Below are 71,009 nucleotides of genomic sequence, written 5' to 3'. Positions count from 1 at the left end.
GTATGCTCCACCTGGAGGAAATCCCCCGTCTGGAATGCCGCCTTACCCAGGATACGCAGGCGGCCCTGTGCCAGGCCAGCCCACACCACCTCCTGGGCAGCAGCCTATGAACTACCCAGGACTTCCACCAACTTACCCAGGGCAGCAGCCCATGCCAAATTATCCAGCAGGTCCATCTGTGAACCCGTCTATGCCCTCTTACTCAGGAACTACAGGGCCTGCAGTCACTCCTGTAACAGTAAGAGCATTCACTGCTTTTCTTTTGAGGTGTGACTGTATATATGTTTCTCTGAATTTTCTTTGTGTGTATTAGTGTAAACCTATCACAAAATTGAAAAGAAAGTTATGAAACAAAGTTTGAGTAATAAGAGAGAGATGGAACCTTTTCAAATGCAAGCACTATAGGCTCATACGGTCTTGAAACGAATTATGTTTTACCATGGTATCCAAAAAAAAGGTTTGATATAAATTCAAATTAATTAATCTTGCCTTTCCTAACTTTACCAATTATTGCCAGTTGTATATACAGTAACATCAAACCTTAATTAGTTCGAGAGCAGATTTAATGTCAGCAAACCTTAATCTTGCATTTTCTTGTAATTTGTGTCTAGAAGTTAATAAATTGCTTGAGGCAGGTTGGTTTGAGTTTTCTCTCTTACTTTTCTCACAAAAAGAAAACTGATAACAGTGGTCCTCTTTCTTAAGTAGTAAACCACAGTATTTCAGTATTTAATACTAATATGCTGTTAAGACTACTGTTGTTTAACACTGTTGATCTCATTTTAGCACGGAAACCGAGGTACAATTACTGATGCACCGGGTTTCGACCCTCTGAAGGATGCAGAAGTCTTAAGGAAGGCCATGAAAGGATTCGGTGAGCAGTCTGATAATTTACATTTCAGTAAAAAGTAGAATTGCATCTCCATTCAGCACTGAAATTTTTCTATTGCTATGTCTGTACTGAGTGGGACTGACTCCTTGGTTATCAGAAGTACTACTGGAAGTTCACGTGGGCATAAACAATATAATGAGTTTGGTTGAAGCTTTCTTTGTATTCTTAGTGTGTTTGTGAGCTCAAAGTTCTGTAGTTGAACACAAGAGTAGATACTGTAGATGAATTCAAGGCATTAATGTCCTTCTGCTGGGTTTAGAACAGGATGAAATAGAAAGCTGAATGCTCACATGAAGTGATGCTCATTCTGTCGTGTTGGTGTGTGCGTACAGGAACCGATGAGCAGGCGATCATTGATTGTCTTGGAAGTCGTTCAAACAAGCAACGGCAGCAGATAATCCTGTCCTTCAAAACAGCTTATGGAAAGGTAAGTATGTAGTGAGAACAGAATGAAGAAGAAATGAGAGCCTACATCTGCCTTCAGTGGCAGTCAGAAGACTTAGTGCTGGGAAAGAAAGATTGGAAGGTGCATTAGGGGAAGATGGTTCTTAAGTAATAGCCAGTAGCCAGAGCTACTTTTACTGATGCTTGACTTATTCATGCAGTATTGCAGATGAAACATGTACAGCAGTTTGTATTCTAAGTGGTTCCTTTGACTCTTGGATCTGTGCAGTCTATTTAATTGGACCTTAATAATATGTACACATACCATTATGCTGGTTTTAGTGTTAAGTTGAATAGCTTTACTTTGAACATACATTACTGGTGCTTGTGTGTAAATGTGTGGTTTTGGTGCTTGCTTTTTTCCAGTTTGGTCTTTATGCATTTTTCCCTTGTTTTTCCTTCTCATTAGGATTTGATCAAGGATCTCAAGTCTGAGCTCTCGGGTAACTTTGAGAGGACAATCTTGGCAATGATGAAGACACCTGTCATGTTTGATGCTTATGAAATCAAGGAAGCTATAAAGGTTTGTATAGGAGATACAAATTTTATAGCATAGAGGAAATAGCTGAGCTGATAAAATACTTGGTTGCCATTTAAAAGTTTGGATTTATTTGAGATTACTTGCTTTGACTTTCTATATAATTTTGTTACATTTATTTTGTACTAGGTTGTAGAAATCAAGATTCTGAAGTGTTTCTCCTTTGTTTTAGGGTGTTGGCACAGATGAAAATTGTCTCATTGAAATCTTAGCTTCCCGCAGCAATGAGCATATTCAGGAACTCAGCAGGGTCTATAAAGCAGGTTTGATCTGTTGCATCAAATTTTTTTCCTTTTCTTACTCAATCACTGATTGATAGTAAGAATTTAGGATATGAGCAGGATTGTATGAGGATTCATGATCATCTCTTTTCCAGAATATAAGAAAACTCTGGAGGAGGCAATAAAAAGTGACACATCTGGGCACTTCCAGAGGCTTTTAATTTCGCTTGCTCAGGTACTTGCCTGCTGGGATTTTGAAATTTCTTTGTTGTGTGTCTGTAGGTGGTGTGGATTTTGTTTGGTTTGGTTTTGGTTGGTTTTTTTTTTTATTTTAAAAAAAGGCAGTCCATCAAAGCTCACCAGTAACACTTCTGGATCTTCTGATTCTTTCAGGGAAACAGAGATGAAAGTACAAATGTTGACATGTCTGTTGTCCAAAGAGATGTACAGGTCAGTAGAAATGCTTCACTGTTTCTAAGTATAGTCAACTGAATATGCTGAAATTTGGCTCTGTGGATTCTGCTTACTGTTAGTTTTGGACACCTTGTGACAACTTCTGATGCAGTGCTTTTATTTGAGTGGATGGAAGAGATATAAAAAGCTGTGACAGAGCATTAGAGCCATGTAGGTGCAATACAGAGATAAAGCTCTTGGGAGTACAGTCTGTAGGATATTTTACCTCTCGTTCTGTCAGGTCTTTGGCTTTTCCAAGTGTTGGATTGTGCTGCTTTCTAAGGAAATTGACCAAAGAGATTGGAGGTGATATGTGGATTACATTTTAAACTATTCAACAACTGCATTAGCCTTTGCATGTTGTTCAAGGAAGTCTGGAGTTTTGCAGCAAATAAGGCACTTGGACTTTGTAATTCTTGCCCCATTTCTTTTTCTGTATGTTCCATTTCACTACAAAGCAAAGGGAAAACCCTGGATTGTTTTAGCCATACTAGTGTCATTTAAATAGTGATGTCATTAGCTTTGTACGTAGTGTGCCTTAGCCAAAACACAAGAACATCCCAGAACACACCTAAAATTGCAGAAGAAAAGCTAGATGTAAGGACTGTTAGGAAGAACAATTTTCAGGTACCTCTTGAACAATGTCCCTTCCTTTAGTAATCTGGAGCTCTTGTGTTGGAGCCCTTACGCATCAGCAAGCTAGGAAGACTGTAAGCATAGCATATTGTAGGAAGGTTAGAACTAGTTGCTATTTATTGCTTGCCCCTGTTTTGCAGTAGTACATAGGCTAAGAAAGAAATATAAAAGGAGAAGAGGCAGCAAGGAAGCAAATCTGTAACTTGGCTGTTCAGCTTGACTACTTTTCTGAGTAATGAAGTGTGAATTCCCTTCTGTGCTCAGGAGTTGTATGCAGCTGGAGAGAACCGTCTAGGAACTGATGAATCCAAATTCAATGCCATTCTGTGTGCAAGAAGCCGGGCCCACCTTAGAGCAGGTAATGATGTCCTACGTAAACTGTAGCTTGGTTCTGTTGTCTGTAATGATAAAAATGTAAAGCACTGCTCTGTGCCTGAATTTCCTCCATCTGTAAAATGAGCCCAACAGAATACCAATGAAAAGCAGGGTGAATTCTGCTGAGGAAAAGCAAGTCACCTTTCTTGGTATCAGAGGAGGTAGAGGTCAGACTTGTTCAAATGATCCTCTGATTAAAGAATTGAAAAACTAGAATTCAGTCTTGTGTACTTGTGTCTGCCCTTGTTACTTACTAATGTAAGGTGCTACATCAGTCTGTCGTGGAAGTGTTTTAGTAACTACGTAGAACTTTCACATTGTGCTATTGGGGTGCGAGGTACTTACATGAAGGAAAGGGGTGTATATGAGAACCTGAATATTTTCTTCTTGACTTTATTGAGACGCAAAGCTTTCCTAAAAAAATTGCCATGCTTTCTTGGTGTAGCCCTTTAATGAGAAGGTCATATCTGGGCAGGCTAGAAGGAGCATGGTTGATAACACAGCATTAATCCTTGAGATGTTCAGACTGGTGTGAGTACACTGTAGTGTCCAGCTGAGAAGTGCCACTGAAATGAAGCCACCTAGCACATTCCAGTGCCACCTCTTGTTGCAGAGCTGAAATTTTTCTTTTCCATTTGCAGTCTTCAGCGAGTACCAGAGGATGTGTAACCGGGACATCGAAAGCAGCATATGCCGGGAGATGTCTGGAGACCTGGAGAAGGGCATGCTGGCAGTAGGTATGTGCTACTTAGCAAGTTCATTCCTGCTGTTCTGCTGCAGCTGCTTCAGGTGGAACCTCTGACTTCAGCTAAGGATGTTCTTATTAGTAGTAATTCCAGTCTTCTGCTTTTTATGTTGAGCTTTCTGTGAAGTCATTTGTGATAAGTAAAGTGGGGCACTTAATTCACCTCAAAATGATAGATGAAGCTTTTATATTTCAGGCAACTGCAGAATTTAAATTTCACATGTTAAAATGGGGAGAGAATTATTAACTATAATTGACACTGTTTTTAAGAAGTGAACTTTACCAACTCCTGGGTCAGTGAGAATGAAATATTTGGGACAATTTTGGAAATCCAGCATTAATTAAAATACAGGCATTAACCCTCTAATTAGTTACTTCTACCTCTATTTAGAAGAAAGAAACTTTAAATTTCATTGCAAAGGATTTTTTTCCTCACATTTGCTGTAGCTACAATTTTATTAAACTTTGTTTTTAATTGCTCCCAGTACTTCTGAGGAGTGAAAACTATTACCTCAGGTCTACTGTTGTCTCTTCAGAAGCAGTCATTTTTTTCCATGAGGCTGGGACAAGGCCTCAAGTTGCTGTGCAGTAGTTTTATTTAAAATGCTTTATTATAGATATAACTGTGACCCACTTTCCTGTCTTTTGTCTTTACATCTCAGTTTTTTTCTCTGTTTATTACTGTAAATATACTGTGGTATCTGAAGCTCCAGCTTTAAAAGTGTTGTTCTTTGGTTTTGAATATGGTAGTAATGTAACCAAACCCAAAAACTCTTACTAAAATAGGAAAAATGGACTTTGCATCACTTGGAAATGAGATAGGAGAGGATACTTGGTTCAACCACAACAGATTTTTTTTCATTGAAGTTTGTAACAACATCTTGGCAAAATGAAAAGCAATTTTAAAAGCCTCGTTTTTTCACTCCTGTCTTGTGCATGTGTGACTATGTAACTATTGTTCTTATTCTTCTTGGCCTCACTTTCATTGTACTGCTCTTTTAATTGCCCTGATCTTTTAATGACACAAACTGGATCTAGCTCATTGTGTCTGATTCTTTTGCAAACCTTTTCCAGGATTCAAATTTTGTCACCTCAAAAACTATTGTTAGAAAACCAAACTCATGGAAAAGATATGTCTCTGTTTGTAGAAAAATATTGCCTTGGTAAAGAAACTGTTCAGCATTTAGAAGGCATTTGACTTTGTGGAGCTTCATAGTGACTTGACAGGTCTCCATGCAGATCCAGATTCAAAACTGAGACTAGCTGGCAGACAAGTCAATAGCCTTTTGAGCGGGGCTTGTCATTAATATCCACTGAATAACTCTCTTTATTAAATAGATTCTGTGGGGTTTTTTATTTAGATGTATATACATACTTATCTATATCAGTAAATTATATTAATATCATTTGTTCTGTGAACCTTACTTGCAAGAAAAAAGGGGTTTCTAATTGAAAATATTTAATTTTGCTTTCTTTAAAGCTTTCGGGATTGTACAACTGGTAACTTACAACAATATCTTTAAGCATCTTAGAATGCAGTTGTGTTGTGTTGGCTAAATAGAGTGATACAGAAACATGCATTTCATTTTGTCATTCATTTTTGAATAGTATTGTACATATCATTGACAGTTTTGTGGTGAACTGCTATCTCTCATCTACATTTTCCTACTGAGAAAATTACTTACTCCTATACAGAATGTGTGTTGCTATGAAAAACATGTCTGGGTTTACACCTTTAGATTCTGTGTGATTGATTTTGATACCTTACTGTGCTATTAAATGTCAAGTGTGGTCTGTTTCCTCTGTAGTTTGCCACAGTTTGCATGATTGTTTACTTGTAACAATGTTGCGTCAAGATACAGATTTTAATTCTGATCAGTGATGGAGGATTCTTTCATTATCCTGATTAACATGACAGTAATTTGACTTAGATTTTGCTCTTTCAGATTTCTGATGCACTATGCTAATTAAGTATAACATCCTGTCATTACTAAATGAACATGTTTAAAATTTTTCAGGAGTCCTGATGAACTCTGTGGCTAAAATAAGACTTTAAAATAAGGGTTGTGATGACTCACCCTTAACGAGAAGGAACCACCTAAGATTCTCTGCTATCATAGGTGGTTTCCTAATTTGAACTAGGGCGGGACTTGCATTTGTCACACCTTGCAGATGCATGGCCTAAAAATTTAGAATTAAGAAGCCAGGAGCACTGCTACCTATGTACTCCTTCAAGTCTTCTGCCCCCTCCTCATCCCCTCTTGTCCCTTCATAAACAAGAATCTGGTCATTAGAATTCAAAGATTCATTATGGCTGCTTCACACGAGATGGTTTCTAGTGACAGAAATGTTTGCTTTGAGCCATGCAGTGTAGGTTTTTTAACTGTATTGCAGCTACTGTTTGGATTAAAAATAATTTCAGTGACTCATGGAAGGAGTAGAAGCTGCATTATATCAAGAGTATGTTTATGTAAAATTCAAGCATGTGGCGATGTCGGATAAACGCAAAAAATTATTGACTTCTTATTGAGGAGTGCCTTACTTCTGTAATACTGTTCCTCTGTTCCTTTTTGCAGTTAAATGTCTCAAGAACACGCCAGCTTTTTTTGCAGAGAGGTTACATAAAGCAATGAAGGTAGGTGTCTGTGACAAGTTACATAAACTTACAGTGTGGAGCTTTTTAAAATGCTTGTACAGCTCTTGGGAAGGAACTGTGCAGCTGAAGGGATTACATTTTTCAGTGGGCAGATGACTAACAGTCATGATGCAGTCATTATTATGAAAGGATGGAAAAATCTAGCTAATTTGATCCAGTTTAACAGAGCAATGCATACAATCATGCATAAAACAATAATCTTCACTTGGTAAAACACAAATATGCTTGAAACTCATTGAAATGGATACTTTTTAAGTAGGGAATTCTAGCAGAAATAAATAAGTAGGCCATTTAACTCACCAAATTTTTCTGACCCCCCTGTATGTCTGTAAATCCCCCCTTTTTTTTTTTGAGAGAGAGAAATTAGTTTCCTACCACCGCATTTAATTTATTTTAGCATGATAGGCTAAATTCTGTTCAAGCTTATTAAGTCAGTGGGGTTATTCTAGTAAATAGGCATTTTATTTTTTCATTAGTGCTGTACCATACACTTTCCAATACTTTGCACTGCTGCTTTGTTTGTTTCAGGGAGCAGGAACCAAGGACAGGACGCTGATCCGGATCATGGTATCGCGCAGCGAGGTTGACCTGCTGGACATACGTGCAGAGTACAAGCGGATGTATGGCAGATCCCTCTACACAGATATCAGTGTAAGCCTTGGAGACACGACCTGCCCTGCCATGACACCCCTTATGCTGGCAGAGCACTACCCCTTGTGCTGAACAGCTGTTACCTGCACTGATGTAGCTGGCTGTGTTGGATTGCTGCATTTGCCAGGAGCATGGAGGCTGAGGGCCACAGGGTGGAGATCGCTTGGGTTTGCATGGGGGCTAGATGAACTAGAGATGGGGAGGAGCTAACAAGCAAGGAAGGAAAGGGAAATTGGTCCAGAGGGGTTTCTGAGACCCCTCTATCCCAATCTCCTTATATTATCTTGTGGGAACCACTCAGTCCTCCAATTGAGTAACAGTGGTGCTCTACTTCATCTGTGTTGGAAGAAGATAAAGCTTCTAAAAATCTTCTAAAGGATTGCCTCCTCTTTCTCTTGTAAGTACAGGACTTTGCAAATAGGCTAAACTTCAGATTCTTTAGCAGTTGATCCACCCTCCTACTGCTCTTAAGAGCTATATGTACCAACAGCCAGGAAGATGCCTGGCCACTGGTAGGGTAGTAAGAGCTGAAGGAGAGTGAGTGGTGCCACTTTTATTTACCTTGTAATGAGGGGCCAAACCTGTTAAGCTCCTGTTTATTCCTTCTGCTGTGGACACTGAGGGGTATGTAACTTGGTGGTGTTTGGAAAGAATCCTGTAGATTCTGGAGTTTAGCATATTCAAATGTTTCCTCTACAGTAATTGCATGCCCTGTGACCACCTGTGTATGAATAAAAAGCAGTGAGACATTGGTGGAAAAGCTCTGCATTGCTTCTTCCCCCTGTTCCTCTTTTGATCTGGCATTATAATTTATCATTCAGAAGCAGAACAGGCCATATCTATTTAATGGACTGGCTTCAGTAAATATGGGTGTGCACATACACAGTTAGGTATATATAAACTCTGCTGCTTATTTCTGTAAATAAGTAGAGCCAAAAATGTCCCTGGAAAGGAAGTTCTTAGTTTTTCAACTGTAGCTTCACCTCTTTTGGTTGTTCTTCAACTTTTCTTTTTCTGTGTTCCTTTTCAGGGTGATACTTCAGGAGACTACCGGAAAATCCTACTCAAGTTGTGTGGTGGAAATGACTAAATGGAGCATTGAGCTTTTCTTAAAAAAGCTGCTCTTTTCATGTACTTGCTGCAGAGCATCTTTTTTTCTCCATAAGTAAATATGTAATGACCTGTTTCTTACAAGGCAGTTGCATTTTAAAAGATAATACTGCATATATCTTCAGTTCGAAAGTAGTAGGTAATAAATGCCAAGCCCCCCAAAATACCAAGCTTAATGTGCCATCTGCTCAGGATTCTGTATAGTACCCTCAGCAATCCATGAATGGTCATTATTTCTTTTCTGCTTATATCATGTTGTAATAATGTTTGTTTAATGAAACAAAGATCACAGTTGTATGATTTTAAGGTGTTATTTTGTATAAACATTAAGTGCCATTTTAGTGCAAGTTTTATATCTGTTGTATTCAGAATTGGTTTTGGGCTAGCACACTTCCTGATATATGGAGGTAGCAGCCTCGAGGTTTTCTATCTAGTTAAGACAGCTTTAAAGAAGTTTTGTCAAGTTCTGGTTTTTTTTACCTTGATTCTTTTCAAGGAAGATGTGTTCCGCATTTCATTCTTGCTAAGGCAGAGTGTCACAAGGCAGGAGTAATGTTGCCAGTAGTAAAGATTCTGTCATTAATGTTTAAATGTTCTGGATTGTGCCTTAAATATATATATATGTAAGAAGAGATTATGAGATTAAAGCTAAGACTTTGCAGACTGTGCCTTTTGGTGTTCATATTGATATGTGAGTGATGACTCAGTTTGTTTAACTTAGTTTTTCCATAGAAGTTCTCTTCCACAGGCTTATTCAAAAAGTGTTGTTTTGGTAGGAGTTAGGGAGTTGTGTGCTGTTGGTAGCAATTGTCTGTACATGAGACATGTAATCTGTAGTTATTGATCAGTATTTTCATTTTGCAATTTTTAATTTCTCTTACTCTTGGAACTCTGAATTTTTATTCTCTGCTAGCACAGATGACATCTCTTCAGCTTGTTGTTCTCAAAATAAAAACATGTAAAGGTAAAAAGTACAAAGCAGGGGAAAGGTTTTCAAACTAGCTCAGTGAAAGTAGACTGCTTGTTAATCAAGAACATGCTAACTCACCTTACTTCACACACATCTAAGTGTTTTCCCTCTGTTGTGTAAGGGTCAGGCAGGCCCTTTTTCCTAGAAGTTCTAGTGCCATTTGTCTTGAAAGAAAAAGGCAATGTCTTGGATTTAATTCTGGATTGCATTTGTCACCATGGCAAGGGAGGAGAATGTAACGATTACAGAATAATATGGTAGTGTGTGTCCAAATGATGGATTCTGTCTGGGGCTTGCTGACAGGACTCCCATTTTGGCCAGTGGCAGCAGGATGTCCTATGTACAAAGGCAGACCATCCTCTCATTTCTGTCAGAAAATCTGATCATGTCTTGAGAGGAATTTGCAGCTGGAAGTCTATCTTTGCTGGCTGAAACCAACATCAAGAGTTCACTTCTTTGCAAGGGAATGAGTAAGCTTTTGAATTAAGAGAAGTTTGTTAGCTGTGCTTTAGTCCTGAACACCATCTAATCTTGTTTTCTTACTGACAATGCTGTATTTGAAAGGCGGTTTTCATAAAGTTAGGGCTCCTGAAAGATTTAGAATGCAAAGTTTAAAACTGTGTCTGAAAGCAAATACGTTTTTATTATAAAGCAAACAACACAGAAGACAAACTACAGCTGAGGATTGTTCACCCTGCATGCATTCTCGAAACACAAGCTTATTAAATGATCTCAAGTGCAAATATTTATGACAACCACACTGTTACGTTCAGCTGTCTTCTGTCTTCACAGTGCTCAGCTGGTATCTGTATACAGAAGAGTTGATGTGATTATTTTGGGCTATGAGATCAGGATCAATCTTTGTGGATAAATCTCTTTTAAAACATGAATATTGCTACTCTAAAGTGGGGATTTGTCACACTGATTCACAAAATCATAGAAGGAAGGTCCAACCTGTAGTTCTTGAGCAGTTTGGCCGTTGTTGCAAGATCTGAGTAGTACTTGCTATAGATTTGCTGCAACTGTGCTGATTTCTGTTTTAAATTCACTGCAATGCTTTACTGGAATATTCTTCAGTTTACTGGAATACCCCCTTCCATTGTATGGGAGTAACTTAATTGGTAACCTGTTAACTGCCCCTCACAGAAAACTGTAAACTTCAATGGGTAATAAAGTTGGTGAGGACAGTGTCAGTCATTGTTACCAGATCCATACAGCCAACTTCAAGAACCAAAAACCAGCATGAACTCTACTGCTGTCTACTTCAAGCCCACTTCCATCATGTAAGTACACTGTAGTGTGCCCAGGTACAGCTATCTTAAATGAACAAACAGCAGGGCACTGACAAAACTGACTTCATAAACATGTCTGTGGATGCTTTCATCTATCCACAAGTGGTTTATTTTCCACCAAGAGTGTCTCGCCTTCTTAAGTGCACTGTTGAAAATATTTAGGCAGAGGATGAAGAGCATAGAGCATTATAAGAAAGTGGGTATAATAGGTGGTCTCATCCAACTAATTTTTGTTGTGGTTTAATGTATTCCAAAAACGTTTATCCAGGAGCATGTTTTGTGTGAGGGGCTTACATGTCAAAGTTGGATTTAGGATATCAAAGTGGCAGTACCTCCAGTTTTGTAAACTTTTGTTGCTGCCTCATTTTGTCACACATGAAGCTAAAGAATCACAGGATCTTAAATCTGAAAGGGACCTTGAGATAACTTCATCTGTCCTGCTGTTCTAAGGTGAGTTGCTTCCTTTTCTCCTAACCTAGTGGTTGTTGAAATCTGATTTTCCAAACTGGACTCACAGCTGGGGTCCTGAGACCCCAGTTCTGAGGCCTTAGCTGCCCTGAGCTGAATTAGTTCACATCTTGAGAGAGAAAATATGGCATATTTAATAATAACATGTGTAACCCTTTTTTTCAACTTAGGTTATACCTGATGAGATACTGACCATCAAAAACGTCTATAAGTGGAGTTCCTGGAACGGTGGGGATGTTCAGTGTTGTCTCACTGATGATGTTGAGGAGCGATTTGACTTCTGATTCTAGGTGCTCCACTGTTTTTATTACCTTCTAATGGAAACAAGGGAGACAAATGGAGAAAGAAGGTAGTCAGAGGGTCAAGTGGAAGGAATTGGACCAGATGTGTTTGGAAATGCAAACCTCATGTCCTATAATGCCAACAGCTACTTTAGTCTAATACACATTGCAGGTTTAAACACTTCTTTTGTTCTGCTGGCCTCTAGTGGCACCAAGTATTAGCACTTGGTTTTGCAAGAGTTGTTACAGCTCCCCTGTCTAAAGAAGAACTTGACTTCTTGGAGCTTTTCATTAGTTTGTTTTTAATTCTTTCTCATTTCTGAGAGAAATGCAATTTACTAAATGCAATAAAAGAATCTACATGGGCAGTGAGAGGAGCTGATGGAGTGGAAAGACGAGGGCTGGGACTAGAGCAGAGGAGAGGTAATGTTCCCATTTGAGAACCACAGCATGAAGTTTGGGACCTACGCAGCTGAGAATATATAGCAGGTATCTTGTAAGTGCTTAAGAGACCAGGAAAAAAAATCAAACTTTGCAGCTTTCCTGGAATCCCAGAACAGAAACTTCTTTATCTGTCTATCTTGGAGTCACCTGCAGGACTTGCATCTACCCATAAGCCAATGTGAAACTTTACAAATACCAATTCTGAGATTTTTAGATTAAAGGCACAGTTATAAACATTGTAGAAAAGGCTGATAAACTGTTAATCGTATTTTTGGAATTCACCAAGATTATATATTTCTGGTGATAATAGCTTTATGGATAGTTATAAACAATGGCATCTGGAAAAAGTAGTCCAACCTTGACTAGAATAAAGTCAAGAAGGGACACTGTCTAGAAACACCCCTTTTATTTGGTCAAAAGGATAGGGCAGAGGTCTGGTAAGGTTCAAGAGCCAGCACAATCCCTCTTACCTCTTCAATAATATCTAAGCGTTCATGGATCATATGTTCATTACACCAGCTTCCTCTTTCTGAACTTTCAGGTACCATGCTGATAGGATCACCAGCAGCTGGAAATATAGACACAGTTAATTAGCAGAAGTTTAATAGCAGTCCTTGTCTTTGAGATTTCTGAAGTGGTATTTTGCATGCTACACAGCATTGTTTATGAGCCAAATATAGGAAATGAACATTTCCAATAACTGCAGCTGTGCGTCAGTACTTGCCTGCACATGTCATGTTGGTTGGAACGAGGTGTTTTCTCTTGCCACCAGTGTTTGTTTTGTTCTGTTTATGTTGTGTTTGTTTTACATAATCTATTTTTTCTATCTGTGTAGGGTAAGTTTATATGCTGTGACTCTTGTCTCTCTTAAGTGTAAAACCTAACTGTTGGGAAGATCTGCCTTACACAACAGTTCCTCATAGACTTTCTTCAGAAGCAGCTGGTGTGGTAAAGCTAAGCTTGTCCACTTTCTAAATAGATGCTGATGATTGCTCTGCCAGAAAGTTGTCCCACAACAGTCTGACTTTGGGAAGGGAAGCAATAAAAAATGCTTCATTTCTGAGCACATTTGCTGGCTTGTATGTGGTGCTATGCACAGAGTCACATGTTTCTGTGTGACATATAACTCAGTTATCTGTGTTTACCTCTTAGTACTCATGAGCTCTTGCTCTTTGAACTTTTCATTATACTGGCTGTGTTCTATGAAGGGTCAGTAGCTGCTGGTGTCCATGCTTTAGTGGAGCCTATTTGCTTTTCGTAACTTCTGTGCAGCATTCAGTAACATTTAAATTTTCAAATGTGCGCAGAGGGCTGTAGTGGAATATTTTAAACTGTGCTAAAGTGATGACATATCTTCCTGTATTTAAAGTTAGGTTTTGCTCTTGTTTGATGCTTGAAGCAGCTATGATAATGAGGAAGCAGCAGTAACTCATTCTGTCATTGTTTGATTGCAACAAAGACAAAACAGCTTGTGTTGTAAAGAAAGACACATGAGCAGTAACTAATTCTGTCTTCAGTGTTGCTGTGCCAGAGCAGTGTTTTGGAACTGCTGCTGTGCTTTATCTCAAGCCTGTGCCAAGATTTCTGAAGTGTAGGCGTCAGGTGATGGCAAACATGTCAGTAAGGATCCCTGCAGTTTGGGGTGGATGAGAGATGTACTCTCAGTTGGAATGGCATCCTTGGAATTGGAGGGTGGAGGAGCAATTACACAGTGACCTGACTTATTGGGGCATTATTTAGAAATTGGTTTGGCAGAGATTTGGTTTTTTTAGTGCAGTCACCAGGAGGTGGTGCTGTTAGGACAGAATCCCAAAGACTACAGAAGAGTGCTGAAATACAGCAGGTATTTCAACAGCAGCTGCTTTGCAGTTGCCCTTTTTCCCTCCTCTTTGCTGCTAATGGTGGTGGTTTGTGAGTGTTGTTATATCTTAGTGGTCAAATGAACCATGCTATTTCTCAAAATTTTTGCTTCTTTACATGTTTTTTTTCCATCATGACTGGAACAGTGTGGAAATACTGAAATTGCAGTGGTTGATTCTCTAGGCAGGTGTTTGTAGGTGGGGAGGTTAGATATGGTGGATGACTGATATTTGTTCAAAGGACATGTATACATATAATGTACAGCCAGTATAAGGTTGTTGCATCTTTTGTGAGCTTAGCAAAGCACTGCACAGCTTTGTGTGCATCTAGAGAATGAGGTTAAGGGGTTGCTATGAGCCACAGGACTCTTGGTTCCTTGGGGTAGTGGGTTCCTCTCCTGACACAGAGGGAGGCAGCTTTCCATCGCTCCAAGCACTTTTCTGCCTTAGCAGGTGTAATGGGCTGGAGTACTGAAGGAGGACCAAGTCAAACAGGGTTTGACAGGGCTGTAAGATATCACTCAGAACCACAGAATTAGTGCAGTGCCTAAACATTTGACAAACAGGCCAAGCCTAAGTGTTTCAGAAACCACCTGGCAGCTGATGTTAGCAACGCTAAAGGTTAGTATAAGCAAAAGCGTGTCTAGTTGTAGCCCTCACAGTATGGAGCTGTGAGAGGGCTGAGCTAGGAGAAACCCTCTCAGGACTGCATGTCCATGTCTTGTTAGAACAGAGCTGCTCAGGCTCTTGTAATTGACCCTTCACCACCATGCCAGAACAGGCTATTTCAGCTGCTGCTGGCTGGGCAGCCAGTGCTTTGTCAGTGTAGATGTCTTCTTTTTCCTGAGTCCTAGCTTGAGGCTTTGGCTTCCCAAAGTGCCCATTGTTATTCTGTTGTTTGGCTTTAGGTCTTAAGCCCAGCTTTATCTCTGGGATGGGCTGTTCACAGGACACATCCGGTCCCTTGTAAATATGGCACATATCTGGGTCACCATGGTCAGGCAATTCAGCCAAAGCAGTAATTTCCATGTGCTCAAAGACAGCACATGGAATGTTGCTTATGAGCACTGCCCTTCTTTATTGCAGCTGGTAGAAGAAAGGGACACTATCTGCCTTTGGCACTGACCTTACTCCAGCAGCATCTCTACTGCATAAAATAATAACAGTCACCATGTAAAGGAAGCAAAGAGCGAAGGCTGCAAACTATGTAAGCGAAAGATTAATGACTTCTTAGGATAATTCCAGGTACTTGCTTTCTGAAGTTAATGAAGAAACATTTTTTAAATGTTTTTTAAATTGGAATTTTTCCTTGTCTGTGTTTCAAAGCACATGCGTAAATAGAGATAACTTTGGTAGTAAGTGTTGAAGCTAACCACTTTTAAAAGTGAAGTGTTCTTTGTATACCATATAAATTACATATTTAAAATGTGTGGGTGCTTGCAACTTCTGACAATTTAGACAAGTGTAGGAGGTATATTTCAATGTCTTAATTCTCTCATTTGAAATTTAATAGATTATTTAGTGCAGGCACTTGTAACATTCAATATGGCAGCGAGAACATTACCTTTCAGTTAATGTCCCATCTGCAGATTTCCACCTGATGTTTCTTACAAGTGAGATGTTTAGTTAAATTCTTGAAATCTATTCTATTTGATATATAGGGTGGTTATTTTCCATCAAGAGCCAGAACTCTTGTGTTCAAGATGAGAAAATTACTCATGCGTTTTTTCTTCTTTATTAAGTTCTCTGTCCTACATAGATGGTGCCCATAAATCTGGGTTGTTCTAACCACCCTGGGCTGTGATACAGTCAGACCCTGGCAGGGAAATTGAGCATCTCTGAACTGCTTGTTAATAAGGATCTGTTTCCTAGAAAAATATGCCTAAAGTTTGAAAGAAGTAGCACAATGGAGAGTAAGATCTATGTATCATGGTCAACCTGACTGTAGAGAGCTTGATTTTATAGCAATGGAGAGAAAGAGCGATGAAGTGAGAATCAAAACAGCCTTACTAAACAGGTTAAGAACAGAGGCCTTAGATTAAGAATATCCCTCAGTTCAGCTCTTCTGCCACCTGTACATTCAATATATTCCCCCACCCCACAAGATGTTGCTTCTCTGTGCTCCCTGACGAAGTTCCCTTCTAGGACTGTGCGGGTTTTTTCTATCCAGGTGCTATTCAAAATGGTTCGTTTTGATCATCCAAGTAGTTGCTAATGGTCAACATTAGAATAAACCTGAGCAACTGCCTCTCTGCTGTCATTTTCTGTGGTTATTAGAATGGCCAGAACTGAAGTATGTGACCACACAGATCTGGTAGGTCTTTTAAATTATCCTTCCTAATGAAACATTGGTGGTCCAAATGAAGTTGCAGACTTGATTTAGAAATTGTTGGGTTGGATTCTTTGGTCTGCATTACAGAGAAGGTCAAGGTGAGTGACCACAAAGTTCTCCACTGGTCTTAAAACCTATAAAATTATTGTTTGTGCTTAGTAGGGCAGGAGGCATAAAACAAAGCAGGCCACAAGCCAAGTGAAAGACATAGGAGATTGAAATAGGAACCAGATGGCAAATGAGGAAGCCTGAAAACACGTGATAGAGCAAGGGGAATAAAGGAGAACATGGCTAATTCCTCAAGAAAACATGCTGTGCTGTGTGTTTTTGTTTGCACTGCCTTAGGTTTAGTAGTATCATTTTATTCCTAAAACATAGCATATGGCCAGACAGCCTTTGATGAGAAAAGGAATGGCAGTAGTAATGATTTATGTTCCAACAGGGAAAAGGTAATGAACTGGAGGATCAAGTTCAAATGATTAATTCACTAACCAGTTTGGGAGGAATGCAACACACTTCTGAATGGATTTTGGTGATCCTTGCTTAAATTATTTTTTCTCTAAATATAAGTGCTGGATTCCACTTGGAAATTTGCATGTAATTTTGAAATGCTAGCTCAAGAAATCACATAGTTTTCAGAGTGATTGGTGAAGATAACTTGCAGCTGATTTCAGGAAAGATTCAATTGCTTTGAACCTGAACTGATACTAATAACTACCAGTACTAGTGCTTTCAGACCACAGACTATGTTAAGCTAAAATTTAGTCATCTTTAATTTTAGGGGGTATTCTTCAAGGCATCAAAGTTAGTTTCCACTAATGTCCACTCTTAATTAATTACATTGGCATCCTTGGATATGGAAGTACTGAATTAACTTTGTGTCACTACCAGTTTTATTATCACCAGTACGTTTAAATTCACTTTAAGCTGTTTTATATAACTCAAGCCATATCAAATTTTATTGTTAGGACATAAAAAATAATTTATTTGGATAGGAAATGTTGTACTGAAAATGCTTTTTGGAGCACAGATTCCCTTCAGGTTCTTAACCACTCAGAAGCATATCTTTAACTGTACATAGAGCATCTTTCTGGCTGTAATTCATAATGCTTAACTGTGATTTAGATACCTCTGAACTTCTTTTTGAGTTTAGTCTCTATTTTCTTAAAGATAAGGGAATTCTTACCTTTAGTGATTGCAATAAGGACTGCTGGAATTGTAATAAATATTTAAAATTCCTTAGCAACTTACATACTGCCATATGCTTCACACTGGAGGCAACTGCATAGGTATGCTTATATTTACATAAGAATATACACATATAAATATATATACATGTAAATATTTAAGTGTACACACACCTTTACTAGGCTCTAGCTTCATGGCAGAACAACAAGGTAAATTTCATACAGGGTCAATATGATTTATCCAAAGTGGGAAATGGAAATCAGGCATTGTATATTAGACAGTAAACTGACAGTATAGGAAGATCTGAAATTTAGGAGTTGTGAGAATGCTGGTTTTTTGTTTGTTTGTTTTCTGGTTTGTTTGGTTGGTTTTTTAATTTCAAGAAGGTACATTGAAAGTTTTTAATGCCTGATTAGGGATTAATCTGTAATCTGTACATTCACTGAATACTTCAACTCCTGCCTAAATGTCAAGTCCTGGAAAGGTTTCAAACATAATAAAAAATCCAAGGGATTTCTCTGGTATCTAAGAGTTATGATCCTCTGATAAGGGAAGCATCCTGAATTAAGTTTCTTCTATGAAATTAGTTGTTTTTAATATTAATTTTAGAAGCTAAATAACCATTTCAGAAAATCAAGTTCCAAAATTGCACACCTGGTTTGTACTCTGTTTATCAAGCTGTAGAATATACTGCTGTGAGTATTATTTTAGATCCTACATTAGTTAAGATTGTACTTGTTTTAATTCTTTTTTACCTGAAAGAGAAGGAGCAAAGGGGGAATCTTGGGGATTGGGGAATATATTAATGAAGGTGAGTCAGGTACCAACCCACGAGTTCTCATGTCTGCCTGGTGTGTCCCATCCACCTGGGTGTGGGACTTTGTCACAGTGTGTTCTGGTCCAACCACACATCACTTGTGCTTGTGAAATGTGCAAAACCAGAAATGGGACCTCATAGCAATTGTTCCTGACTAGATAGCAGATATTTCTGTGTAAAACTTTTCATTTACAGGCAACTTTTGCTATTGTGACCCATGTAATTCTCATTTCATAAAGGGATCCATCTCTCATCCAGCAGTGGAGACTAAGAGGGAGTGCACAAGACCAGGGATAGTTCATGCTCCCAGTGGGTGGTGTATTTTTTTAAGGCACAGAAAAATCTGGGCCCCTGCCATGGCTATGTGTGAGAAGCAAAATTGCTACTTGAAAAACTACTTTCTTTTTTCTGTTTTTTGACCACATCTGTGATTATAAGATGCACTTAAATTTTGTGTATTTTAATTCAAAAGAAGAAGGATAGTAATTAAATGTTTCTGTGAGGGAACTATTGGCTTGGAGAGTGTTTTCAGCATGCTGGTCTCCTGAACAAGCAGACAGAGAATATCCTCTTGCTCTTGCTTCTCTTGCAATGGAAAATGACTACAGGGAATTGGATTAATAAGAGACACAAGCTATGTAATTAGCAGGTACCTTATTTCATGCTTTATCTTACGATGCTTTGGGCTGCAGAAAAGTTTGTCTTTATTATGTATTTATTTTCATGTGAATGTATCTTTGTTATTGAAACCAAGGCTAAATGTTAGAAGGATTATAGCTAGAAGCTGTAGAGGGCATATTCTTGTGTAGAGAAGGGGAAGCTGTTTAGGAAGAAGAGGAACTGTATAATATATATATATTCTTCTATAAAAGAGTCCAAGTTGTGCAGAATTAGAGAGCTTAAGGGTGGCTTGAAAGTGGAGGATGTGAGATACATAAATAATGGACTCCACCAGCAATTTGAGGATAAGTAGTGGTATCAGGGGATAGAGTTTCTCAATTTTATGAGGACATGGCTTTTGGTCTGTGTTTAGTAATAGAAATGATTGTCAGGGGAGTGGGCGAGGTGAGTCTGTGACTTCTTAGCTCTGTGATTGTGTAGTTTTCCTATGTCTAAGTCATTATAGTAGAAAGAAATTAGTACAATGAAAGAATATAATTTTAGGTTTGTTTCTAATATCTGAACAAATCTAAGAACTTGCCTGAAGATATATTTTATCTTGGCAGACAGTTCATCCATTCTGCAACAGCTCGGGAAGTAGAATAGTGAGAGAGGGGCAGATACACACACACACACATACATACATAGTAGATCCTGACATTCAGGCCCAGGACATACACCTGCTTCAGCCGGAGTGGATCAGCTGCATTTATGGATAGAGCCACATCCTGCAGGTGAACAACAGGAGTCCTGTATTTCTAAACTCCTGATTTTTGGGGGGAGTTTGATACTAATTTTCGCTTTATGTTTGGGTGTTACAAAGTCCACAGAACTTAAATTCCTTTTAACTAAACATAAGAAAACATAGGACTTTACAGATAGATAAATATCTTTATAAAATGCTCACTTCTGTACTGAACCCTGATCTCCAGTTACCTCACAATCTTAAAAAACACAGTTATTTTGGGGTGCACTTTTGTTGTCTCAAACTTTATTTCTCCTTCTTTGTTAGAGCTCAAAGGTGGCTGTAATTACAAGGACTGTAATCCTTGTGTTGGAGACAATAATGCTGATAGCTTTCTGTAAAGACAGAAAATACCTATAACATGGAGTATAGGTTAAAACGTTATTTATTTGTTAGTAGAGAAATATGAGTCCAAATCTGGCCTAGAATAGGATATCTATAATAAATTTTTACAGTGGCTTTAATTCTACAATGTAGTGGTTTAATGTCCTAGAGAAAAAGTGCTCCTCTTTGATAAAGCAAATGGTCAATTTGGGGCAGAATCTGGCTCTTCTGAAAGGATTTTTTTCCCCCAGTTTCTAGATAATTGCCTAGCATATAGGACTTCCCAGCTTTGATATTGCATGTGAATATCAGAGGTTTCAAAACATCTTGGGAATTGAAAAAATGTTGGGTGAATGAAGAGAGCCATTCATACACTTGGTTTACTTTAACCTGTAGTTAAACCGAAGGAAACGTCCGCTGTTGGCAGCGAGTCACGGCGCAGCGCTGGAGGCTGCGCCGGGCGGAGCGCTCGGTCCGCTAATGGTCCCTGTGGCGGGGCAGGTACTTGTTTACCCAGAACTCCAGGTCACCTCTCTGCCACCATAAACACGGAGCAAAATCTTCGCTGTTGGGGTGCCACACCCCTCGGAACGGTTCGCCTGGAAACACGCTTAAATGGGGCAGGTATTGTGCTCCAGGCTACGCCGTGCGCTGCGTTTGAGCAGCGCCTCGCAAATTAACCCAGCACCGGCAGCAAAGCACTGGAACTGTGCCAGGAGCACATGGTTGCATCCAGAAGGGCTCCCGTGCCAGCCTCTCCCCCTGAATGATTTGGAGGCTGAGCTCTTTGAATGTGAGAACGTTTATATTAATGGCTGGATTAAAATGTGAATTCTAGTTTGGCTGAATAATTTTTGAGAGGAACTCGTGGGAGTTAGGATGGGGAGATCTACAAGGAAATCAAAAGTTATGTTCCAAACCCAAAGGTAGCAGAGGGAAAGTGGGGATGGCTTTTTTAAGCCTTCAGTCTGGCCATGACAGACACAAAATTTCTCATTTTGCATGAAAACCACTAAGACAGTAAACGTGCTTTGCTGACTGAGTAGCTGCCACCTGGCATGAGACTGGGCACTAGTCTCCTCTGCAGTTATTATTGAAGTGCTATTCTAATTAACCAAATTTTATCTGAGTTTACGAATTATTTTAGGTCAAAACCCTACTTTTATGGGAATAGACAAAGCCATTTGTTATTTTCTTTTATTTCACATTTATTCCAATGAAGCTCACAAAACTCGTGAGAGGACAGTGAATTCTTGTGGAATGAAAACAGAGTGCTCTTGGTGTTGCATTGATATCTCAGTTCATCACTGAGATAAACATCACAAAGCTAATTAAGTAGAAGGGAGTCAGGGAGACAAAGAATGACTAGAACTTGGGGATAGAAGGGACTAACAGTTTTTTAGGAAATGTTTTGAATGTAATAGGCTCTTACTACCCTGCCATGAAATACAACTATTGTCTTATCAAGAAAGTAGGACTAGAGGGAAAATAAACCTGAGGCTCAGCTAGCAGAAAAGATGTAGTGCAAACAGGCTGGGAAGCCAGGTTTGTGGTTACACAGGGACTGTAAACCCTTGAACTAGTGAAACTGAATCGCTTTCAGTCACACTACAATGTGATTACAGGTTATTCAGTGCTAATCTCTTGTTAATGAAAGTAGAATTCAGATGCAGACTTATGAGATGTTCTCTGTTTATTCTTTGTTCTCCCAAGGCTTTTGGGAGAATTCATTATGTACCTCAAAATCTCAGGAATAAGTAGTCCAAAGCAAAAGAAACAAAATGGTGATGCTCTTACCTGAAAATTTTAAAAGGCGGCTTTGAATAAAGGAGAATCTTTCTCTAATAACCTTGAACTTCAATCTCATTTCTGAGTGGATTGGTGTGATATTAATATGGCTGCCAGAACAGTAATTATGGAAATTCAGAGCACTGTCTGCAGCACTTTAATGTGGTTCTAAATTTCTGAAGGTAGAGTGATACTATCTCCTGTAAGAAGTAAAAAAATCTTCAAATCTACCAAAGCGATATGCCTACAGGACAGACTTAAATGTCACATAAATTAAGTTTTACCTCTCAAATCAGAGAATTTTGACAGATACCTGTGTCACCTTCACATAAAATCCATAGAGAAATTAAGCAAATATTTGCCTCCCCCTCCCACCCCATGCAAAGTCTTTGACCATACTGAGATTAAGCTCCAGTTTCTGCTTCGCAAGTTCACAGTCACTTACCTAAAGGATCTTGCTCCTTCAGGACGAGAACAAATGCCAGTGCCCAGAGGAAAAGCATGGTTCCAGCCTGCCCGGGCTCTGCCGTGGCTGTGCTGGAGAGCCCCGCAGCCTCCCTCCCTCCTGCCCGGCTTCCTATCGACTCCTCGTCCAGCCCTTCGTGCTGAGGTTTAGCCAGAGTCAGGCGGAAATATGCCCAGCCTGAGCCAAGATTCTTAAGCTGTTCTCTTCTGCTTCCCTCCTTTTAAAAACACCCTTCCAGCTCCATGCACAGCCCAGCTATTCAGGCAAGCTGGAAGTGGCCCAGGCTCTCCAAAATTAGGTGGTTTTTTTTTTTACTCTTGTGTTTATTTACACAGATTACAATGGAATTCAATGAAAAGTTTGGATCCTGTAAATATAGCAAGTGGGGCAAGGCAAAGAAGGGAGAAAAGAGGAGTGCTGGATGTTTCTTTCCCTGTAGAATTTCATCTGGGGCAAGCAGAAGCATTGGAAAATACAGTATCTTCAGATCTTGTGAGCTTATCGGGCTTTTACCATTTTATGCTCTTTTAGAAGTGTGCAGAAACATCTTCCTCGGGCAGTACAATGTGTGGCAGTCTTGTGGAGGTTACAACTGTCTGTGGGGGTTTATGTCTGGACATTATCATAGGACCTCCTAAGGAGTCATCTGAGCTCTTCTCAGTTTGGCAGGGTTTTAAAATTGGTCGGGCTTGGTATCATTACATGTAAAAATAGCACTAATCATGGTAGCCCAGCAACATGTATGATTTTTAGCAGGATCTTGGTTGAATATTGTTTGTCCTGCAGGTTCCTGGGTGTTGTCTGGATAAGCATCAGTCTTTGACCCCTCTAGGTTTGTGTTAAAATACTTCAGGTATCTCCTTCCTGGTATTGTTCTTCATATTAATTTGAGTTCTCTTTTTTCAAACTATTGCAAGAAATAAGGAGAGTCCTGTAAGGCATCCTACTTAATCCTAAAGGCCATTGTTCAGGCTGGACAGTGTTTTAACCATTGAAAATAAACCCCTGCAAACTAGAACAGATTTCCTTGGTCTTTACCACCCTGCTAGCAGTCAAAGAATCCATTCTTAGAATATCTGAAAATGATCCTGTAGAGATGCTATCTTACAGTCCAAAGTATAATCATTCTCAGTGACTTCCATAACAAGTTAGGTTGTAAGCTCTGTTGCAACAGAGATTCTGTGACAGGAATTTAACTGATAACTTTGAGGCCTAGAACAACCTCAGTGTTTATTAAGCCCTCAGGGTTGGTTTGAATTAGTTAACATTCTTATGAAATAAAGAATTAAATTAGCTGTGAAAATTGGAATGGCAGTGTTTTTCTGGGTGTTTTGGCTTGTACCACTATGTAGCATACTGCAACTCTTATGAATTCTTGTTTTGAGAATAAGTTTTCAGCAGGCATAATCAAATTTACATAGATCTTAATTTCTTATTAACAGGCCCTGAGAGGTGAACTGCAGAAGATAAAAGTGAGTCTACCCTCATCTGTACCCTGTGTTTCAATATGAGATGCTGATGTGGTAGGCTGTGATTTTTGTAGTGAGAGATTATCTGAGAGTATGTAGAGAGGGGACGTTATCTGCTTTGAAGAGAGGGGACTGGGGAGCGGCAGAAGAATATTAATGAATAGTTGGCTGCTGTTTTCTGAATGTGTTTGTCCTTTTCCTCTGTCCTTTTTCAGCAGAATCACCCAATGCATTCTCTGTATTGCAAAGGGAGTCTGTTCATGGAGGATTTCTGCAAGCTCTCTCTGCCATCCTCTATGCCACACACTAAAAAGCAATGAACATTTATTGAAACAGTTTTTCCTTCAACACACTAAAAAATATGGAAATTTCCATTCCAGACCACCTTTGCTGAGGCCACTCACCCCCTTTAGAGCATGTTTCATTGAGGTTCCTCCTGAATTGCTCTCAGACTTATGGAAAAGTTCAGTCCCTCTAAGGCACTTGCTGCATACTTTTGCATACTGTGTTATGTTTGACTATAGTGAGGTGCTGGTCTGATAGCCATGGAGAACTAAACAAAATAGTGTGGGTTTTCTCTAGTATTATCCTCCAGGGGTTGTTTCTGTAATCAGAGAGTAGTTTTTTCCACTGCAGGGAAATGCAGCCAGAAGGAATATTCTGCCAAGAGGGATTCTGCTTTTGACTACCTGTCCTGAGATTTTTGGTCATCTTGGGTAATTACCTCAGCTTGCTTTTGTAATTTATAAATACTCAGAAGGATGCCGCAGGGTAAGACAACTGGCAACTAAAGTACAAAAAATCTGGGGATGTGACAATACCCATTGAATTGTAAAGCAGGTTTTTCAGAAGACAGAAGATGTGCGAGCAGAAGAAAGAATATGATGCAAACATATTTGTGTTCTGAGAAGTTTGGCAGTAACTGATTACCATCAGAGAAAGCATTCTTTAGCACATTCATCTTTGAAATGGCCATATATGAGAACACAATGAGATCATATGAATGTAGGTTTGCACACAATCCAGCTGTTGAGATGTTCCCAAGATACTGGCGGCCAAAAAAAGCATACCAGTGAACAGGGATGTGAATTTATGCCAACAGGCAGTTTGGTGAAAGGGAGGGCAAACATACAGACTAAGTCTATTTTGGGAGGTGCCTTTTTTGTTTGTTTTTGGTACAGTCTGTCTGTATCTCTTTCTTGGACTAGTTAAATGCTTGGCAAAAGCAATAAATAACTGCACAGTGATCCCACAGGGTGCACAGGGAGAAGGAATGGACTAAATATAAAAGGGTATATGTTGACAGAGGACATATGTGCCATGTGAAAAAAATCACACTGCAGCATGGGCTGATGAAGGATGTAGCTGAGCAAACTCTTGGGAAAAACAGGACTTTATGTGAAACAGAGAAAAATAAGTGGAGAGACAAAAATATGATAGGAAACCAATCCTTGTAGGGAGAGGAAAGTGCCTTACCCTTAAGAGAAGGAAGTGAAAAAGTATAATCACCACCCTGGATTTAACACTGGTGAATGATGAAATCTCTGCAAGATTTGTGTATCTGCCTACCTGCCCCTGAGAGAAGATTTGTCTCCATTAGGGACCATGGAGGTACCCTGGGCTCTTGTCACAGGCTTAACTTCTGTCAGCTGCTCATGACCAGAAGTTCTTGCTACTTAGAGGCTGTTGAATACCTAATGTAAATTGAGACTTCTACATGATCCGTTTGGAAGAGGTCACTTACTTTCACTCTCTTAATTCATTTGGTTTCTGACTGCTGGGTTGGAGCAGTTGTTGAACAGATGGAGAAGCAGAATTTTGTTAACTGGAGAGGCTGATTTGTGCAGAGCAGGCATGCAGCTTTTAGGCTGCTTCTCAGAGATGCAGAAATTTGCTCTACAACAGTACGTCTGTTAGGTGAACAGATGAAGGGCCTGTTGCAGTGGTAATTTCATTAGAATGAAGTAGACATTACCATTTAAAGCTTTGGATAGTAGTGATTCTTAGCACACATCCCTGACAGTCTCCACAGAGCCTCCATGCCTCTGTTGGAGTTACAGGTCTGCAGCCTTGAATGAGTGTTCACCTTCACTGTGCCAGTGCAAGCCCCTCTCTGGTCTGTCGCATATCAATTTGTACTCGTGTTTATGATCTCGATTTGCAGGGGACATCAAAAAGTGTCAAGTTCTCCTGCTATTGTCATAAAGGCATGATCTCTGATGCAATTAAAAAACCCATATAACGTGGCTTGCAGTGTGAAGCAGGGTGAAGATCAGCTCTGTCTCTGCCCTCCCTGGAGAAGTTAACAAGCCTGTGTGTCATGGAGCAGACAACTCTGATCCAGCCTTCTTCACAACAATACATCTTGTGCCTCGCCTAGAGCCAGCGGTGAGTCAGCTACAGGAATTGACTCTCTGGTGTCATCTTGGTGCCAGCACACTAGGCTGGATTCTGTTCACCAGCATTAGGTAAGCATCCCATGGCTGCAGGCTGTTTTCAGTCTGTGGCTTCAGCTTCCTGAGCAATGATCCGCAAGGAAACTGAATCAGAAAGCTGAAGGAAAAGGTGGGTCACATGGAATATTAGTGAATTGTGTTGTTTGTTTTGTATTTTTAACTAGCTATATACTTTCATTTGATAGATTTCGGGCATTTTATGAAGCCTGGCCATGCCTCAGGAACCCTATGAAATATGATATGCAGTATGCACACCCATTTTAATGAAAAGAATGAAAAGAAACCTTTATTTTCTTTAAAAGAAACCTTAGAAAGTTGGATTAACTACATTCCCAGCAAAATTAGTGATTCAGGAATAGACTCCTGACTCCCAGTCTTGTATTGCACACATGGTGATCTGATGTTTGCTCTATTTTCTATTGCAGGAGGTTGTGGCCCTTTGCTGTTGTAACTTTACGTGCACCCATTTGCGTCACATAAAAATGGGAAGTAGATCTGTGAGTCTGTGGTGGATAATATTCAGGGAAAATAATACAGGGGAAGTACTTGATTATTCCCAAATTAGAATTACTCAGCTAGTGTCTTTAGCAGATTGGTATTGCAAACCACACTAATTAAATGAGATAATTACTTGAAACTGAAGCCACAATTTGGTTCCATGAAGGAACCTGCTGATACCTGAGAAGCTATTCATGTGTTGAGTTGCTGAACCTGAGTCATGACAATAGCCAAGGTCTGTTACTTAACAGCTGTGTACATTCCTCCATTAGGGAAGGCATCAGCCATGTATATGAAGCCCTTGAATATAAGTAATTTTTGCCATGTGAGTGGAGATACCTAACAAAACAGAGAAACAGCTGGAAATAAACCCTGTTTTTGTTTTCTACTCAGCATGATCTCCTTTCCTCTTAATTACCACAAGGTCACGGAGACTTGCAAGGGGAAGAATGACCTGCCAGAGAGAGAAGCCAAGCTAACCACTCTACTGCCATTTCCCTGAAAATTTACAGTATGTATAATTTTAAAGGCAATGTGGTTAAAATTCCTTTTAAAATACGTGTGAGTGAATATACAATGCTGTAGCAGGAGGATAGTAGTTCCTTTGTTATTACAGATCCCTTATGTCTTTACCTGCAATTTTTCTTCAAACATGCTTCTAATACATGTTTCCAGGCAGAGGGTGAGCAAGAATGTGTATGAATTTTTTTCATCCTGCTGCCTGTGTAGTTAATCACATGATGGATCCTGTCCAACAAGATTCCCCAACAGTATAGCTAGTTATTACTATATGGTACTGATGGCTTCTCCCCTCTTTAATTCCAGCTGAAAAACTGCAGTAAAATACAACTTAAATACTTTCATAATGCCACTACTTAATAGGAGGATCTGTGGTAGTTGGCATCGGGAAATAATATAATGTAAGAAGGAAGAGAAGAGCCCATGAAAAGATTTCTGTTAAAGTTGATTCAAGGCATATGAACATATGAGCATTGTGAGCATATGAACAAATGAACATATTAGCACACTCCACAGACTCTAGAGGCAGAACATTGACTCCCATTGCTGGAAAACAGATGTGAACTTGACTATTGTCCTCCTCCCCTTTTATAAATTTTTTTCTAATGAGTTCGTTAAAGTGCAATTGGTTCCATATGCATTTAGGGGGGAGCCTGATGGTTGCTACACTTGCTATTAGTTTGTTGTAACTGCATGAATTGTTTAGTGTTAAGGATGAAAGAAATAGGAGCAAGAATTATCACCTGAAGCAGCATCCATGTAGGAAATTGGGATTGCATGGATGCTGTTTCCAATGTCAGATTTTAGGACAGTCTTCCTTGCCTTAAGAGACTAGTTGGCTCAAAGTTAAAAGATCTATTACAGTATTCTGTCCAGATGCAGTAAAATGCTTTAGATTATTTGTCCGAAATGTTCTTTAATTCATACCCACCACTGAAACTCTTTGTAAGAATAACAGAAATATTATGTCTTAATGCAGATATTAATCTGTCATTCTGTAATTCTTATTTCTGTAAGTGCTATCTGTTTTTATCTTTTTGAATACTGCATTTTGCTATCTACAGAATAATGAAGGTATGACTTTCACAGTGGTGACTCTAATATCTCTTCTCATTAACACTGAGAAAAGAGGAAATACAAGATTAGAGGATAAAAAAGTCAAAGGGAAATGGAGAGCTCATTGCATGTGCTCAAGGAATAAGAAGCATCAAAGGTGAGGACAGGAGCCAATTGAATCATCAGGATGCTATAAATAATTCTGAAGTAATCTCTTTATCATTACAAAAGTGAATTAGGAGAAGCTGATGGGGCAAAAGCCTATGGTTTGAATTGAGAAGACACTATAGCAGCCCGGGGTGCACAAAGTGTTCTGCTGGGGCCCCTGGGAGGGACTGGATGGCGCGGCTTTGACGGGATTGCTGGAAGGAGGCGCGGGGAGCAGCCGGAGAAGGGCAGGGCAAGGGCCGTGGGGAGCGGGCTGGCCAGCGGGAATGGCGCTGGCAGCTGGGGCGCTGCCCACCGCTGGCACTCTGGGGACCTTTCCTGGCCGCCAGCCTGCCCCGGGGCCGCTTCTTCTCCTGCCCCGTCTTCTCTCTCCTCCTCCCGCGGGAGCGCCGGGCAGAGCCCAGGTGAGCTGATCTCCAGCGCAGCGTGAGCTGCAGCCCCGAGCTCAGCGTCTGAATTAGACGCAGCGGCAGGGAGGGAAGAGGATTTGGATCCATGAGTGTCTCGGACCAGGCGACAGCCCCGGCTGTTCGTGCTTGACCTTGGGCTGCGGGCTCGGTCCGTGCCGGGGCGCCGCAGGCACCGACCCGCTCGGCAGAAACGCCGTCTGCTCTCCGCTGCGGCCGGGTCGAGCATCCTCCCAGGCATCTGAGACCTCTGAAAGCATCGTGCAGTGCTTATGTACAGGCTGCGGCAAATCAGAATCCCTCTGGGAGTTATTTGTTCATAACCCCCAAGGTTAATTGTGTTTCAGCTCACGTTCGCTTGCCTGATGCTCTCTGTTAGTGAGAAAAAATTATTGCAGTAGTACTTTGAAATTATACGGTGTCACTCTGATGGTCTAATGTGTCTGGAAAAGCAGAAGTAAAACTGCTGATCACAGTTGCTGTTCTCTGCACAGAGTATCTAAATGGATTTTCAGCGATTCCCTGTGTGGGCTTCAGCCAGGGTACTTCCTCTCTGTGTGGACACAACTGCATGAGCAGTGCTTTAGACCCACATGGACAAAACCCTGGAGCCAGTGATAGCAAAAGGGATCTCATGTTATTCAAAGATAACGGGATACAGTCTTGTATCCCGTTAATATGATTTTGTGAGGTGGCTTAGAATGGACTTTCATGCATCTGCAATGCTAATCTGCTGCCTCTGCATGTATTATAAATGTTATCCTACCACTAGAAACTGAGAGAAGCAGGATGTTGCAGTTAAATATCCCAAATACCAGCACAAAATATTTTGCTGGTTCTTATAATTTATTTAGTCTCAGTAGACGAGAATGTATTTTTTGGGGTTTTTTTTTGTTTTGGTTTTTTTTTTGTGGGTTTTTTTTTTTGGTTACAGAAAGGCACAAGCTTTGTGTCACCAGTTTTCCTTCATCTGATGCAATTGGTCCAGCATCTTGGTATTAGACCTCTTATGGATATAGATACTATTTTGAAGAGATAATTTTTGGACTCTAATGTAAACCTATGCTCTTTGCCTTGCAATATATCTCATCCTTTCTGCAAAATGTTTACATAATGCAGATACAGTCTGTCCCACAAGTTTAGATAAAGCACATCCAGGCGTCCCTGTTGTCTCATTCTCCAGCAAATATGTTCTTTGAATTGATGCTTGCTCTTTCTTTCAGGGTCTGTGAAATACTGCTTGAGGAAGCTACTTCTGTTTCCACTGATTTGAATCTACCTTGTCAGCCTTTTCTGAGCTCCCTAAAGATAGTAAATGGGAATGTGACATTTCACTGCTGTGGGTCAGCTGCTATCTGACAAATATAAACAAATAAAAGTATAAACACTGGGGGCAGAAATTTCGGTCTGCTCTATGAATATTAATTTATGAAGAATCAGAGATGGGAGTTAAATTAGGATCTTTAATTAGAATGAAATAGGAGTATTCTTGGTGCCTATTCTTTTTTTTCCTTTTTTTTTTAAGTTGGCAATTCTTTATGACTTGTCTGTATTTTTTTATCCATGCTGATTATCACCGTGGTTTACCACCGCATTTGCATCAATATGTTGCATAATCCTCAATTATCATTTTGGTTTTCTGAGTTGCTTTTCTCTGAGAAACTTTTATTGTTTTTCTTGGCTTAACTGCAGACTGTCTCCACCCTCTTTCCTTCTGCAAGTGATCAAATTCTGTAAAGAATTCTCTGCTTTGGATAGACTATCAACTTCCCACCCATGCTGTTCTCACTGAGGTTGGAAATGTTATTAATTTTATTTAGTGTAGGGAAAAGCTTGGCTAACCCTTCAAAACAATCTTTCAAGTCCTGTAATTCAATAAAGTCCTTATTTACAATGGCCATAGCTATTTTTCTCAATGCTGTCCAAACTGAGTTCTCTCTGGTTACAAGAGAATGAAGCATTGTTTTCCATTCTGACAGTAAATGGTTCTATTTCATTTTGTAGTGCAGGAAAAGTGCAGCATAATCTTGTTTAAAATGTTTTCTAGAAAAAGAAGCAGCTGTTACTCTCCACATTATGCTATTCTTAATGGGGTTTGTGCCAGGGACTGAGGGAGAAAGGCTGGCAGTTATATATGACCTGGTGAGTGTAAAACTGTTATTCTGAGACTTGGATTTTCTAGTTGTTTCCAGCACTAATCATTGCTTTTTCTTACACGCCAGCACACAAGCACTGTATTTCAGTTCTCTCTGTTGATTTAACTGTTGATTTCTTTCTTTCTTTGGACTCAAAATTATATAAGTAAAGATAATATTTTATTATGATGCAGATAAAACCACTTCTCAATAACTGCCATTTCAGATGTACACAGTGCCTCTAACCAAGTCTGCTTTTACTGAGGTCTCGGCCTAAAGCTGGGCAGATATAACAATTATTTCCTTGCACAAACACAAAAAGTGTGAGTGGTGGCAGCATGGAAATTGTAAATGAAACCTTTGGAAAGCTATACAGCACTGAGGCATTGGATTCCTTGCCTTAGGACCCACCAAAGAGCAGCTAGGAAGGAAGTAAGAAACTCCAGATTTGAAAAGAACTGCCATCTGGGGTGACCTGTAACTCAGTGTCCTTGACAGCTTCATGGCAACAGTGTTAGACATCATTTGGTGTTATATCTTTCTTATCCCTTCCTTCCACCCATATAAAAGAAAAAATCAAAGCTGAAAGCTAATTTTTCCTTCCTGTAGTAATCGTGGTATGTTTTAAAGCACTGTGAACAGGTTTGGAAATGGCAAGAGATTTGAAAGAATGTTTGACATGGGCTGAAATCTGCAGCAGAAATTCCCAAAGATCCTTTTTCTATAGCTGGCTGTGTGTTTGGGAATGTCTTACAGGGATAGCAGTTCAGTGCTTCATGTACTTCTTTCATGCAACAGCTTGGTGAATTTTTTCCAGCTTCTTGACCAAATGGTCCCAGCAGTCCTTTTACCCATGCAGAGTGTTCTGCAAGTGTCAGTCACAGATCAGAGCCTTGTTTGTGAGGAACTGAATTCATGTCAAGACTTGAGCATATTGGTCTGGACCCCCAGATACCCGAGAACCAAAGAAATTACCATTTTCACTGCTTTAAAGTTCCATTTCCTGACCACCCTTGCAGTTCAGGTGAGTTGTGAACAGAGTAGCAACTCCCTTGCCTTCCCTCTGCACTTCAAGGCACCAGTGAAGTTGGCCTGAACATAATTTGGCTGCAGGGCTGCAAGTGCTGGCAGCAGCTGAGTGCATTTTCTCCTCATCTCTCCTGGCAGCGTGGCCACTTGTAGCACATGGCACCACCACAACCTGCACATCCACCACCTGGAAAAGAAAGAATAAAAGGGGTCTGTGCGTGAGAAACTGGAAAAAAATGGTGAATCTGGATCTTCATCAGTACTGATGAAGTCAAAAGAACATGGGCCTGCCCTCCACGCCAGTGTAGGAAAGGCTCCACCAGCACAGCTCAGACTTTCCAGAGATCCCAGAAGACTATTTGAGCATTTATTCTGACTCTCCCATATAAATCTGGTTATAGAATTTCTTATTATATCCTGTGGGGAGGGTTAGGTCACAGCCTGGGTTAGATAACAGACATGTCATGAAATCTATCTTGGTTATTAAGATTTTGTATGCTCTCAGTAGAAAGCAGAGTGTACTGAGAGCCCATTCATACCTGGAAATAGATACCTGGTTCATCTCCATGCACTCTGGAGACTGCACACCATCAGGGATATATGATGGAGGAGAGGAGAAATACCACAAAAAGACCTCTGCCCCATCCCTGCTGCACAGCCATTCCGTATCTGGAACTGTGACTCTGCCTTTGATAGTCCTCTCTCAGGGCAAAGAAAGACTGATTTAGATGGTTTGTGAATATATATATATATATCTTTATATGTATAGAAATATATATATATATAGTTCTGTATATATATATAAACCCATATATATAAAAATAGATTGAGCAGATACCTGTGTAGATATAGCTAACTGTTGCTACAGTCCTTCAGTCCCCTAGATGGTCTTTTCTGTTCTTTATGCTGTAGATACCTGTATTTTTCTGCTGCAGGGACTTGTTCCAAGAGAAGACCCACACAAACTGAGCTGTCTCCTCTGTGCCTCATGAGGAGCCCTGTCCCTTGGTGCTGCCTTAAAGGCTCCCTGCAGAGGCTGAACCACCCCAGACCTGGCAGCCCTTTGCTGCTGCTCAGTCGTGGGCCCTGCAGCTGGCTGGGATCATGCTCCAGAGCTAAGCAGTAACTAAAGAAGTGTCCTGCTAACAGAGCGTCACCCGAGCATAATCCAGGCCCTGACTCAAATTGACAAGGACAGGTTGGGCTCTGAATAAATCTCTTTAAATAGCAGCAGCCATCTCTTTCAAAGGCACTTCCCCCCCGGCCAGCCCTTACAGCACACTGCCTGCTCTTTCCCACCCAGGCAGTGCAGGCAAGTGTGTCCCCTGCCAGCAGCCTCCCAGCTTTGCTTTGCTCCAGGAGTTACAATGAATTTTGCAGCACAGTTTATCTACTTCAGGGTCCTAAAAAACAGAAGTCCCAGGGAGCGCTCCAGGGAAGACGAAGACTACGATCCTTTCTGGCAAAGGTTGGAGAATATTGCTGTGTGACTTAGAGCTAGAGCGCTCCTTTATCCCCCTCAGGGGTCACGGTCAGCCCTCGGGGTCCACCCAGGGCCAGGCCCACGGACATGACAACCCCTGGACCCCTCCTGCCTCCTTATGGTGTCGTAGTTGGAGTTTTGCTTCGCCTCATTGTTTATTTAGTCGCTGTGCTGTATAGGTAATGCTTTCTTTTTACTTTCCTTAATTTCTTTAAAAAATCAAACCTAACAAAAAAATCCAGGAAATTGTTTGTGATTTCCCATAATTTCCCAGCATTGTGTGTATATGGGTTGCTCTTGGGGTTATCCACTAGAAGTGGTGGAGATTTGAATATTTTTAGCTTTTTTATTTCTTCGCGAGTACTGTGTCAGAAATAACTCTAGACAGGCCAGTGGACTGCTGAAAATTTATCTTGGGATAGCCCTTGTCAGATCCTGTTATTACGATTCTGTGGTTGTCTTTGTTATGGTGCTTAGGGTGATCTTAAATTCCTGTTTTCAGCCTTGGATGGTGCAGCTGGAATTTGAGTCATCTAGAGTCCTTGTGTAGCATGAGCTGCGGCCGTGCATACACACGGCATGGTGGTGTTGTGCAACCTCATTCTTAACCTTTTCCATAGTTTGTTTTTCCCTCCATTTTATTATCTGAATGCCACTACTGAGGTCACTCTCTGGTCTTGCCAGATGTGGTACAAACAAGGAACAATTCTCATTTCCTGCATCTCCTTGTCACAGATGTTGTTAACATTTAAGACATAAATTGTTTCAGTGGGCCTGATGCTGTTAATAAAGGAGAATACAAGGTCTTCTGCACTGTGAAAAGGGCTTGCCCAAAGGCACCCATGATAGGACCAGTTCTGCAGTACACTGTGAATCTCCTTGCAGCACAGGACCACTCTTTCCTCTATTTTGAGTTATGCTATTCATTCCTCATTGGAGGTGAATTGTGGAGATGTGTAAATCACCAGAAAACCTCTAGACTCAGAATACATTCAACTTAAGAAAAGGTTTAATTGCTTAATGAGTTTTAGCTGCCAAACTCTGTGCAGTGTTGGATAGCAATCATTTGACATTCACATCTATGAATGTCTTGTAAGAACTTTTGAGAGGGATGAGTCTGTTTGAGGGACAGTTGTTTACCTCTGCTTCAACATTTCCATGATGGGTGGCCTTGTGAATTGTTCTTGCTTTCAGATTGCTTTTCCTAGTGTTTCTGTTTAGCAGCTGACAGCCAGTTGCCATTGCCAGCAGTAAGCAATGACATGTGCATAGTGTGTACCGAGGAATAACAATAGATTATGACCACAGATGAAGGCTTATATATATATATATACTAGGCTCAGGCTCTGGTAGATCTGACTTGCTAAAAGTAAGGATAGATTTTATCAGAGGTGATAATACACCTTGGTTGTTCGCTGCATGAGCTTGAGCTTTCTTTGTGTGTGTTGCTGGTGCAGCGTCACACAGGTTTGTCAGGCCTGTATATGCTGAGTAGAGTTTTAAATGCCTGCTCAGTTTCAAGGCTTGGTTATTTTGTAGCTGTGCTGGATGGTCACAGTGCTTTACACTTTTGCCATCCAGACTGGTTCCTCTGCCCCGACCTCCTTGTCTTTAGGACACTGATAAATAGCCCTGCGGAAGTCTTAGGCAAGTCACTGGATCTGCCTGTGTCCCAGTTTCCATCAATAAACTTGAGCCTAATATTTGCTGAACTTGTCCTTCTGTTTAGGGGAAGGTGTTGGTGATTCCTGTGTGATTTAGTAACAATCACTTTGTATAGGCTTTAGATATATAAAGGTCAGACATGCAATTTTTATTTCCATCCTGTATGTACCACTAGTTGGAGTGATTAAGTCTAGAATTGGTGTTTCTAAGTACTAGTATTACACAAAATACTGATAATTCAATATCAAAATAGTGATAGTTCAAGACAGTCATATTTAATGTGCAGTATTGTTTTTGATCTGTTTTGAATTTATTGTCAAAGAGAGAGAATTGTCAAATTTATTGTGTTCCTTCCCTGTGCCTGCAGGAGTTTACTTGTCACCCTGTAGTGGTGTGCAGGGCACTCAGGCACTATTGAGTGCATAACCTGGAATTTCTGGTAGTGACGATGACATTTGGTATGATCCTTCTTGATACTTTTATCTCAGCAAGCCTCTATTTTTCTACCATTTGTCTTTCATAAAGTCACACTTGCGCAAGTTGCTGAGATGCTTTAAAGAATTGCTGCTCTTGCAATTCTTTGGATGTATTTGAGAATGGATAAAAAGGTAGAGGAGGAGTTGAGATGGAGCAGAATTGTGTGTAAGCTACTGGAAAAGGGGATTGCAACAAACAAGGAAAGTATCAGAGGGGTCTGGGAGGCTCAGGTAGCGAGAAAGGTCAGAGGAGACAGCACTGGGACATGGAATTAGAAGGATTAATGGAGCTGGAGAGGTTCTGGGTAAAAGGGATTTGGATGAGGGAAAGGGCCCCCTCTGTCATATCCTGGGATTGCCTCTTTCTCACTCTTGTAAGAAAAGATCCCAGCCACACTGCAGCCATAAGCCAGGCAGACTGCTACTGCAGCAGGCTGCTCACCCTGCCTTGCCCCCTGTACATGACCCATCTCTGCTCAACACTGAGGAAAGAGGCAAAAGTGACTTTTAATGGGGTCACCTTTTGCCTTAGTAAGTATTCTGAACTTAGAGGTGCAAGATCTGAGCCCAGTTACCTGAAAGCAGATGACAAATATGTCTAAAGCTATATCTTACTAAAGTCTCTTGGCCAGCATGCTCCAGGAAAGTCTTCAGGAAGCCTGAAGATGATGGCAGCATATAGGTATGACCTTAAGGAACCCCGACACACAAAACATTAAAAAAGGACAAAATTAAAATCCACATGTAGAGAACATGTGCATAGGAGATTGAAGTGGTATTCAAGCTTAACATTTTGTGACTGCTCAGCCCAGGCTGGGCATAGGAACTGGAACTTCTTGTGGCACAGGCCTATAAGGATGCTAAAGTATCCCACAGAACTTGTGCCATACTGTTGCTGTCCACAAAAGTCAGATTCCTTACCTGGTGTGCAACAAGCCAGTAATTGCTCACTGAGAGAGCTATTCATTATACTTGAGAGTTGCACAAGCCTGGGTGCTCTGTGCATTCCACAAATCAAACACACCAACTATCAATGCTTTTTACTATCTATACATTTCAACAAACAAAGGAATTAGCTTTCATTTGCTACAAGTTCTCTTATTAATTAGCATTATATCTTCTATTGATTAAGGATTCTCTTGTTTCTCATGCTAATTACTCTTTGTGCTAAGTCTTCCTTTTTGTTTGGTTCAGTGGTTTCTTGGGTTGATGGTTGCAGTTTAACCCTTCCAGAATCATCTTTTACCCAGACAGAGCTGATTTCAGCACAGCTGCTGAGTTGGCTTTGTTAGTTTCTCCTTTGTCTTGTGAATTCTGCCAAATGTCCTTGGGGCCCATAAATTCTGTATTTTTTGTGTCCACTATCAGTGGTACATCCTTCTCCCCAAGCTTTGTTAACCTCCTATGAGGTCCAGGATCATTGAAGCATGTCAAGCCCTAACCATTACTGAGGCAATTCTACCAACAAGTAATTTACTTTTCTAGCGCATGAACATCACTTAGACCTTGTTAGCTGCTGTTTCATGGATTAAATCTCCCTTCTTGCTGATTAGACTTGAAAATACACAAACATCAAAAACATCCTTAAGAAACATGCTTAAGAAAACTTTTACATTTGCACATTTTGCAACACTGTCAGTCCCTCCTAATAGTGAATGTGTATCACTGTGAATGCAGATGAGAAAAGCTGATGTAGAAATGACAAAGAAAGGCTGAGTTTTTCATTTTGTGACAGTTGAATTTCCATCTGTGAAACAGTACTTGGGAATGTATGTCTATAATTTCACAAAATATGGTGCTGTGACTCATTTTGAAAGTGTAAAAGCTGCCAAATGGGCCAACTGCTGGCATTGGGTACATCTGCAATCAAAATGGCAACACTGGGTCAGGCCCAAGAGAAGTCCTATGTGTGTATTTTGTGTCCTCTCTCTAGGGGTGGCCAGTAACAAAACTGGGAGAAAAATAAAAACCACTTTCCCTCACATGCTTTCATGGAGTTTGCCAAATGCTCAGGGGCTTTCTGAATCACAGATTAATTTTTGAATGATGTGTGTATTGGTCACTACTTCCATTCAGTTGTGCATTTTTTAGGAGCCCATTTACATTGTTGCTCTTCATACAGTCCTCTTGCAATGGGTTTTGTGAGATAATTATTTTCTCTAAGAAGGGAAATTTAAAATTTTCTACCTGATACTTCAATACCATCTCCCCCTAACATTTATACTGGGCAGAATGGTGACTAGTCTTTCACACTTTGCTATTCCCTGGACATGTGTGATTCTGCAGATTTTGCTCCTTCAGTTTTAGGAGCTGAGGAGATCAAATGCATCCGTTTAATTTATTTTGTGTGTCGTGTGGGTCCTGAGGCAGGCAATCTGAATGTGCTTCATGATGGGGACTTATAACTGTCCATCATTGCACACTTGGACACTTCTCTGTCTAACGAAGGCAACAGTTGTGGCCTTTAGGTGTAGTATGAATTATTGCTTTTCATCTTCCCAAAATTATCTTTGCTGGTTTTATCATTTTCTTAGTTTGTTAATATTGCTATTTCTGATTTTTTTTTTCCATAGTGCTGTTTAACTTGATGAATATTATCAGTATGTTCAAAAATCAAACTGGAAATAGAAAAGTGATTCATTCCAAGTTGTTGCTTTCTTTTATTGTAGGAGTACATTTTGGTACTTACTGTTTTTTTTGGTACTTACTATTTACTTTGAGATTTTAAAATATGTAAAGCTATCTACTTAAGCAAATGATATCTTTATCTGTGCCTTAATTGTTTATAGAAAGTCTGCATATGGATCTTCTCTTTTTTTTTCCAGTTATGCTGAGCAGCTGTTCTTGAAAAAGTAGGTTTATAAACTGTATTTACATGTTTACTTTTACTAATCACTTTAAAGGTAAAATGTCATATTTATAACCATGTAACATAGCCTGCCAGCTGTGTATTTGTTTTATGTCTGGAAATAAACAGACCTTTTAATGAAAACTTGTGGCAAGCTCCAAAAAAGGAAAAGCTCCATTTGAAAGGAACAGTGCTTTATAATGCTGGGGTTTGTATTTATATTGGCTCAGATCTTCATCTGGTGGACATGGCTGCTGCTTTTGTGACTGCTTGAGAAGTCACGTGCTGTGTTTTTTGTGAGCACTTGCATGCTTTGCTGCCTGCTTTGGCTGTTCCTGTGAAAGAAATCCATATAGGTCTCTGCCAAGCATGTAGAATGCCTTTGAGGCAAGAAATACTTCTGACCCAACAGGGCCATTAGTTGCCCATCTGTGATATGTGATCAAACTTCAGCCCATGGTTTACCTTGGGAGCTTGAGAGCTCTAGGAGAGTCTGTGGCACATCCAGGTGGGCTCAATATGGGAAAATGTCATTCTCGAATCTAAATGAAACATGTGGATGTAGAAGAAGAATCAAAGTTATTCTGAAATAAATACACACAATACATATATATACAATAGAATGAGATCCCCTTGATAAAGAGGCTTCTGACTTTTCAGATGCAAATGTATGATATTAAATATTGAGATGGTAATAATTCAAATGTGCTCTAAACCTATCTCAAGCCTGAAAAGCCTATACATCTTTTCCAGCTGTTTGATTTCTCTTCCTCTTTTCCAATGATCACAAGGTGTTGTCTCCATTGGAGTCCTGAGCAGATACCCACTGGTCGTGAGAATGGTACTGCACATTAAGGACTGAGAATCTGATTTACTTCCCTCCTTTTTTTTTTTTTCTCCTGTCAAAAAAGGGAAACTTAAGACTAGGGCAAAAAATCAATATACCATTTTAGTCTATTTGCAGATGTGATGGCACTAGTGTGATGAGGCATTACCATGCACTCTACTTTTTCACAGAATCTTGCTTCACTCATAAATTTCTTGTGGTCATCTTTGGCTGGGTATTTTAATAGACTTTTTGATTGCAACAGATGCAATGAAAAATGAGAGTTGTTCTTCCATCTCAAATGCCAGCTGGTTAAAAAATTTGACCTATAAACTCACATATTTTTGATCTGCCTATTTTTTTTTTACCCTACACAGACCCTTTAAACCATTTCCAGCGTAAGAACATAATTAATTGCTAATGCTTGCTGAACATTTTAGACAGTATATTCTGAAATAAGACCTATCTGTTCTTCCTTTTGGAGCAGTTCTGAGAGTCTGTGTTATGGAAAATATTATTTCAGAAGAGAGATGTATGGAATGGACTCTACCAGTGCTGTGGCCTCTTGGGTGCTGCTGCTGTTTTCTGGGGGCTGTGTTCACAGGGAGGCAGTCTGATCTGGCTCTCAGCTTTACATTAAGCAGGCTAATGTGCACCCTAGCTAACACTGGAAGCTTGGCATCTTTATGAATTGTTCAGCTGTCTAACCCCAATGGAGCAGAGATGCAGAAAAGTATAGAACAGAGCTCCTTGATAAGTAATTTGATTTGAAGCAGAACACCTGGTGTTAGGCTGTATCAGCTTTAAGATACAGCATTGGGAAAATACTTTAGATCACGAGTTTCAACATAAAGAGGTTACAATTGTGTATATACTTTATTTATCTTAGAAAATTAGTGTTCTCATAACTTTAGAGGGAGAAGATCTTGCTACAAAAATTTTCTCCTGTGAAGATACACAGAATGATTGATACTATGATTCTAATAATACTTGATTCTAATAATAGAACATTTTATGTTGCCCATATTATTGTGTGAATTCCTCAGTGGAAAAATTGTAAGTGTAATAGGAACCAGAGCTACTGGCACAGATTATTGATACCATTAAGGAAATGGATGATACTGCCCAAAGTGGGCAATTACTCAAAAAACAGATGTTTCTAAATATTTAAAAATTCTTTTGGAAGTTGCTGCAAAGCATATTATGGTGTTGATCACTGCTGTAAAATGTGTTTTAGCCAGTCTTGTTGATGGATAGCTGCAAAACTTAGACCCAAATTATTTTAGGAAAAAGGTAAATAGTTTTTGTTAGAGATAATGTTGGAATCTCTGACAGAATTTAGCATGTTTGTTTTTAGAAAACCATTCCCACCAAATAGATGAATCATGAGTCATGTAGAGGAGCTTATACCATGTGTCTCATCACAGCCACAAACCAGGGGTGATACCAGCTCTTTTCCAAGTCACTGGTCTTCTGCTTAACACTCCTTTTCCCATAGTAATCTCCAAATTCCAAGACTTCCTAGGAGCTTTGCATTTATCTCTTAGTAGGACTGCAAACTCCTGCACTACAGTACATTGTTCCTTGTGGACTGAATGCTATGGAACATAGTCAGGCAATTGAAGGTAGCAAATCTGGCAAATTTTTCTTGCAGTGCTGTCTCTCATATGTTTCTTGGGGAAAGAGATTTTTGTGCCATCACATTTCTTCCATATCTACACAGATATTTACCCATGAAATGTAAACCCACAAATCGGAAGACCTAACTCTTTAGCTCTGTAGGAGGATATAATTATTATACCTTATCAAAGTAATTTCCTTCCCATCATGAGGCAGCTGATGGCTGTCAAGAGTATGCTCTGCAAGCATGCAAGGGCAGAGAGCAGCCCTCTTGTGTACAGTGTAGTGACATTTGTTAATGCTATTAATAGTTTTTGGGAATGGTCTGCAGCAGCTCCTTGCCTTTTTTGAAAAAGGGAGATTTGTGTACAGAAAACACAATTCCAGTTATTCCAAAATTTTTGGAAGCACTGAACTAGGATCGTTGCTGGTTGAATACTGAGTACTAAGGAAGGTCTTGCTGACCAGATAGCACGGATTATATATTTCTTATTTTCTTGGGTAGGACAGTTTCAGTTTGCCCACATGTTGTGGCTTTTCTAACAGCTGGAAGGTTATGGTATCTTTCAGTGCACCTACAGGTAGGTATTATGTCAGTAGCAACTCACTCTGCCTGTTTGAGGCTTGCAAAGAGCAACTGAGATGTGCATCCTTCTAAAATGCTAAATAGCAAGCCTTTAATCATCCAAGCCTTTCTAATAAGTTTCTTTTATTTGTTTTCAGGGATGACAATAAAATAAAGAAACAGGATATCCCAGCAGTTTGTGATCTTCACTGCTGTAAGGATGTGCCTGTAAAAAATGGCCTTATTGGGCAGAAGCCACCCTCTATCAACCCCGAGAGACTGAAGGACTTTGGTGAGGAGGATTACCTGAACGGGGATGTGAAGACCTGGGAAATGAAGATAGTGAGCCGAAATGAGGAGTTACTTAGGGATGCCCTTTCCTGCATCCCTCAGCCGAGCAGTAGGACCAGCCTGGCAAGCTGTAACAGGCTGATTCGATTTGAAGACATTAGTGCAGCAGCCTTCAAAATCCAGTGTGGCGTTCAGAAAACCCCCTGCATGGTAAGGAATCTTTATGGTTTTGCATTCTCTGTGTTGCTTTTCCTTTTCCTTGTGAAAATCGATCAGAAATGAAGGGTATGTGTGAATTTGCAGCAGATAGATCTGTGTAAGAAGACCCATTTTCATATTAATTGTATTTAACTGTCAATAATAATTTTCTTCTTATCTGTTTACACTAACCTAAATCCTCAAAGATTGCAGTGACCTGTAAACAAAGGATAAACCAAATTAGGCATAGACCTAATGCACTGTGGTATTATGCTCCCAGTGAAAGACTCCTGCCATAAGGAACCTGAGTTGGACGTGGCAGACTACGAGTGCTTGGGTAAGCACTCTTGTGGGAGGGTCTGGTTTGGAACCAGCTCTCATATTTGGAGGGTTTGAATGTACAGATTTGCCTTCTCAGTCAGGCCAACCAGGATATGTTCTGTAACCAGGTATTTCTGCCACAGGTGTCTTCAGCAAAATAAGGATGCACACAAACATGTGCACCTGTCATTGGTGTAGAAATGGCTGAGATCCCCCATCAATGTACAAGGTCTGCTGAAGCATAAGAGAAGTACAATGGCCAGCTGTACTGTATACTTTTTCATAGTGTTTTTCTACCATTGGGAGCTCTTCAAGCAGGCTACTCTGGGCTCTCTGGGTAATCTCTTTTCCTTTTGGTGGGTGAAGAGTGTCTGCCAAATGGCAATTCCTAGCAGCAGTCACAAATCATGCTCTCAATGAATCCTTGTGGATTGTTTTTCTGGCATGCACAAGGTAAGAACCTTGCAATCTGCTTGGGGTTAGCAGTCCCTGGAGTGTAGTGGTTAGGTCCTCAAAGTTGTTCTTGTTCCCAGCTGCTGATCCAGAGACATCATAACTAATTCCAGTGTGGGTTTTTTAGCCTAGCATTCCCAAAATAAGGACAGCTGTGCTTTTTGTAGCACATTACTGAAGAAGTGTGTCTTTTGTCAAAGGATGTGGTACAAGTCAGTTTGGGGCTGTAAGCTGGCACAAAAGATATGGCTGGACTGCAGGGAAGCTTTGGCTAGGGTAGAGTTAATTTTCTTCACAGTAGCTGGTATAGGTCTGTGTTTTGGATTTGTGATGAAAATATCGTTGATAAGATGGAAATGTTTTTGTTACTGCTGAGCAGCCCTAACATAGAGTTAAGGTGTTTTCTCTTCCTTACTCCATCCCACCAGTGAAAAGACGGGATGTACAAGGAATTGGGAGGGAGCACAGCTGGAGCTGCTGACCCCAGCTGACCAAAGGGACATCCTATACCATATGACACTTTGCACAGCAATAAAATTAGGGGGAAAGTTGGCTGGGAACCTGTGGCTCAGGGCCTGGCTGGTCATCAGCTTGTTGTTGGTGAGCAATTGTTTTCAATTGCATAAGCTGCCTTTCTTGGGTTTCTTGGGTCTTATTTATCTCTCTTTGTTATTTTCCTTTTAATTACATTGTTGCTATTTATATATTTATTTATTTATTTATTCTTACTAACTGTTCTTATCCCAACCCATGAGATTTCTCACTTTTACCCTTCCAATTCTCATCTGCCTCAGAGCACTGAGGTAGGATGGTATTTAGTTGCCAGATGAGGTTAAACCATGACACCCCTCAGCTTAAATAGCTCCTTTCTCCTGCGTGTCCCTGGCATATTTTTACAACCCAGTTGTATCCCTTTTCTGCATTTATTGTTTCAAGCTAAACAGTCTCACTTTCTTTAGTCTTTTTTTATGAACTATGCTTTTAAAATTGTCAGAATAGTGGAAAACCTATACCCATATAAACCCCAATATATTTTAATGTGAAAATAGCCCATGACTGTTATTCAAAGTAATATTCCTGCAGAAGTTATTAGTGAATTTCAAACATTGTTTTAAAAGCACAGAGTGATGTCAAGAAAAACAGAAAACCTTTCTTTTAACTCATTGTGTAGAGGTAAGAGTCCCTTTCAAGGATATTTGTTTAGACTAAATAAGTGTGTATGACTATGATCCATTTAGTTAATTGAAGGGAGAAACACTTTGCAGGGTGGTTTCTAATCTGCAGATAAAACCATGGATGGTTCCTTAGGCAGGAAGGTTCCTTAGGTTCCTTGAAGCTGAGATATGGCATCATGAGTGAATTGCAACATGTCCAAGAGGTAGTAAGCATAGGAAAACTAGGACCTGACATCAAGTTGGAACCTGGTTTGGCTACTGATGAAGGAGCTGTAAGGGCTGTGTTGTGTTAGCAGAGGGAGGCTGTGCTGTGTATTGTACTCTAGACATGGTATCTGTAGTCCTTAGATAAGATCACAGTGACTAAAAGGAAACCTTACAGCCTGGTTCAATGTGTCTTAGGAGGTTACACATCAGGTCAGCTCAACTGCAAATAGAGCTGATGCCTGCTTTGTTAGGAAGGAATTGCTATATTTAGGCTATATGAAAAAATCCTCAGTTAAAGGAAGACTAAAAGGATAACCTAAAGAATTAAAATCCCGAGTATCAAAATTAAAGATAAATATCAATCTAAAGGACACCACCCCTGTGGGAGAGAGACTTAATGACACAGTTTTAAATGCTAAGGAGACTTGGCAAATTTATTATGCACAGGATTCATCTCCTTAAATCCTTTTTCTGATTGTTTGCTCTAGAATCAAAGATTCTCTACAAATACAAGTATGGTATTCGAAGCACTAGTAGCATTTCTTTTATGGTGTTCTTGTTCTATTTTGCATAGGCATTCTCCATGGATCAGGATGTTTAGGATATAAACTGTTATCCCATTAGTGTGCTAAGCACTTTCCATTGTTTCAGTTTCTGCAGCCAGATTTGCAAGGAGCAGCAAGTGGTAGCTCTTATGTCAGGATTTTCAGGAGCAAAATAGAGAATCTGGCCCCACCTATGGGTGAGGAACTTAACATATGCTTGGAAATCCACTAAAAAGCCTTGAATCATTCACCTGAAACATGTAGTTTGACTGTAAACTTTAAAGCAAGTGTCTGCTTCAGAAATGTTTAGTTTATATAAATTCACTTGGAAAGTCCTGCAGGCTGAAAACCATGTCAGTACATATTAGTGTGTGCATTTTATGTATGACACTGCCAGATAATTGCTTGAGAGAAATATTTTGTCACACTGTTTTTGGATCTGTCTCACTTCATGACTTATCTTAAATGAGAACTTGATCCCCTAAATCACCAGGGCCTCATTTGCTTTGGCAGCCACAAAGGAGATGGAGCCAATTCTGAAATAGAGCTGCAGTAAGGCAGGGGAGACAGCACCCACAGGTTTGCTGCAGCTCTATTTCACAAGTTATCTTGTGTAAAACTCTTGGTTTAATGAATATGGTAATAGGAAATTAATATGTGGATGTATGCTGGGAGTGTTTTATTATAAAGTTTAACAAATATTTGCCATCAAAAATTTTTAAAAATCATGCACATAGGCATCACATGTAATGTGCTTGTTAATTCCCCTCAGCTCAGGCATAATTTCTGTTCCAAACACTAAGCATTTCCAAACAGCTGCTGCGCACATATGCAGTCATGGGAAATTGGTTTTTTATTGTTTCCATTTTTCTTTGAGTAAGAAATGTCTTTACTAATATTCTACTGGCCTTAGCATGCAAAATAGACAACATTCAGTGGTGAATCAGTGGCAGAAACCATAGCAGAGTCATAATCGGGCTCAAGGAGGTATTTTCTGATGGCTTTTGTATCTATTAGATGATTACCTTATTTTTTGGGTATTCAATATCCAGTTCTGGCAAGTACTGGAAGCATGGGTCTTGAGACAATTGAAAATTTTTGTTTTAATGCCTGTGTTTGAACAATAAGATCCAAAGTAAGTGCAATTTTCAGAGTTTTCAATGACACATTGTCCATATTTCACTGTTGTGAGTTTGAAAATCACTCCCATAAGGCAGAAGGACCTGGTAGGTAACAACACTGTTGTGAATTTATAAAGAAACCAGAAGATGAATTTTACTTTTTAGAGCTCATATATAGCAGTAGAATTCATACCTTACCAGGCAGTTGATGGGGTGTGGAAGATTTTTCTTATATCTACTTTACTTCTATAAGATACTTCTTATATCTATTTTAATAGTGGATATATTGACTGTTTATCTACTCCAGTATTCTAGGCTATCCAAGCAGTATGGAATGGACATCTACCTGAAGAAGGAGTTCCTCCAGTACACAGGGTCTGTGAAGGAACGAGGTGTCCTTTACCTTCTGATGTCATTGCCTCAGGTATAGCAAATTGTCAGCATTCAAAAAGAAGTAAATCACAAAAATGGAGTGGAGTTGAAGATAAATTTACCTCTGATCTCCATGCAATTACAGTGTTTCTTGTCTTTAGAATCATTGTACTGAACACAGCATGTGAACAGAGATAGGTCTGAATGTAAAATACTACTTTATTTACAATTGGCTGATCTGCTGGTGAAATGTTTGAAACAAAAGCTTGCGAAATGGAAACATCAGCATTTTCCTGTGGCATTAAGATGCAAGTGTTTTTATGTGTACTGTACTTCTGATGTGTTGAAACCACCAAACTGATGAGTGGTGATGAAATTGAATTACAATGAGTGATTACAAAGATCTAGATCACCAATTGATTTTGTAATGAGTTTCAGTTTTCTTACATGAATAGCATTTGTCATAGGAGGTTATTACCATTGTTATAGGAGTCTCTGCAGTAATAATTGTTGAAATAGGCATGAGACAGCAGCCCAGAGCAGTGGTTATTCCTGCCTTTTGTAATAATATAAATTAAATCTTCTATTAAAAGGAAGCCTGAAATGAAATCATTTCATACAGGCAGAGCACAGATATAAGCTCTGAGGGATCATCTATCAGCTCTTCTGTCATCAGTTGGAGTTTTCCAGCTCTTTCCCATGAAACAAGAATTGAACCCAGAGGAGTGCAGGCACAGGGAATGATCTTGTGCTGTTTTAGCTTTGTGTGTAAATCCTGAGATCACACCAGACATGCATACAGTGCACCCTAATACCACAATTCAACCAGCTAGTAAAGGGAAAAAAGGAAGCCAGTCATTAGAATGACCCAGGATCGTATGGGACAACTATGTGACGCTGTCTAATGCGCAACAACACCCCTGGTTTTTAGGAGCAGCAAAGAAAAGGGGTGATCGTGGCTTTGGACAGTAACTTTTCCATGGCTGTTGCTTACCACGCCTCCGAGCTCCGCATTGCCGTGTTTGTCATCCTGCCCAGCAGCACGGCTCCGGCCAGGCTGAAGCTGTGCCACGACTACGGGGCCATGGTCATCTCCTACGGCGCCACCGCCAAGGACTCCCAGGTGCACGCCCGCAGGCTGGCCCAGGAGAACGGCTACCTCTACCTGGAAGAGTGAGTGCAAGCCAGCTGCATTAGAAACATCTCATTAGATGCCTGCACAGCTCTGCAAAAGCAATTAGTTTCCTTAAAACGTTATCACAGCTCATCCAAATGCTCCTCTTACCTGGAATATGGATGGTTATGGGTTCCCAGGCACAAATCACGGCTTTCTGTAACAGCTGGGGATGGAGACCAAACTGAAACACTCTCCTCTGCCCCTAAGTTAGGCAAATTCTGTGATTAGGGATTTCTGTGGACTAATATGATAGTGGCTATAGGTTAATTCTTTAGTAAGAATTAACCTGTCAGAAAGCTCATTTCTGGTCTCTCTGTTTGAAGTTAAGAGGGTAAAAGTTAATCTTTAATGCAAAGGGTTCAGTGGGATAATGTGGAGCAAGAGAAGGTTAATGCTCTAAGATTGTCACATATCTGGTGTGAGGAGCAAAACTGATACTGCCTTGAAAAAAAGATGGTTAAGAGGCTACTTCGCACATACATTTGAAGTAGCTAAGGATGAGTGTAAACCTAAATTTGAATTATTTGAGGTCACTGGACAAGACAGATCCAACAAAACCATAAATCCAACAAAAACATAAATAAGATGGGCAAAACTGCTTAAAACTCATACATTTTCCCTTTTCTCTTTACTCTCTGTAGCTTCTTATGCATTCCCTTGCCCCACCCCCTTTCTTTTTTTTTGACCTTTCTTCAAGAAAGATTTCCAAAAGCACAGAGAGGTGAATCATTAACAATGGTCCCTCTGATGCCCTGAGCTAGAATGTTATTGTCCCTCTACCATTGCTGCTTCCGTGCAGGCTTCATCCCTCTCCTGGTGTTTGTATGGCATCTGCTGCAGGGAGTGCCCGTTCCCCTCCAGCTCCCAGGCACTGCTGCCTTAAACAGAAAAGGTGAGGAGTGTAGGCTGGGAAGAAGACCCCAGAATGAGCAGGACAGAAGAAGTCCTCACTTCTTTCCCAGCTGGTGCATTGGGAATGCAATACTGCAAACTGTACTGTTCAGCTCCTCTGTTAGCTCTGCCAGCAGCCAGTGACACACGGGGCTGGATCGTGGGCCTGGTCTGCCACCATGGGCACAGTCTTGTCCCAGACTGGGATTTTCAGTGGGGAGTGAGGTGCCCTGAATCCCAATGAATTTTAAACACTTTTAAGCTTCTTTGAAAACCACAGTTTTCCATAACTTGGTGATTCCCAAATATCTGTCTGCCATTTTTCAATGGATGTGTTAACCTCCAGCTGGCTTGCATCAGCTATCACATTCACACATAAGAACTAAATTATTTTATTGTAATTTGATGTTGAATCTTCCCCTCAACCCTAAATAATGATTTAAGTTACAAAAGGTAGATATTTTCCAGGCTCATGAAGCTCCAGGGACAATGCCTGTGTAGAACTTCAGCATCCAACAGTGAGGAGCTCTAAATGTACACACTACTCTTAACAATACTCTGATTTGTTTCAGGTTACAAGAAACAAATTGTTCAATCTGTGACTGTGTTTAATTAAAACCTCACAGATGCAATTTTTCACTGGAAAAAAAAAAAGTAATAAATTCTTCACTTCAATTGTGAGGCTTTTCATAACGGGATACATGAAAAATATTTTGTTAGGCGTAGACCTGGAAAGATTTCCCAGTGTAATGTATGCCTTTATGGATAGCCACTCTTCTCCAGCGTGGGTCTGACACACATTCTTGTCACTTGCCAAAGCTGTTTGTAAAATACCAGCTGAGCTCCCAAGTGTTAGAATGGAACTTGCGAAATGTCATTTTATTTCAGTTTAATTCCAGCTTGGATACAATCCCCAGCAATTTGGTCTCTGGGTCTCCTCAGCCAGGAGCTCATTGTGCCCCCCCTGAAGCAGACCCAGCGTGGCTGGGCTGGGCTGTCCCCGCAGGGCGATGCCCTGCAGCTGGGTGTGTCACTGGCAGCTCTGCCCACTGCTCCAGTGCAATTAAAATACTGTGTCATGAAAATGACCATGCAAGAATTCAAATAGGTGAAGGGCGCTTGTTACTCAGTTGCAACATCCTGGGGAATTCCAGGAAGGAAATGTGATTTTTCAAATTGGAATCAATCATTTAGTCTGCCTAATTGCTGCCTAGGTGCCATGAAATTTTTACTAACTGCAGGGCCTCAGGGCCTCATTATAAATGCAATGTGACTATTGCCAATAGCTAACTCAGTACCTCTGTGAGGATGTGAGAAAGATTCCTTTGTGAATCAGGGAGGAAAGAGTGCTGCAGATTGAATTACACACCTTACATCCACTTTTTTCTTGTGTAACTCCAGATCTAAATGCTGACCAAACCTGATAATTTATGATCTGGTTCATCTGTTACTCTGTCCAACAGACTCTAAGTCCTTTACTTGGAATAGATAGAAACAGAACCTTCTAGCTGCCACACCAGAACTTCATTGGAAAACTAAATCCTGACAGCCCATCTTTCATTGCTGATGTATCACACCTTTCAGAAGGCAAATATCCAAGTTTCTAGCTCTGGCTCAAAAATGCTTTTTTAAGTCTACAGTCTTTAGATTTATGTACCCTCTTCCTTCATTTTGCCTCAATGGCATCTGATACATTTTTCACTTTCAAAAAGTTATCAGTCACACTTCAAAGAAAATCACCCATTTCCTTATAAAAGCTAATCAGTGAACTGATTTTTCAACTGGATGTTAACAAGGATGTTAACAAAACATGATTAACTGAAATATTGATTCAAATTTCTAACAGCTCTCCATGTCCAGAACAGTCTCGTTTGGACAGTTTTCAGTTGTTAGAGAGGTTTTATTTCTTCATGGAACATCCCAATACTTCATTTTGCAGGTCCCCTTGTACCCCAGGTAACTATAGCAGGGATACCTCCATAAACTTAGATCTGAAACTTATTTGGGAATAAGTCTCCGGAATTGTTCAGGATGCCAGTGGTCTATTTTGTCACATATCAGGAGGAGGAGAGAGCTCCTTCAGTATCTTGATAAAGACAGTAAATACAAGGACTCATTCCACTATGATTTCTTGCCTTTGTCTTTGGCTGTGCTACAGGAGTGGAAGTTCATTGATCCTATCCTCTCCTATGTAGTAATATAGACTCTTGCCCTGAGGAATTTTCTGTGTCTTGATATATATGTGAGGTAACTTCTCAAGGGCCTTGGTCTCCTCCTTGCAGGAATTCTGTGCTCCTACACTGAGCCTCTCTGTGCCTGTCTAACAGGTACAGTAATAAAAACAGTATCCTAGTACCCAAACATCCTTGGGTCAAGTAAATCAAATACAGTCATTGGTTCTACAATTTTGTTTTCTTTTCTTATGTGTAGTTCTACATTTACATCGCTGCTAACTTGTAAATAAAATACCAACCAGCTTTTAGAAATAGATCCAAGTCAGTCATGACTGTATAGTGAAGTTTTCTTCAGTTTTTTGATGCTGCTTGTCCCTAGTCTTTATACTTCATTTGCCTGAAAGTATTTTACCAGTGAATATTGTGGCATGACTAAATGCTTTGCTTCATGCAAAGGCATCAGATATTGGCCCTGAAGTGTGGAAAGACAACTCTAGCAATCTCTTTGAGTTTTGAGAGGTTGAACACACTACTTAAATCTCATTAAAACTTCCATTAATCGCAAACACTAAATCCACTGATAAGTAAAGAGGGGATTTCTTTTTGAGGCTTTGCTTGTAGTTTAGACTGCAACATTTAACATTTATGAAGCTGAAGGAAGTGATTGCAATGGAAATATGACTTCTCCCTGCCAGTTCTGTAAACCCCTGATAACAATGGAAGTTAAGTGCCCTTCTGTCTGAAAACTCTTTGAGGAGCTTGTCTGCAGTTCAGATTTTCTCCCAGTAGGGCACAAATTTTCTCCCAGCTGGCAGCAGCATGCTAGGGTCCACCTGATGGCACCATCACCTCCTCCCCTCATGTGCTGCTGATTTACTCTCACATTTATCTTTTTCTGCTGAACCATGTCTTGAAAGTAGTAGATGGAATTATTATTTCTGCACTGACAACTGTGACCTCTGCTGATCTGTGCCCTTCCTCCCCCCAGGGAGGACAGTGCTGTGTACCTGTCTGGCCTGGGAACCGTGGGGCTGGAGATGTACGAGCAGGTGCCAAAGCTGGACGCGGTGATTTTCCCTGCAGGAGGCCACTGTGGCTTGCTGGCAGGGTCAGCTGCTGCACTCAAACACCTCAACCCACATATTTCTGTAATTGTAAGTTGCCTTTCACCTATTAAGCATTGTGTTTGGGTGGCTTTCACCACAGCTGTTTACACAAGACACTGGTATCTCGTGACACTTGCAGAGACTGCCTGTGCTGGGGACAGGAACTATCTGATCCCATGGGCTTTACCTCAGAAAAGACCCTGTAAGAACCAAGGAAGTTCCTATCCCTTGGCTGTTCGGCTGGATTTAAGAGAAAAGTATGGGAAGACTTTTCCTAAGCAAAGAAAATCCAGTTCTGTGTTTTAAAATAAGTTCTTACTGGAAAAGATTTGTCCCAAGTAAGCCACGGAGTAAGTTTAGTAGTAGCATGGTTGTTTTGCCACTTGAAATTATTTGTTAATTTGAAGAGAAAATTTCTGTAGGCTTTGCTATCTACTTTGGTGGCAACTTCTCTTACAACTGGTTCAATAAAAAAGTGACAACATTTCTCTTCCTCAGGGAGTCGAATCTGAAAGTTTCCCAGTTCTTCAACAGTCCTTAAAAGCTGGCCACCCAAATGACGACCAGGCCTGCAACAATCATCACTTCTATGGAGGTGAGAAAATGCAGTATTCTTTTGGAGGTAAAGTAAAGGTTGTAACAGATTTCTCCAACTATATTATTTTCTTATTATTTCAGTTTAAACATATTTTAAGGGACTTCTCTGAAGAGTCGGAATTTAGTTAAAGCTGTAAGAGCAACTTCTCTCACTTTTTTCCCCACACCTTGATGGAGTAAAATACTATTTCCAGTGCACATGGATATAGAAATATGAGAGTATTTGTCTGAACATTGTGCTCACATGCAGCATCTAAACCAGTGAAATCAATGAGAAAGCTCTTGTGTAAAAAACTGATTTGGGAAAAGGCAGGAAAATGGTACAGTGCTTAAATATTTAGACACAAAACTGTTCTCAGAACAAAAGTGTTTATAAATGGTAGAATTGTCTCCATATCTTTTGCTCAAAGAAACTAATCTGTTAAGCAACTTTAGAACATCCTGTTTGCCTGATTAAATGGGAGTTTTGTAAGAAAGTTCTAATGGCTAGCTCTGCCTGTGTCTGCACTCCTAGCCAGCTGTCCTGCTGGAGCTAACAAGCCCAGTGCTGTGCTTGTGTCTCCTCTCCCTCAATCCTCATTGAACAGTGAAAAGCACTGGGCTGCAGGGTCACTCTCACACTACAACAATGCCAGTGAAGTATCAGAGATTTCTTGAAGTGGCCCAAAATGGCAAAATCTCCTTGTGAGATTTGGTCTTTCATTACCAAAGACATTTCTGTCACATGAAAAAAAAATCAAGCAACTTAAGGTCATGTACCAGCAGTGTGCTGCACTCATTAAGGGCACAAACCAGCAAGGACTCTAAAAAATGTTGAATATGTCTAAAGCCAAATTCATATTTTTGTCTTTTGAAATTTGCAGATGTGAGTGGAGTTTGCTTTGGCAGCAATTCTTTGCAGCTGACTGGCAAGCTTGTGGATAAAGTTGTTGCTGTGAGGTAGGTGAAGAAAAACAGTGAAATTAATAATACAGGATGGGCATTGTTGTATATGAAAAATGCAACATGGGGGAGTGTGAGGATGCGGTACCTTTCCTTCCAAGAGGGGTACTGAAGACTTTGAACCCAGACCCACATACCACAGAAATCACAGAATATCTTAAATTTGAAGAGATCCATGAAGGATTATCAAGTTCAACTCCCAGCTCCTCACAGGACTACCTAAAATTAAGTGATATGACAAAAAGTGTTGTCCAAACTGACCTTTTGGCCAAAATTTCACCTGCCACCACTACCTGGTCATGCTCTGGGTGTAAAACTTGTCCTGGTGTTCTACAACACTTGAAGGCAGCCTTGACAAACCTCTTCTAAATCTTCACAAAAAGGCCACATTTGTGGAATATACTTACTACTAGGACGTAGGTAATATTTCTAGTAAAAAAGCCATCCTGTCTTTCAGCTAAGAATGAGTCTGAGATGTACATTCATGCCCAGCAGCACAGCTGTTACACCACCTTGGGATTACATTAATCTGGGAGGATGGCATGAACCCAGTTACACATACAAATGCATTATCTTCTGCTTTTGGGAGCTCTTTTGATGTGATTTGTTTTGACCCAAGCCTCTTGCTTTCAGGGAGGAGGACATCCTCATTTCAATGCTGAGACTGCTGGAGTGTGAGCGAGCCACCGTTGATGCAGAAGGGGCCATTGGTCTTGCAGCACTGGTGGCAGGGAAGCTGCCTGAGCTGAAGGGTAAAAGGTACAGCAGCTATTGCAAACAGGGAACTGTAGCAAAAACGTGGGACTGAGCACCTTGGTCCTAGGAAATGGTGACAGTCTACTTGTTCTGTGGGTGACAAGGCAGGTCCTGCCCCTGAACTGGCAAGGGGCTCATCGGTGGCAGAAACTTCAAACTGACTGGACCTGTCACAGGCAGTACGATTGTGCTCAACCAGAGAAATGCCAGCCTGGAGACCTGACAAACCATGTCCCTTTCCTCGATTCTCAGATATCTGGGGGAAAGCAGTTACAGCTCCACGAGGCACTGTTGCACCTGCCAGGACAGCGTCCTGCTCTGCTCAGCCTGTTGTCTCCTCTCTGTTGTTCCTCGTGTGGAATCCAGCCCTGTCTGAGGTGGACAGGAGCTGGGCTGTCTGCTGCAGTGACCCAGTGGCACCTGCCCCCCAGTCCTGAGAGCTGTCCACAGTCAGAGGGATTATCCTTGTGCTTAGTGCTGAACGGGTGGCCAGGTGCTGCCTTGCCTCTCAGCAAGGACTCAGCACTTAGGTGGATTGAGCCTTGGCTCAGGTCATAGTCCAGAATGTATTAAAACATACGTGCCCTCGAGACAGAATAAAATTTCTAGTGCACAGCATTGTATGCTAAAATACTGCTGAGACAATTCTTCAGAAGAGGCTGAGAGTACACACACAGCAGCAATGTATTTCAGTACAGCTAAAATAAAAGGGAAAATGCAAAGATATAGGTTTGGCTTTGCAGAGAGAGATTTTCATAGACTAATCATGTGGCTCTTCACTTGCACTTCAAACATTTCTGCATTCATTTTGCGGGGTTCTGATGAATTTAATCAACAGTTACAGAAAGCCTGAACATACACATTGTCTGATCAGTAAGAGGCTGAAGCTTAGAACTTCCAGGTGAGAATTATGTCAAATTCTTAAAACTTGAAACCTGCACCTACAGTTCTTCAGCTAACTAACAAAACTCAAATCTCTAGGAAATGTGAAATTAAAATATTTCAGACCAACTAATGCAGCCAACTTCTGGGCCTCCCCTACCTGCTCACAATGGGTACTGAGGCAGGAGTCCTCTAACCTGTAATACTTATTGAGGGAGGTTCTGACAGACCTTAGGCTGATATTGGCATACTCTTTATGATTTATAGTTCCTTTACACTGGCAAGTGCTAATCAAAATGTATTTTTCTGTCTGTTTTCAGAGTGGGAGTTGTTATATGCAGTGGAAACCTGGAATTACATTTGCTGCAACAGTGCATAGCTCGTGCCCTGACCCTGGATAACAGAGTGTGCAGATTTTCCCTTGTGATTTCTGACTGCCCAGGAGACATGTCAAAACTACTGGACATTTTGGCTCGGGAAGAAGCAAGGTAAATCAGACTAATAGCTGGGAAATAAAATCACGGACTAGCACAAAGATTATTAACGATTGGGAAATGTTTCTAAACATCTCTGAAGCCAAGTCTGTAAGTAATTAATTAACCAAAAGGTTTTTTCTTGTTATATTGCAGAAAAGGTTTTGTTTCCTTCATTTTTGTTCCAATCTGAAAACACCTTTGTAGCATAGAATTGTGTCTAATTCAGAAAGAAGGAAATATATTTATTCTCCAAACACAAAAACTGTTTTGCAATGACAGGGGATTCTTGTGATCTCTAATTTGTCCCTTATTTGATCTAGAGTTTTGGATATCAAACAAGAACGCACATTTGTGACATCTGAGCTCTTCACTGTCGAGGTAAGAGGAGATGCAATTTCAGTTTCTCTAATACTGTTGGCTCCTCCTGGTTTATTCTGTTTTCCTGTCTCTTTATGCCTATGTTGAAGAAGTCCAACTGAGTGTGCAGAGTGTCAGGGATCATTTCCTCTGTGTTACGCAGCTTCTTGCCAAACACTTAGCAGGCATATAAATAACACAGGACCAGTTTTACTTGCTGTTGCAACACCCTGGTGAAGTACTCCAAATGTTGTATTGCACTGTTGCTGATATGAACCATCCCAACATGTGTGGCAGGTGCTGGAGGAGGTGAGCAAGCTGCAGCATCCATCCAGAACTTGAAGAGCCAGCTGTGTAGGCTGCCTGTAATTGTCTGACATGTTTGCCTTAAAGCAATGGGGAGAACACCCTTAGTCTTAAGGAATCCTCATTTTAAACCAGGGACTCAGTTTTGTTTCCTATCCACCAGAGCACAGAGGAAAGCCATTTGTTGAGTATTGGATGCAGAAATAGTGAAGAGGTATTTGCAGCTACTGGTGTTTATTAAAAGGACCATTTGTCTCATGGTGCATCTCTTATTTCAACTGGTTTGGCAAGGTGTGGTCCTACTGATTTCGTGCTGTTGCTGTCCAGGTCCAACCTGACTTAGTTTGTGAAACCCCGGGTGGAAGTAAAATTTGAGATCTTTGCTAAGTAGGCTCATAACTGGGGTGCAGAAATGCTACTGGGTAAGGAATTCTTTTGATTTTGGCCTTTACATTTCATTTCCTGCCTAGATGCAAAAGCCTGCTCAATATTTTCACTTGCAGATATAAAGAAGAGGTAGATTAAAGATCACTGTAGTACAACGATATAATCAATACTCTCAAGCATCTAGGACTTAAGCCACATTGTTCTGCAGTGTGCCATAATGATAGACCAGCTCACTGCTTTGGCTGATTAGGAGATAGCGTGACCCTCGTGACACTCACTGCATGAGGTGGATAAATCCCTCTGAGTGACTAACTTAGCTCTGGAAATGCTTTTCACTGAAGGCTAGATTCAGTAAAACTTCTAACTCATATAAAGTTTTCAATTCCATTTTTATGGAGTGAGGCTTGTAGTTTTTACTAATGCTATTAAGCAAATTAAATCTACTGTCTTAGGTGTTTATTTGTTTGTTTGGGTGCTTGTTTAGTTTTTTGTTGGTTTTTTTTTTAGTTTTTAGTAAATACAGGCCCTGAATGGAAACAATGCCATATACTATTCTCTGCACTTTAAACACAGTTTAATTTCACTTCTAGAATCTGGCAGTGTAGTACAAAAGGGTTGAAGGGAGGAATTTGCATCCCTGAATAATTTAATTGGATATTGGATTTGCATGATGGCTTTCAATCAGTCTGGGAGAGGCTATTGGATAATTAGATGTGAAATACAAAGTAGTGACCCAGACATACAGACCTCTGCAGGCAGCTCTGTCTGATGATACCTAGAGAATTGTGAAGCATTCTTTGAAAATTAAAACATGTGTAATCAAAAAGGGTAAAATGTAGAGTTTATATGTAAGCATCAAAATGAATTTACTCTATCCAGGTACATAAAAAAATACCAATTTTCAGAGTAAAGCTAATACCTGCAAGGGATGTTTTGGTTTTTTCTTTGTTGTTTCTAAGAACCAAATACCTGTGTCATCAAAATGTTTTAAGCATTTGTTATATAAATCACAACACATAAAATAAGGCATGAGTTTAAACCTGGGTCAAGAACCAAAATTACCACCTTGGCAGTAACAACAAGAAAGTCATTACAGCTATACCCACTTCATTCTGACTTTAATGTGTATTTTTGACTGTGGTGTTTGACAGATGACAACAGTGAGCATAGATGCTGATTTGAAACATTAAATCTGTCCTGTATAGATTATTGCCTCAATATTTAATAGATTTACCCTTTTATTTCTAACAGAGGGGAAATTTGGCTTCTAATCTCTTATCAGGATGATAGAGCTGCTTTGGTATGGGTTTTTCTTATTCTAGTGAAATCCCTTTTTGGGTTAGTGTTCATCTAGTGCACACTTGGAACACTCTGTGGGAAGATCCTTGCTGGTAGTCTGATTTCAAGGAAAAGGACTTTCTAAAATGAAATTTTATGTTAAAAAAAATCTGGAAAAAGAATTTTTGGAACATTTTACTGGCAAAAATAAGAGATTTTTTTCTTTACTAAAAAATAAGGAAGGAATATGTCTATATTAGAGTAAGACGTGCCTTTTGCAGAGGGATCAGCTGTTCATGTTCTATGGAATATTATGGGAGTTTTTTTAGGATTCTGCCTGCTCATACCTCCAATTTAGATTTTCTTCCCTTGTGACTCATTCTGGATTTCTTTCTCACAGAGGACTACACCCTAATTCAGTCTTACCTGACTGGTTAGAAATTACTTCCAAAGTCCCTGTATTGAAATAGATAACTCTTAGCAAATCAGACAAAAAACCAGTCTGGTAGGCTTCACATTTTACACTTGCTGAAGAAGGTTAGATGACTGGGAATATCTAGACAGAAAAAAGATCTGAGCTAATGAAATAATCATCTGATACCACAAGTTAACTGGATACAGATATCTAAAGGACTACTCAGTTCATGGCAGGAAGATACAACTTGCTTCTGTGAACTTTCTCTGTTCTTCATCAGTAATATTCCTCAGATTCAATTAGGACGATTCATCACTTAAATTGCTTCAATATGTAAACCTCTTTAAAACCATTTAAGTCCCTTTAATTTCATATTACTATTGGCTCAGAGAGAAGTCAATGAGCAAAACCAATAAGCAACTTAATAAAGTAAGGACATCCTTTCCTATGAAGTAGATTAGCATCTTGCCTGCTTAATAAGTGTGTAATTTTTGGACTCAGACAACCTAGTTGAAAAAAAATATCTCTGAGCTAATCAATTTTCTAGAAGTCTTCTCACCACTGACCCTGCACCATAATCAAACTGGCAGGTCCAGGAGTGTTCTGCAAGGTCTTGAATTGCTCCAGCAGCTTTGGCACTGCAGTGGTGGCAGTGCTCCTCTGACCTCACTCCTGTCTGGCATCATGGGTTGTCTGGTCTGTTCACTTCAGACCTCTTGGGAGCTTCACTCTGCTGTGGTTTTGAATAACTTGGAAGGGACCGGCTGTAAAAAGAACATCCACCACATTACTTCTCCCTCTTGTCTCTGCACAAAAATGCTAAATCATAAATCAAATATTTCCTTTTCAGTAACATTACACATTCTCCCAATGGTGCTGAAATTCCTGGCTTTGTGTGGTGTGCTGCCTGTTTTTCTCATGCAGTTCATTCACCTCAGGCCAGAACTCAGTAAATTATTTTAGTCTGCTCTGGTCAATTTGAATAAATTTGTTTGGGCCAACTTGCATTTTGTAAAGGATGGAAGGGAATATTTTGGATTAGAGTCCCCAGTTGCCAATATATTGCCTGTTATTTCCCTGTGAAGCAAATCCACAGGAGCAGGCAGCTGTACAGGAGGATGTGCAGAAGGATGCTATCATTCTCAAAACATTTCCTGCATGACCCTGGGCAAGGCTCTTTTTCCATGCTCCATTCCCCAACACTGGGGAAGAGACACTGGGAGTGGGAAGTTCAACACTCCATTTCTTCTGAGGCCCCTCCAGAAGAATTCTGTCATGTCCTTTGCTGGCATTCCACAGCAGACTGTGGCACAGGGTGGCCTGGCCCAGCTGGAGAACAAGAGCCTGGCTCTGGGGAGGGTCTGAGTGCTCCTGTTGGTTATTACCTGTCCTAGGTAATGTGGCTGTAGCTTCTTCCTGCTCCTGCTCACCCACCTGAATGCCCCAGTTACCAAAAGATAAGGGCTCAGGTTGCACAACCAGCTGACAGCTGCTGCACTCTCTCAAGCATTCCATTACTTGGACAATCTGGCAGCTGATCCCCAAACCAAATAATTTGGGAAATTGCCCAGCTGTTGATTTGTTTTTTTAAAGAAACCCATTTTTCTAAATAAAGAACAAAAATCAGTGTATATAGATCAAGTTTTCACTCTTAACTCCAGTGACTTTCATGCAAACAAACCTATAATGTTGCTAAATGTGGTGTTTTCATGAATACTAATCTGTGCAAAAAGACAGCTTAAGATGATGAATACGATTCCTAGAATTAAAGAAGCAGGATACAAAGGTTCAATGGATGATTCATGACATAAAGAACTGCACTACTTATTTAGGATTAGCTTTACATGAAGCCTGGAAAAGCACAAAAGACTGAAATCTCTTGATTCAGCAGTACTACTCAAATTTCCTCTGCTCTCTAGCATTGGCTCAGCATGTCAACCACCCACTGTTTTTATTTGCATGCACAGCCTACCAATAGTAGGCATCAGGGAGCTGAGAGGCATGCCAAATTCATTTTTAAAATCTAGGAAAATATGATCTAAAGGTTGAATTGCCTCCACTATGAGATCTTGCAGTTAAAAGGGAGTAGAGATGCCCATCCTATTCAGCACAGAACTTTGCAAATTTCTCCAGTTTGTGAAGTTATGAAATTTCCTCTCTTTAAAGTCAGTGTAATTCTGAAGAGTATTTGGATTTATGCATCTGGACTTTGGTGTTGTACATCAATAACTTGTCGTAAATATTTTAGTTTAAATTTTTTGCCTTTTGTCTTACATCCTCAGTAATTTCCAGTCATTATATAAACCCCACAAACCATCAATATTCAGTGAAATCTCTTCTGTCTTTAATTACTTGTAGGCCTGCTCTGAAAAAAACTTACAGGCTGACTAGACCCTTTGGCTGAAATTTATCTTCAGATTACCTGTCACAGGGAATGGAACTTTAAATGCAAAGATCCATCTGTCTGGTTATTTGAATGGTTTTACTGTACCAGAGAATTATTTAATTATTAATTAATTAATCCAGCAAAGATATGATATGTAGGAGAGAAATTCATAAAATGCACTCTGTTATTGGTGGGTTTGTGGGTTTTTTGATACACAGAAAAGAAAGGTGTGCTGTGCAGAGTTGGCCCTGCAGCCAGTAAGAGCTCTGCAGGTTCAAAGATCCCATGTGTAGTTCTGAGGGCTTATCAGTATAAAATATTTAAAGTAATTTTTTCTCTAGTCATAAGTTACCTTGTCTGGTGTACAAGAAAGATCAGGCAATAGGTTCTGTCATTTATTCTTAAATAAGACCATTTTGGCTCTTAGTCTTAGGTCATTGATAGCTATGCAACCTCCTACAGTGAGTGGCACTGGGGTGTTTCTGCATAATATTAAAATATAATTCACAAACTCCCTGTGAATGTGAGGGTTGCTCTGTTGGGCACTCGTGTAAGTTCTGTCCCAGGTGAAGCAAGCAAGAGAGAAAATTTGTGGAAGTATAACTGCAGTGTAAATTGGCTTAATCTAAGCAAGTAAGCAAATTCTTGCCTTTCTTGCTGCTGAGATCTGTAGCTGCCCTGAGGTGTTGTGTGATTCTATCTTCACTCTTGCTGGGACCAAATTTTCTCTATTCCTTTCTTTGACACTGTGACAAATCGGGTGAATTTCTGGGATTGTTATTTATCACCGCTGTTGCTGTTAGTACTTTTATGATACACTACAGCACAATATCTCCCTTATCAGCTGCTGGTTGTGCTGCATGCTTACAGCAAAATGACAGTGTTTATCCAACCTGCTCACAAGCTCCCTGGCTCCAGTCTAGTGAGCTCTGCCTGGTTTCTATCATGAGCAGAAAGGAAAGGGTAGAGAGGATATTTAGCCATAAATCAAAATGCTTCCCCATGCTTGCTCCCAGGGCAGAGCAGCAGCTTGCTACCAGACATTCAGGGCTGAATCTGTCACATCCAGACTGGTTCCAGGAGCAGCAATTGATTTACTCAGGACAAAACAGGCATGATTATTATGGAAGAGGAAAAATCTCTCTTTTTAAAATTACAGACTCCATATGAGATGCATGTGTCCCCTTGAAGATATGATTGCAAAGCTGTAGGGATTTATATGAACCAGGAAATGGATAATGGGTGTTTGGTACAGTGGCACTCTCAGATACTTTTCCCAATCATTGTGTTCTCTCCCCCTTCCTCATTATTACTTGTCCTCTATGACAGTCCTTGTCTTGAGATTAAATATCAGTTTTTTGAAGAACAAAGAAATTAGCATCTAATTTGCATTCCAAAGAACCAAACAAATAGAACTATGTGCAGCACAAGAGGTGAAGAATTACAAGACCAGATTAGAACTGTGGCTTATTTCACAATGGGTATTTGAGAAGCTATAGCCAATTTTCTAAACAAGTGAGCTATGGCTCTTTAGATTAACTTGGAGTGTTAGTGCTTAATATTTTCATTCAACAGTTTTGCTAAAGGTTTATTGTTATTTTAAGACAGTTCCAGAAAACATGAATTTGAAGTTCTTAATTAGAAATGTCTTTGTAAATAAATTAAAGTATTTTTGCCTTGTAACTTTCTAAAAGGGATGCAGCTGTGATAGGAACACTTGGACAGGGCATATCTGGAGCACCCCACCAGCAGGTTATCGTGGCTCATTGTTTCTCTGCTCTCTGTAGATTTGCCTGCCACAATGATCTCTGTAGCTGCACAGTGACTCCTCTTGGCTCCTTTCCTTGCTAGATTTCCATGTTTCTGTGAGGTCTTTTTTCCATGTGGCACTTTCAACACTAGTGATTATTCCAGCAGGACTATCAGCAATGGAAGTTAGGAGTTTAAAATTGTGAAGTATAATTTTCCTTCCTTGCCTTTACTTTGGTGCCTCATCTTTGTTAGTGCCCAGGCTTTCAAGTGATGGGGCTGAGATGTAAGTATGAAAAAAAGAGAAATTCTAGAAAAATTGAAAAAATGCCATTGAAGTTATTGTTTTTAGTGGCTACATGAGAGGATTTCAATAGTACCTGTAGAGCCAAGTGAAGAATTTAAAAAAAAAAAAAAACAAACTATCAAGATTGGTTTTGCCCAAGTTATTTTATTTAGCAGCAGAACAACAATAAAAGAAAACTAGAAGTGATGCAATAAGCAAACAAAAAACAGAATGAAGCAAGAAGGTGTGTTAGAAGTGAAGCCAGCCAAAATACTGCAGAGATGATAAAGAACTGGGGGATAACTCCATGACAGACAAGAGAAGGAGAATACAAAAAGCTTGAAGGATGGAGATACTGGAACAAACACTTGCCAGAAATACAGAAATGTGATGAGGTAAGAGTCAGAGGTGGGTGAGGTGGCAGCAATGCCATGTACATAGCCCAGGGAAAGGAAAAGAGAAGCTGCTAACAGATGTCTTCAGGGAGGCCAAGAGCAGAGAGGTACCTTGCCCAAGAGCCAGCAGAGGATCAACCTGTCTTCTTTAGACTTCAAGGGCAATAAAATAGGGTTTTGGAAGGTTTTATGGTCCTGCAGATGGGCTGGAAGAGCCCCAGATGTCTGCAATGTCAGTTCTCTTACCTGCACAGGCAGAGGATGTGAGGGTTAGAGTTTTGATTTTGAACTGATTGTTTTTATGGGTGTATTTTAGGTTTAAGTTGGAAATGGCTTTGTCTGAGATGGCTGCCATGCCATCAGGAATGGTCCTAATTCTTTTTCCAGGTGATCTGCACTGTGGAGACCAGAGACAAGATCCACACAGCCCAGCTGAGGAACGCACTCTTGGAACGCTACCCCACAACTGCCTGGACCGAGCGGTGACGGGCACAGCGCGGGCTGGGGGCACGAGGGCCTCTGACAAGGATTCTGCAGAGCCCCAGCCTTGAGGCTTTTGCAACAAGTATGATCTTTCAAAGCTGAACAGTTAGCAAATAGTTTCAGGATATTTATTTCCTGCTCAAAATGTAGTAAATGTCTTTGCGGAAAGAAAAGTTAAACTCAAAACTTTAGTTTAGCTAAGGGAAGCTCTTAGTCTCTGCTGGTGTTGGAATTCTTCAATTCATTATCAGCTGGCTGCCTGGATTTTAGCTAGCTTGTAGAATCCAATGATGTTCCATAAACAGGGAGAAACCATTTCTCTTTACATCTGAATATAGACCTCTCAAAGGTCTTTTGATTTTGATGTCCATTGTTGAAGTAATGCAGCTCCTTCTGCTAGACTTAGCTACACTGCAAGTACAGAAATGTTCTGTTTCCAAGCCAGAAGCAGTTTTCTGTTTGCTAAATCTGCTTCAGGAAGTGTATACATGTGTGTGGGGTTGAAAATGAATATGTTCTGATCTTTGGTACCACATGAGGAAAAATTATGCTTATAGAAGGTGATTTAAACACGCACAGAAAAACCCTTGGAAGATAACAGCCAATATAATAATAATTTTTTCCCAGGGGAAAATGATCCTATATGCAAAATAAAATTCTAAAATATTCTGCAGAAATTTAAAAAAGTATTGAACGGAAAGCAAATATATTTCTTTCCTCTCTTTTTGGAGACTCAGTATAAAAAGTAACAACTGGCTTGTGTTTCTATATAAAAAGGGATCTCACTACACATGTGAATTTTGTAAATAACATTCCACTGATTATCTTAGTCTGTCTAAAACAGGCTCTATCCACCTCACCCGACAGATTGAGTACACTGTTAACAGTGACATGTATTTAAAGACCACAGGTTAAATAGCCAAAGGCAGTGCTGGGAGGAGAGGAAGCCTAAGTCTCAGGCACATGGCTAATGCAATTAACAAAGAACACATTGACCTAAATACCATTTTTATCACTACAGGAAGAGACCAACTAATAATATAACAGAGTGGGATGGCAAGAAATGTAAGAGAAGTCCAGGGCCTCTTCTGAATATGCACACAACACAGCTGTGCCTTTTCATTGGGGCAGCATTTAACTTCAGCTCTGGCAGACCTTACAGCACCTTCCAGTACCTAAAGGGGCCTACAGGAAAGCTGCATGGGACAAGGGGCAGTGGCTTTAAAGTGAAAGAGGATAGATTTGTATTAGGTATTAGGAAGAAATGCTTTATTGTGAGGGCAGTGAGGCTCTGGCATAGGTTGCCCAGAAAAGTTATGGATGCCCCATCCCTGGAAGGATCCAAGGCCATGTTGGTTGGGGCTTTGAGCAATGTGGTCTAGTGAACAGAGCTCCACCACAAGGAGGTTGGGACCAAATGGTCTTTGAGGTCCCTTCCAACCCAAACCATTCTGTGGTTCCATGATCCATCTCTCTCCATAGCTTATACAAGCAAGATGGGATGAGAAGGGCAGCATTATGGCTGTCTCTGCAGTAGTATTTTTCTGAGAAATAATTTGTTCCTTCTTGTGGTTCACAAAGGAGCAGGAGTACAGAGTCTGATATGGTGGGCAAAAATAGAAGTTTACAGATGTAGTCTGTTTTGAAAGGACCATACTGGTTTGCACATGGAACTAAAAATTATTGATGCCCCAATGGTTAGTTTTGTTCCCTTCTTGCCATCCAGAATGATAGGTAGAGGCCTTGGTTCTGCAAATCACAGCTCTGTCTTGTTAGACACAGCTCCTTTCTCCACTATCAGAAGAGTTTAAGAAATCTGTATGGAAATAGGTGGCACAGTGCATATTACATACTGCTACTTCCATTGGAATGAGAAATGAACCACATCATCAGAGAGCAGATTTGGGGATGAAAACCCACTATTGATAAGGGTCTAACTACCCTCTAATGTTTTTTGGCAAAAGTCTCAGGAAACGTTAAGGATGTCTCAGGTACCTACATGAGAAGAAAATGGAGCTTTATAACCAAAGTTCTCAGTAGTGGCCAACAGGTTCTGCTGTCTGGTATTTGGTTTAAAATTTTGTATTATCCTGGGCTTCATTGTTGTAGAAGCTCAGAGCATTAACAACTTCTTTCCTAATCAGTGGAAACTGCATTTAGCAAGTCTTCACAAACCTGGGGCAAGAAGATGTAACAGACAAAGCAACCAAAAATCAATGCACTTGAAATCATTATATGATTTTGGAAATGTGTTTAGGGTGGGGGGAAGGAAAATGATGTCCAAAAGGTGCTTAAATTGTCAAACATTATATTTGCAGTTTGGTTTTAATTTTATTGTTTTAAGTATAAACATAGTTTAAAGTGTACATTACTCTCCAGTACTAAACATTTTATACATGAATATAATAATACCAGAGGTGTTTTACATTCTATATTGCCTTTATTGAAGTCTCATTGGCTTAAAAGATAAAATTAAGATCTTCCAAGGGGGAAAAAAACTTAAAATGAGACATTTAAATGAATGTATGCTTGGAAAGAATAATTAAATACCTGTGCTGCTAACCTTTTCCTTTTTAAATTATGAAATATAATAAGATCTATAACATTTCAAAGATCTAATAATGGGGTTTTGAATGTCTTATTTAAAGAAGTCTTTTTATATAGAGTATTCTTGTGTACCTTGAAAAATAATGATGATGTAAAAATTTCACTACTGGTTAAATCAGCAAAATATAAATCTAATCATTGTATTTATTTGAAAAACAATTAAAATTCTGCTACACCACCTCAGCAATGAAAGATTTGTTATTCTTTCTTGTGATAGTGATAGCAGCCTCACTTTAAAAAATCAGAGTTAATATTTGTCTTTTATCAGTCATTGACACTGGCTCAAAATCCACATCAATCATGCGAGGGGGCTCTGAGCTGCCAGGGAGGAGAATGCAGCTGGGCAGGATGCTCTGCTCTGTGTGGTGGCAGGGGAGGCTCCTGGCCACTCCCCAGCATGGTGGGAGTCAGCAGGGGCTCTGCTCAGCCCAGCAGAGACTCTGGGCTCTGCTCAGCCCAGCAGAGACTCTGGGCTCTGCTCAGCCCAGAAGGGATTCTGCTCAGCCCAGCAGGGACCCTGGGCTCTGCTCAGCCCAGCAGGGACTCTGGGCTCTGCTCAGCCCAGCAGAGACTCTGGGCTCTGCTCAGCCCAGCAGAGACCCTGGGCTCTGCTCAGCCCAGCAGAGACTCTGGGCTCTGCTCAGCCCAGCAGAGACTCTGGGCTCTGCTCAGCCCAGCAGAGACCCTGGGCTCTGCTCAGCCCAGCAGAGACTCTGGGCTCTGCTCAGCCCAGCAGGGACCCTGGGCTCTGCTCAGCCCAGCAGAGACTCTGGGCTCTGCTCAGCCCAGCAGGGACTCTGCTCAGCCCAGCAGAGACCCTGGGCTCTGCTCAGCCCAGCAGAGACTCTGGGCTCTGCTCAGCCCAGCAGGGACTCTGCTCAGCCCAGCAGGGACCCTGGGCTCTGCTCAGCCCAGCAGGGACCCTGGGCTCTGCTCAGCCCAGAAGGGATTCTGCTCAGCCCAGCAGGGACCCTGGGCTCTGTTCAGCCCAGCAGAGACTCTGCTCAGCCCAGCAGGGACCCTGGGCTCTGCTCAGCCCAGCAGAGACTGCTCAGCCCAGCAGGGACCCTGGGCTCTGCTCAGCCCAGCAGAGACCCTGGGCTCTGCTCAGCCCAGCAGGGACCCTGGGCTCTGCTCAGCCCAGCAGAGACTCTGGGCTCTGCTCAGCCCAGCAGAGACCCTGGGCTCTGCTCAGCCCAGCAGGGACCCTGGGCTCTGCTCAGCCCAGCAGGGACCCTGGGCTCTGCTCAGCCCAGAAGGGATTCTGCTCAGCCCAGTAGTGACTCTGCTCAGCCCAGCAGGGACCCTGGGCTCTCTCAGTGGCACAGATGGAGGTGCTGCTGCGTGCCCCGGCCTGGCTGTGCTCCTGGGCAGGGTGTGGGTGCAGCATGTCCTGGGCTGGGCTCAGGTGGGTCAGTGATATCCATGAGACCAGCTGAGTCAGCTCTCTGGGATTCTCACTGCCATCAGCACCAACTTTGGGGAACCAATCCTTCACTTCCAGGGTGCACTAGCTAAAATGCACAGTCCTGTCTCCAGAGGCACAAGATGCCTTGACCCAGGTAGCTCCACTGGAGCTAAGCCACTCTGGGAGCTGTCCTAGGCACATGCTTCTTGTCAGGGGCACAGCACAACTTCTTCCCACAACTTCTTCTTTCAAACAAGATGCATCTTAAATTGAAACAAAATCTCTTCCCACACTAATTCCTTCATTTTTTCAGCCAGGTCCTGTTAGCTGGGGATTAACATCTGAATCTCTGCCAGTACTTATTTTTGCATCATCAGGAGCAGTTTATCTTCCCATGCAGGTGGCATGTCCTCACAGGCCGCACCTTGCCTTCTGGCCTACAGCTTTTGGGAGATTCACAAACTCCCCATCCTACGTCACAGTAAGTGCATTTGACATGTTATTGTTAAACTTTTGGTAGACCCAAACATAGGCGTGTTGTTTACTGAATGGAAAAGTAAACTGCAACACTATGGGGTTGGGCTGTAATTCCTGCCAGTCATTTATTGGGTGGCTTTGGTTCTCCTGTCACTTCCTCTGCAGTTTAACTGTAAGCATTCTACCACATATAGGATGTTGAAGTTTTTAGACTTTTCTTCTATTACAAATCTTTGCTTTTATGTGCTCCCAAGCTTTTGCTACGTATCAGAGGAGGAGGAATCCTTCTGTACATTATGCCCTCCTGAGCTGATGAATTTCCTGTTGTTCAAAAGCACTTATTTATTTTTTTAAAGCTGCAGAAAAAGCTGGTGGCAGTATTTGGAAAATATTCTAATCAAATATGAATGTTGTGAAGTATGGCAATAATGATCAACATCCGATACAGCTAAGTCCATACAGCCTGTCAGTCTAAGGAAAACAAGAGTCCTTAAGGACAGAGCCAGATCAGTCACATCTGAGTGCATCCACACAAAGGATACAAGGGGCTTGTCCTGTGCTGTTCATATCTGAAAGCTCCTCTAAATGCAGGCACTCTGATTTCCTTCTGGTTTACTTGCCTGGTGTGGGGGGTTTTAGGGGCAGATTGCAACTATGAAAATTCCTATCCTTCAAACTTTTCAAATTTTGGAGAAGGATGAGGTTTTCCTTTTGATAAGAGGACTAGAGTGTCTTTAGAAGGACATCTAAAGTGTGTAATTGCTAAACTTTGTAAACTGGTCACAATTCTGGTATTCCCACAAGGGGCACCTGAGTGATTTTCCTTTGTTAAAGGTCTCAAAGAATGCTGATAAATTATACAATAATGTTCCTTACACCTCTCTTTCCTCCTCTCCCCTCCTTCTTCCCCTCATGCATGTGCTATAGGTATGTTTGGAGTTGCAGGGGCTGTGTGTCACATTATTACTGTTTTTCTGAGAAGCGAGAGTAAAGGAAATCTGGAGGAATTTTGTTTCTTTTGCTTCCAACAAGTTATGGTAATTTCTTGAGCTGTTCATGAGCTCTTGCATAAAGAGACTGTACCAGAATGCCCACAAACATCAGACTGTGGGACTTGCCTATAGTGGCAAATTCACTGTGAACTCCGTGGCATTGACCAAGGAGGCCATTCCCCCAGCTTCACCAGGGCTCTACTGCTCTGCAGGGGCCCAGCTGCCCAGCCCTAAAGCAAATTAAATGTCCTTCATTAACCAGCACTTGGGTATTTCCAAAGTCTGGCTCAGTCAGCTCCTGTTGTGTTTGGAAAAATCTAGGTCAGCATGAAAAAGAGGCAAAGCAAGACAATATACTGAGATTCTGAGAAAAGTTTTTTCATCACTCCATCACAAAAATGGGCTACAGCCCTGAAAGCTTTAGAAGTAGTTCTTGAAAATGGGTGCTTCTGTTCAGGCTCTGCAGTATTTCTGAGGTAATGCTGCATGTCCTCATCTACACATCCAGAACTCCTCAACAGAGCTTGATTTGAGCAGTGATTTGCCAAACGTGCTGATCTGGATAACCTGACTTTAAGGAGTAAATTACACCCATTTCCATATATTATGATTTAAGGGTGAAAATGGATCTGGGTGGTTTCTTTGTTTTCTTCTGCAACACAGCTACCAAGCAATCACAGCATAGAAGTGAGCATTTAAGTGAGGTGGTTCTGACTTGTATGAAATTATTTCTTCTGATAACCCATGCAGGCCAAATAAATAATGAATGAGGGTGTTTTTTAATATGTCTAGAAAAAAACAGTTATGGTTACCTTTTAAATTTTCTTGGTATCTACTTTTGTAGATTTACTTGGCATCTACTACATTGTTAATATAAGGCGTAACTAGTCCTGAACTTAGCTTTCATAGCAAGGGTTGTTTTTTTTACTTCTTTCCAATTTGAAATGGATGTCTAAACAGTATTTATTTTTCAGTGCTGTCACCAGTCAAGTTGGTAGAAATATCCATCCTGAAAAACCTTTATTAATGTCATCTTAGCTTTCTTGGTGCTTTACCTTCTAATTTAGAAGAAGCTTAGTAAAAGCTATTTGTGTTTCACTGGGGTTTCCTTTCAATGGGAAGTGAGATTTTGAAACATTTTGTTACAGTGAATTACTTAATTTGTAAGTATTTTCCTTTGGCCAGCAGGGTGAGTTGAATGTTGATGTGGGTGGTTTGACACCCAGCCCAGCCTTTGGTAACACAGGGTGCATTTCTGCTGCTCTGCCCTTCTGTTGTGGAAAGGACATTTTGATTGCAGTGGAAGGAGTTGCTCCAAGTGATTAAGAGTAATCCTTTATTGTTGCTATTGCACTAGCCTGGAGAAATGCTTATGCCTGGCATAACCAGCAGCATTTCCAGAGAGCCTGTCAAAGCCAAGAATCTGTCTTTGTTGAGGTGAGGTGCCAACCTGGATTCGTGCTCCTGCTGGCTTTTAAAAATAATTTTGTAATATATTAAGGGTATGTTTATCTTGCTCTGCTGTTAAGGGCACTATAAACACTTAGAGATGGTATCTCAATATTATCTTCAGTCTTGTCATGCTGTGGGTTTGTTCCTTTTCCTCAAGGCCAGTCAGCATTACCTATCCCATGCTCCTCAGGTTTGCAGTTGGGATCGCACTGTGAAGCCTCCAAAACTTCAGCAAGCAGGCACTGGTGCTGTTTACAGCTCTGGGACAGAGGCTGACAGCAAACACTGGTTCATTCCTGTTTGGGTTTTTATTTTTGTGGGTGTTTTGTGTTTTTTTTTAACAAGTGTTAAAACTGAACTGCTGGGAAGCAAAGGTTGGGGAGAGAAGGTCTGAAGGTGGATGAATAGCTGGGAGTTGCATTTCTAGAATTTTTGATAAGCACTGCCCAGCAACCTCCATGGGGAAAGCTGCTGAAATCTGTCATGCTATACAAAAATCCCATGGAGGCTTCAAAAAATGGGGCTGATGCCAGTGCCTGGCTAAAACTTGTTGTAACTTGTTTTTTTTTTTTAAAAGTAAGGCAGTACATATTTTTTCTACTGTAGCTTCCTTGGGCTGCACTGAGGAAGCTTTGCCACTGCCTGTCTAAAAGGAAGCCTGTCTAATTAGGGGGAGTCTAAGAGGATGTGGTTAACTTCTCAGAGCTATGATTTACCTGCAGCCACCCCAGGACCCAGTGGAAAGGGCTGAGAGTGAGCCTGACCAGTGTTT

At 40.6% G+C, this 71,009-nt stretch overlaps 3 protein-coding genes across 5 annotated transcripts in view; 2 read left to right on the top strand and 1 right to left on the bottom strand.

Moving 5' to 3' along the window:
- The window catches only part of ANXA11 (annexin A11), a 20,716-nt gene extending 11,332 nt beyond the window's left edge, over positions 1-9,384 (top strand). Inside the window, exons 4-15 of one of the 2 annotated variants that reach the window (XM_021526671.2) lie at positions 1-238; positions 787-874; positions 1,225-1,319; positions 1,746-1,859; positions 2,047-2,137; positions 2,251-2,330; positions 2,489-2,545; positions 3,449-3,542; positions 4,201-4,296; positions 6,881-6,939; positions 7,489-7,611; positions 8,642-9,384. The exon at positions 1-238 is cut by the window's left edge and continues 137 nt beyond it. In XM_021526671.2, coding sequence (XP_021382346.2) covers positions 1-238; positions 787-874; positions 1,225-1,319; positions 1,746-1,859; positions 2,047-2,137; positions 2,251-2,330; positions 2,489-2,545; positions 3,449-3,542; positions 4,201-4,296; positions 6,881-6,939; positions 7,489-7,611; positions 8,642-8,701 — 1,195 coding nt within the window. In that variant the 3' untranslated portion in view covers positions 8,702-9,384. Of the gene's footprint in view, positions 239-786; positions 875-1,224; positions 1,320-1,745; positions 1,860-2,046; positions 2,138-2,250; positions 2,331-2,488; positions 2,546-3,448; positions 3,543-4,200; positions 4,297-5,784; positions 5,805-6,880; positions 6,940-7,488; positions 7,612-8,641 lie in introns of those variants that run through there. The other variant, XM_021526673.2, reaches the window with a different exon arrangement.
- Positions 9,385-10,313: 929 nt separating this feature from the next.
- On the bottom strand, positions 10,314-22,504 carry PLAC9 (placenta associated 9). Its single transcript, XM_021526674.3, has 4 exons — positions 22,335-22,504; positions 12,647-12,744; positions 11,645-11,765; positions 10,314-10,497 (listed from the first exon to the last, which is right to left on the bottom strand). The coding sequence occupies exons 1-4, from the start codon at positions 22,390-22,392 to the stop codon at positions 10,487-10,489; spliced, it is 288 nt and encodes a 95-aa protein (XP_021382349.2). The 5' UTR covers positions 22,393-22,504; the 3' UTR covers positions 10,314-10,486.
- A 10,860-nt stretch (positions 22,505-33,364) lies between these two features.
- Positions 33,365-66,091, top strand: LOC110468619 (L-threonine ammonia-lyase). Of its 2 annotated transcripts, none has more exons than XM_021526669.2 (12): positions 33,365-33,560; positions 38,542-38,568; positions 41,734-42,076; positions 46,194-46,310; positions 47,190-47,431; positions 51,489-51,654; positions 52,105-52,201; positions 53,067-53,142; positions 53,779-53,904; positions 55,104-55,271; positions 55,580-55,637; positions 63,206-66,091. In XM_021526669.2, exons 1-12 carry the CDS (start codon positions 33,460-33,462, stop codon positions 63,302-63,304), a joined length of 1,620 nt encoding a protein of 539 aa, XP_021382344.2. In that variant the 5' UTR covers positions 33,365-33,459; the 3' UTR covers positions 63,305-66,091. The 2 variants fall into 2 exon arrangements, with proteins under 2 accessions (XP_021382344.2, XP_021382345.2); XM_021526670.2 differs by having other exon boundaries at positions 33,460-33,754.
- Positions 66,092-71,009: the final 4,918 nt, after the last annotated feature.

Source organism: Lonchura striata, chromosome 7 (assembly GCF_046129695.1).
Source record: "Lonchura striata isolate bLonStr1 chromosome 7, bLonStr1.mat, whole genome shotgun sequence".
Taxonomy (NCBI): domain Eukaryota; kingdom Metazoa; phylum Chordata; class Aves; order Passeriformes; family Estrildidae; genus Lonchura; species Lonchura striata.
This window is presented reverse-complemented; position numbering and strand designations above follow the sequence as displayed.

Coding starts and splice junctions, on each gene's coding strand:
- PLAC9 (XM_021526674.3), bottom strand. CDS start 22,392: ATGCTTTTCCTCTGGGCACTGGCATTTGTTCTCGTCCTGAAGGAGCAA. Junction 12,745..22,334: donor GAAGGAGCAAGATCCTTTAG/GTAAGTGACTGT, acceptor CTATATTTCCAG/CTGCTGGTGATCCTATCAGC. Junction 11,766..12,646: donor GCTTAGATATTATTGAAGAG/GTAAGAGGGATT, acceptor TGTTTCCATTAG/AAGGTAATAAAAACAGTGGA.
- LOC110468619 (XM_021526669.2), top strand. CDS start 33,460: ATGAATTTTGCAGCACAGTTTATCTACTTCAGGGTCCTAAAAAACAGA. Junction 38,569..41,733: donor GAGCAGCTGTTCTTGAAAAA/GTAGGTTTATAA, acceptor ATTTGTTTTCAG/GGATGACAATAAAATAAAGA. Junction 55,638..63,205: donor CTGAGCTCTTCACTGTCGAG/GTAAGAGGAGAT, acceptor TTCTTTTTCCAG/GTGATCTGCACTGTGGAGAC.